At 38.5% G+C, this 72,089-nt stretch overlaps 2 protein-coding genes and 1 non-coding gene across 5 annotated transcripts; 1 reads left to right on the plus strand and 2 right to left on the minus strand.

Moving 5' to 3' along the window:
• The first annotated feature begins 7,657 nt into the window (after positions 1 to 7,657).
• Positions 7,658 to 25,724, plus strand: Rnf146 (ring finger protein 146). 2 transcript variants are annotated; one of them, XM_032894835.1, is made up of 4 exons: positions 7,679 to 7,748; positions 8,430 to 8,487; positions 17,439 to 17,548; positions 24,001 to 25,724. In XM_032894835.1, the coding sequence occupies exons 3-4, from the start codon at positions 17,541 to 17,543 to the stop codon at positions 25,058 to 25,060; spliced, it is 1,068 nt and encodes a 355-aa protein (XP_032750726.1). In that variant the 5' UTR covers positions 7,679 to 7,748; positions 8,430 to 8,487; positions 17,439 to 17,540; the 3' UTR covers positions 25,061 to 25,724. The 2 variants fall into 2 exon arrangements, with proteins under 2 accessions (XP_032750725.1, XP_032750726.1); XM_032894834.1 differs by lacking the exon at positions 8,430 to 8,487 and having other exon boundaries at positions 7,658 to 7,748.
• On the minus strand, positions 22,435 to 22,540 carry LOC116894865. The gene has a single exon (XR_004387078.1). It is a non-coding gene; the product is annotated as a U6 spliceosomal RNA (small nuclear RNA).
• A 451-nt stretch (positions 25,725 to 26,175) lies between the features above and the next one.
• Positions 26,176 to 58,765, minus strand: Echdc1 (ethylmalonyl-CoA decarboxylase 1). 2 transcript variants are annotated; one of them, XM_032894836.1, is made up of 6 exons: positions 58,636 to 58,765; positions 54,212 to 54,427; positions 42,806 to 42,948; positions 40,105 to 40,157; positions 37,693 to 37,773; positions 26,176 to 27,587 (listed from the first exon to the last, which is right to left on the minus strand). In XM_032894836.1, exons 2-6 carry the CDS (start codon positions 54,423 to 54,425, stop codon positions 27,179 to 27,181), a joined length of 900 nt encoding a protein of 299 aa, XP_032750727.1. In that variant the 5' UTR covers positions 54,426 to 54,427; positions 58,636 to 58,765; the 3' UTR covers positions 26,176 to 27,178. The 2 variants fall into 2 exon arrangements, with proteins under 2 accessions (XP_032750727.1, XP_032750728.1); XM_032894837.1 differs by lacking the exon at positions 58,636 to 58,765 and adding an exon at positions 58,201 to 58,372.
• Between the last annotated feature and the right edge of the window lie 13,324 nt (positions 58,766 to 72,089).

Genomic DNA, 72,089 nt, shown 5'->3' on the forward strand with positions numbered 1-72,089 from the left:
TCTTGTACATCAATCACTGAGTCGTGTGTCGATTGAAGCCAGTTCTGTGAGCACGCTAGTTTCTGCAGCTTGCTTCGGCGTAACTCCGTCTCTTTCTTCTGAGGCTGGACTCACAAGCAGGTAATCACCCACCTGGTATTTTAATGGGCTGGGTCCTCATTCTTGCACATATAATGGCAGTTCCTTCACCTGCACATACTTCGCACATAAACCTCCCCCAAACGATTCCCCTAGCAACGCTGGACCCCCCTTCGTGTCCTCACAGATTTCCCTGCCCAATCACATTAGACACTTTCTAGTCGTGTGTACTCTCTACATATCTTGTAGGAAGAATGGAATTGCGCATCTGGCTTGCATTAGCTTTTTGTTGTTGTTCCTTTGCAGCAAGGCAAAACTATGTCCTCAGAGGAACTTCTCAGGAGGATGCTCTGCTTCCATCTTACGTCTTTGCAAGTGAACATGCATACGATTAAAGTGAGGGATGAGACATCGGAAGCAAATAAAAAAGTACATGGTATCAGTCTATACATCGATACAGGGAACTACCAAATATGCCCCAAACAATGCAACCAAACTCTTCCTCCTGACCGCAATACAATGAACCCTGAACAATACCCAGGGGTCTTGTATACCTCCACTCACGTATCCTGCTGTCAGTCTTGATGGCATATTCCTCGCCAGTCAGAATTATAGCACAGTTCCAAATAAAGTTATCATGACGCATTTGCAAATCTGTGCCATCCCTTATTTCTAACTCTGCGGATAAGACGTGAAGGCCTTGCACACACACTCTAATCACACGTAAGCTGCTGAGCAGTCTCACCAGCCTGGAACTTTGTCTTAAAATCTAGGTGACAGTATCTGGGTTATCAATTCCACTCTGACTCCCATATTTCGTAGGGTTTTGTTCCTCTATTCTTTTTCTCCTTGTTTTTTTTCACATTCCTTATTTTTAGTAATAAATTACAACACTGTAACATCTTATTTGAGGTTAATTTTGCCCATACTTGAAAACTGCCGATGCCTTTGGTTGTTATTCTCGTTTTACTGTCATCCAAAATTAGGATCTTGATTTGACTGTTGGCTCAGAGTTTTACTTTAAACTTTGACATAATAAATCTTTTTCTAATTCAATTATTTTGTGATTACCAACTAGTTAAAATGCATTGTAGTCAAAATGTATTACCACACAAGCTTGATATGAAAAGTATCTTTGTACATAAATTCCCTCCCTCCCCATTTCTCTTCTTCCCGCTGCCCCTCCTCCCTGGATCACGTCTATTTCTGTCTGCTTGGGGTGACTATTTCATGAACAGCTAAATATAGATTGTTCTATTGTGAACAGAAATTGAGTCACAAGCCTGCAGATTTAATCCTAACTTGGGCAGTTTCTTCTTAATCTCTTTCTTTCCTAGTTTATCAAAGACAAAGAGATGTCTCGATTTCTTAGGCAGGTCCCTCCCTCCTTTAATTCACATTTCTAACATTTTAGTGGAACTGAGGACATAGGAGAGCCAGCAATGTGCTAGTTTGGAATAAGGGTTTGGGCTTGTTTGCAGCTGCGTACAGGAATTTTACAACATGCACCAGAATGTTCCTTGCAGCAAATTCTGCATAAGTGAGCCCAAAGTCATGTAAACAATGCCCGGGGTTGGATTAGCTGGCTTTCCACTAATTTAACGAACTCCTTACAAAGAAAAGTATATTTTAGTTCACGGCTTTGAAGGTTTTGGTCCATGACTCGTTTCATTCCTTGCCTTTGGGCCTGCAGCAACACTTTGTTCTAGAAGAGGATGCTCCTTGTGGGCAGGAATGAAAGAGAGAGAGAGCAGTGTCACTGTTCTTTGCAAAGAGGCCTCCAATGACCTAAATCCTGTCAGTAGCTTGCTCTTCTTAAAGATTTCTATAGCCTTCCGACCATACCAACCTAAGGCCTCAGCTTAAGCACATGCTATTTTCAGGAACATTCCAGATAGTTCCAGTGAACTATAGCAAAGATGGCATCGCCTCATGTAATGGAGATGCAGAAAACAAACAGCCTTTAGGCCACGTTCGTGAGGCCATCTTTTGCCAGTATGAGTTTCACCTTTCATCGGGATAGAAATATGAATGAGTCAGCTGCAGGTAGGACACTGATGCCAACAGAGAATGTGTCTCCTCCATTCTCAGTAAAGGTTCAACACTTTCAACGGCAGCCTTTCCTTTTTTCAAACGCCCATGTCTTTTCAGACATTAGCACACTTGTGTACAGTCACTGGCTTAATCCATTTTATATGCACCCCTTACAAAAACAGTGTTTCCTAGAATTTCTAAGATCATAACAGAAATAAGGGAACATGGAGGTGACAGGGTCCTCTGGAGAAAAGAACCAGAGGGATATCTATAGCTGCATAGAAAGAGATAGATTACTAAGCAATGGTTCATGTGTGTATGGAGGCTCTGGCATTCAACAATCTGCTATCTGCTAGCCATAAGCCCAGGAAGTTGACATGGTCTCAACCCAAGTGTCTGAGAACAGAGTCCATTGGCGGTGACAGTGCAATAATAGTTAAGATTGTCCACCTGGATAAGTATTTTGTCGAATTAACGAGTAGTGGTAATGCTTACCACTGGTTTATGGTTACATGCAGCAGAAATGGAGTTTGCATATCTTAGTTAAATGAATGAACTGCTGTGTTTGTTAATGACAGTCTGGTCCCAAGACTCTCCATGTTCTTACTCCCTTGTAGTTGACTCATTCCTCGAAGCCAGGCTCCCTGAGATACCCTGGATTCTTCACAAGCTCACATTCAAGCACTGGTTCCCATGCCAAATTTCAAATATACTTCACTGAAATTATTATCATAATAATTTCTGTGACTGATAAGGAAGAAAAGGCAGGAGACAACATTCATTATGTTAGGTAAAAGGAAAAGAAAAAATATCCCGGCTAAATATTACTGACAATGTACTTCTACTTAAAGAAGCAAGCGCTATTTCATGACAAGAGGCATCAAGCCATAGTGTGGGGACCATGCTATGCTTCAGTCTGAGAGTAATTCTTCAATTAAAATAGAAGAGTTGGCTTTCCAAACTTCCCCTTTGCTTTATCCCTTTTCATCTGCTAGCTTTAATGACTGATGCATTCCTGAGTCTGTTTTGTTCTCCTTCCAGACAAATGAGAAAGCCGTGTCCACAGCTATCAGAGGATTACTTTCATGTGGAAAGAAATCTAGCTCACAATTACCTCCAGATTAGCACTCTCTTAAATACTTAAAAATTGCACAAGACCCCAAAGAACTTTTATTTGTATATCGTTATTTACCAAATTAAAAAAAATCAAAACAAAGGATGGCTTAAAACTTACTAATTCACTCATAATCACATTGTTGCCATAAGTATATAAATATCATGTTGCGAAGTTTATTTCCAAAATAATGATAATTGAAGGAGAATGGCACTATTCTACATTTTCCAAATGTCTTTCATGCCTCACTTAATAGAAACAGTCAATTTCTCACATCTGCATCTATATTTACTATTTAGCTCCACCCTATATTTTGTAGATTCTGGGAAAAACTGGCTGTTTGACTGGACTTAACAAGGCTACTACAATCTCTGTATTATTAAGAAAAAAAAGCATTTCTTTGTAGAGCCTCTGCAAGTATCAGAAAAGGCCCCAGGGTTCACTAAAGCTTCTAAAACCATTGCTTTCCACTGCAACGCACATGATTTTATCTTGCTCATTTTATATGTCTTTCAGAAAATAAAATGTATTTTATTTTTCAGTTGAACAAGCAATGTAAGAAAATCTGACCCTTGGAGACTTAGAGGGTCAACCTGAAGATGACACAAGAATTACAACCTGAAGATGTTGGTATCCATCAAAGTCTTCTATAAACTGCTATGAAGAAGTAAATTCCCAATACAGGGACTTCTGAGAAGCAGGCTGCAACCCCTTTTAATTCAGTGACACAAAACAGAATGCCAATACAGGAACATTGTCATGAAAATATCTTCCATCTGTTAGGGTTTAATTTTATTCTTCAAGTAACTACTTTGAATGTTTCAGCCTTCAATCATGACTGGGAGGTAAGTACTTTAAAAACACTCCTGATAACGTTGGGAAAAAATGTCATCTTGTATTATGCAAAGACAGGTATTCATCTGAATGCCTGAAGTATCTTTCAGGAAGTGGGGGCTGGTGGTGGTAAATAGTGTTTTATAAACCCAGTGATTGTCTGCAGCTACGATTACTGATTAAGAATAAGTTCATCTTTTCCTTATATGTATTATTCAGCATGTCAAGGAGGGTATGCATACTTACATACATTTTCTCACGGTCATACTTGGTCATCCATTTGAAGCTTTTGTGGGGAACTCGTCTAAATGACAGCAGGCACTATTCCTGCAATTGGTATATACATTTGCTACTTCTCCTGTTGTTGTGATAAAATAACTGAATAAAAAGGACTTAATAAAAAGTTGGTGTTGGCTCACAGTTCTAGGGTATAGTCCAGCAAGCCCGGAAGTAACAGCAGGTGGAGCAGGTGACTGATCACGTTGTATCCTCAAGCAAGAAGCAGATACTGTGACTGCTGCTTGGATCTCTTTCTTTGTATTCAGACCAAGAGGACCCTTGCTCACGAAATGGTACCACCTACCTTTAGGACAGATCTTCCTACTTTAATTAACCCAGTTACATAATCCAAATAGGTATGCCCAGAGATTTGTTTCCATGGTGATTCAAAAATCCCAGGAAGTTGAAAAGATTAACCAACATTTCATACAAATTAGATCACAAAGTCTTGCCGTTTTGAGTTCTATGCTTTGGCCCAGAGAAGAATGCAATGAATTTGGGTGAGTTAAACATAATGTTCATTACACTGGATGTATGCATATTGCTGTACAGATGAGAAAAATATGGGAAGAAGAACAAGAAATCACAATGATGTGGCAGTTTGTATAGGATGTTGTGGGAGCAGGAAGTGGACTGAGAGGTCTGGGAGGTCACAAAGGAGGGTGGGCACACAAAAGGAGGACCTTTGATTTGTCTTTGTGTTGGGAAGACAAAGGGGGTTGTGCATGTGTATTCAGAAGTATGGTGTGACCTCCCTCACTTAGTTTTAATGGTATGTGTATTTGTAATGGTATGTATATGCAATGTATATGTATATGTATGGGTCTGGTTTAGAGATACTGTGATTAAAGTCAGTATAAAAGTAGTAAAATCCTGAGTGTATTTTGAAGATGGAAAGAGTCAAGAAATTATTTGCAAAACATATATATGAAAAAAAAGGGAAAGAAACTAAAAATGGGTTGGGACACAGATACACAGAGGCATGTATTGACATGACAAAGGCTGTGGGAAAGGGCTGAATCTCAGAGAGTATTTTGTTAGGTTTCTAATACTTTATTTCTGTCTCACGTTTTTCAGTAAACAGACAAAATAAGACCACGACCACTTATACAGTCCATGACTCTTATCACCCAGGGAGACTGAAAGGACAGCATAAAAAAAGCTTTTTCCTAATAGAGGTAGGGACCAGGCAACATATTTATGATCTGTCTGAGTTTTGCTCTCTCAAACAGGACTTCCTATGGAAGCCCCTTCCTAATCCAGAAATAAATTTGAGCATAAATCTTCATGGAGTCTCTACCTGAATTCAAACCCCAGTTGTGTGCCAATTCTGTAAATGGAAATAGCAAAAGATCACACCAGACTATTGTAGGGAGTAGAGGAGCCCACCCAGAATAAGGCCTGTATAAGAACCTCTATTGTTTCTTCAAGCTTGGATCTTGAAGAAAATGTCAAATTTTTGCTATTATTTTGCTACTATAATATACATGTATTGTATACCACTGGAATTAATCATAGGAAGATATGACAGGGAACTAAGCTTAAAGTTAGATGGCATGTGTCCCAATATCTGTATATTAATAATGTTATAAAAAAATAGTATTATGGGGGCTGGATAAATGGCTTAGCGGTCAAGAGTCCTGTCTACTCTTTGAAAGGTCCTGAGTTCAATTCCCAGCAACCACATGTGGCTCACAACCATCTACCCTATGCCCGCTTCTGGTGTGCCTGAAGATACCTGCAGCATACTCACACATAAAATAATTCAAAGAAAGAAAAAAACCACAAAAAATTAAAATAAAAATGATCGTACTTAAAAACACACGAAAATAGTATTACTTTAAAAAATTGGTTGAAATAGCTGACACTAAGAGACTTTTACACATTTTGTGTGTGTGTGTGTGTGTGTGTGTGTGTTGTATGTATGTATTGTGTGCGTGTTTCCCTAAAAAAGCCACCCTTGTGTGGAAGATCCTGTGAACTGAGTGGCCGACTAAACTTCCTAACAGTGTTTCAGGAGAATGCTGAAAACAAGAACAAATATTTGTGTTCATCCTCTCCCAAGTCGCCATAGTAACCATTTGCTACTAATTCCTGTATCCTATGACCTAATATCTTTGTGACTGGTATGAATTGTTGAAACCTAGCTAGCTAGTGGCTTCCAACAACATTCTGAATCCCTCCCCACAACCCCTTCCTTAGAATGTTACTAGGGATTGAACCCAGATCCTCATGCATGATAAATCAACCCCCTACCACTGGATCCCTTTGAAACTAAGAATATTCTAACATCTGAAGCCTATGAAATAGACCCACATGCTTGCTCACATCCACCCACCTAGTCAATGTTCTATTCCTATCATTGATATATAACCTTTTCTTTTGTGTCTATAAAAGTTCATATGATATTCCCTATAACAACTGGTTGAGTAACCCAAATCCATGCTCTGGATTTACAGCTTCTAATGTTGTTAACCAGATGAGCTCTTCCTTTGGATCAGAGGCTGTACTTTGTAGAGATCCTGTAAGTAAGTACCCGGAACAGTTTTCAGTGTTGAATTGAAACAGTTAATGAAACCTCAAAATGCAACATTGTTGCAAGCACAATGCAACGGTTACAGAATGCGGAAATACTTTCAAAGGTGAAAAGGTCCCTCTGGTGCACTTTGTCCAACTTCAAGTAGAGAAAACTCGGTTCTGAAACAGACCATGTGCTTGTTAAAATGAACAAAGACTAGATTTTGATGTTTAACACCATATGCTTGCCATAAAGCTAACCCATGAAATTTATTCTAGATTCGTAGGACGATTCATTTCTTCTTTTAGCTTCCTATGATGTTAGGGTTCAAAAGACTTGTTGAGACCCCAGCACGCCCCCCGCCCCCCATTACATATCTAGCCATGTGTGAGATGAATAGATTGGAGCATCCCGGAGACCATTCAGTCCACGCAGTGCCTTTTCGGGTGCCTTGTTTATGAGGAACAGGCGGTAGTCTCTCGCTAGGGGCCAAAGGAAACTCAGGACTTGGTCCAAGGCTGGGTTTTGGGATGGCTCTTCTTCCTGGTCCTGAAGGTCTAGCTTCCTCGCGCAAGTCCCCGACATGTACCTCCGCCGGTTCGTAACAGAAGGCCACAAGGTACGCCACGCAGAGAGTGAGAGAGGACCGGAACAGCGGTAGGGAACAGCCGGGTGCTAGCTGAACAGCCCGGTGCTAGCAAGTGGTAGAGAAGCTCAGCGTGCGGACTGCCGGCCCGGGACGCCGCTCACGGCAGGGGCGTGGCTTCCGCCGGCGCGGCCCCGCCCCTCGAGCGCCGGGCGGTCACGTGACGGCCGCGCGCGTTCCCGTCCGCTGCGGGCTCCGAAGCGGAGGAGAAAAGACTGCGAGGAGGCTGCGGCTGTGACCGAGAGGTGGGCGCCGGGCAGGACCTGTGAGGGTCGCGGGGGTTTATGGGCTGCGGGCCTCGGCGGGGGCGCTGCGGCTTCGTTGGCTGCGGGGCGGCGCTCGGAGTCCGCGGTGGGCGGCGGCGGGTCGGGGGCGGGTAGGACAGGGACGCCCTTGGCCAGCGCGGCCCGGACGGGCGCGCGGAGGGAGGCCGAGCTGGCGCAACCCGGACCGTGACGGGCGCGGCCCCGGCCATTACTGCGCAGGCAGGCCGGGCTGCGGGCAGCGTAAGCGGGCTCGACTGGGCCTCAGTCGATCACCGGCTGCATGCTGTCTTCCGCCTGGCCTGCTGCTGCCGCCGCCGCCGCTGCCGCCGCCGCCGCTGCTGCTGCGCCTCTGGGTTTTGCCCAGCGCCTGGAGTCGTCCCCTCCTCCTTGCGCTGGCGGAAGCCGCAGAGCGTTCTTGTTTTGATGGCTCCCCAAACCCGAAACCACCCTGAGGTGTCGGAATACGAGTTGGGCCTCCCAAGCCGGGTGCATCTTGAGAGCCCCGGCTGTCGCTTTGTTCTGGTTGCTGGATGTGGAGTTCTCTCCCTTACCCTCTACCCCATCTGAGAGTGCACGGGATCCCCATTGTTGTCGCTGTCTTATTTTCCTGGACTTTTCTTTTTTTCTTTCTGGGTTTTTTTTTTTTTTTTTTCCTTTAAGAGAAAGGGCTGTGTGACATGTTTTTGAGGATATGGAAATGGAACCGTCCTCTAATTAGGTAAGATGTTCCCCAGTGTAAGTTAGCACACCCAATCTGACAACTACATTTTGTCTTTTCTCTGGGTGCTCTTTAAGCTCTTCACAAGTTTTCAACATTTTGTTTTCTTTTTACAACATCGAAATACTAGAAAACTTAGGGAAGAAGAAAACAAAAAGGAACTAGAAAAGGCTTCGTCCTTTGATTGACATTTCAGGTGCCAGGGTGTGTTCCTCACCTCCCTCTCCTCTGTGTGTGTGTGTGTGTGTGTGTGTGTGTGTGTGTGTGTGTGTTGTTTTGCAAACTGGATGTGCACTCGGAGCTTGGGCATTGAAAGGCATTTATTGTCGAATGCGTAGAACATAACAGTAAATGATCTGTATTAGACTTACTAGACTTTTAAAGGGCGTGACTTATTAAAAACAAATGAAGAAAACGACTCACATAGACTAGTAGTTATAGCGTGTAAAGCGTCTGGGAGCTATGAAAATAGGTCAAACAAATCTCATTTTAGAGAAAACTCAAGAGTAACTGCTACACTAAAGATGGAGTTGCGGATGTGTTTGCTTGGATCTTGGATATCATAGAGTTAAACACTCGGGTTTATTTAAATGGGCCTGTGTAATGTGGGCAAAATGAAAACCTTAAAAACTTAAACATTTTATGCTGTTTAAGAACTGAGTAGAGTTGTAGTCATGGAGAAATGTCCCAAATAACTGATCATTAGATAAGAGGAATGAGAAAATAAATATTTTTTTTGTAGGAGACATGTCAGGTGGTAAAGTGCCACTTTTGAACTACTGTTGGGGGGGGGTTGTTTTTTTGGATCCAAGGTCTTGTCTTGTCTTGGAAGAAGGTAATAATGGGCAGAACCTTTTCATATCCATCTGTTGAAAACATATTTTCTGTTAACCATATATGAATTTGAAGGATTTATCCCATTTTCCTGTCAGTATTAGAGATGGAAGATACCTAGTCTTTTCTACCCACCTCCCACCCCCTTGCTTGGTTGCCTTCTCCATCACAGAGTGAATCTGGGTAAATCCTGGGTGGATTAGAAACAGTCTTTTTGAGCATAGACACTATGTTTACATTAGGCTATGGCTTCCTCAGCTTTTTTATACACTCTCATTTACCTTTCTAGTTACTTAATACAAAGCCTATTGTTGAAAGCCTGTTAATTAAAACGTTTAGAGTTGTTGATTAAAGAGAGGAGAGCGAAGTAATAAAAGCATTGGGATGAGTTGATGAAGGTCACACATCTAGTTAATACGAGGACTTTCTGATTTACAAAATGTTTACCGGCCTGAAACATCTGTTAGATAAGATTACATGTATTAAATGTAAACATAAGTTGACATTTCTACCTCATGAGTTAATAAATAAAGACAAAGCCCACTCTGGGAATTTAAAGGCTTACACTTAAATATGAGGCCTGAGACAGAAGTAAATTGAGTCATAGGATGATGCTTGTTTAAGGGCAAAAAGATCCCTCAAAAGTGTCGAACCTCATTTAACTCAAGTGAGTTTTGTCAGAACACTTGTTTCCGAGCTTTTAGACTTTTAAAGAAAGCTGATTTGATGATGAAGTACAAGAATTGATACATTGTAACAGTACATGCTTATAAATTTGAGAATCTTAAATTTTAAGATGTGTTTGTCTAATCCCACCTACACACACACACACACACACACACACACACACACACACACACTCACTCACACAGATATGAGGTTTGAAGTAGTTCCCCTATCATTGATCATTGATATGTTTTCTATACAATATATTCTGTTTTGAGTAACTCTTACTTCATTACCCCTTAACTTTAAATAGGAAAAGCAGAAAATAGTCAAGTGTATGTAATTTGACATTTATATTTTTATTTATATTGTGATATGTTCATCTTTTTCTTTGATTCATTTTTTTTAAGAGCCAATATTTTATTCAAGTTTATTATCTAGGGACAATGGAATTTTAAAAAGTTTGGCTATCTTAAAATTAATCCTAATTATTTACATTATTAATCCTAATATTAATCCTAAGTATTTACACTAGGTATTAACAGTGTAGTCAGATAATTATGATTTGAACTTCTTTAGTGGTTACAATTTTAAAGAAATAAAATATGACTATTTTTCAGTTTTTTAATTTAGCTGGATTAATGGATAAAAGACATAAATTAACTACTAATCTATAAACATTTATTATAAAATCAGTCTCACTTTTTCTTCCACAGTTGCTAAAGAACCTTGTTTCTTTTCTGTTTTCATATTGCTTTATTCATTTGTATTGAAGTTGCTATAATTTAAAAATCATCGTGGGAGGAATTATGTATATTTCAATTGTATATGTTTGCTAGATTATTTCTAGCCCTTAGTTTAGTACCCTCCCCTCCCCCCTGGCTTTAAAAATCCTCTTTTGAGTAAAATAAAAATACCTTTTTTGACTGGAAATACATCTTGTTTGAAATAATGTGAAAATTATTCGCCGGCATCTTCATCTGACCCTGAGTGTAACATGACGTTTGCCCTGGTTTTGCCTTTTGATATTATAGTCTGCAAGATTGTAGTTAATGCATCAGTTTGGCACCTAAAGCTATCACAACACAATGTATATAGGGGTTTTTTGTTTGTTTTGTTTCTCTGATTGTTTGATCTGTATTTAGCATGTTGTTCAGTTTTTCTGTTCAGCAAGTGACAGTTTGTCAGCTTCACGTTCTAAGGGAGGTGTTAATACACAAGACATTGTAGATCCACTCTAGTGGGCATGGTAGACTCCTGGAGCACTTAGTACTCATCAGGTGTGAGTTGTGCAGAATACAATGTATACATGAATTTCAGAGTATACACACACACAAATGTACCTATTAATGATTTTATATTGGATACATATTGAGGTGATAATACTGAAGAAACATTGAATTTTATAAAATACACCTTAAAATTAATATAACCTGTTTCTTTTTATTAGCCTTAATGTAACTAGTAAAAAATTTGAAATTAGATACTGGCTTATTATAAGATAATGTTAGTTTTTCCTGAGAAAAATGTTGTTTCTTTGTGGTGCTTTCTTTTTCTTTTTCTTTTTTCTTCTTTTTCTTCTTATGAGTGTGTGTGTGTGTGTGTGTGTGTGTGTGTGTGTGTGTTTTGAGATAAAGCCTTACAGTTTTGTTTTTCTTTTTGTTTGTTCATTTATTTATTTCTTCTTAAAGATGTATACTTGAATTTGAATCCCTTCTTAAAGTATCACTTGTTTCTAGACTTTCAGTTAGCCATATACCTTCTGAGCTTGGTGCGCCTTCTTTGTAAATTGTATAGTCCCAATCTTAAGGCTGTTTTGAGGATGCAATGGCCAAACTGATTACTGGTGCTTCCCCGACTTTAGTGGAGATTACACTCCAGTCTGGGTTTCAGATTGTCATTTCCAAGGAATGCCCTGGTGGTGCTGATGCTGGTCCTTGAGACCTAGACTTTTGTAAGCATTTTAGTTCATTTTCCTTCCCCCAAATTTTATAATCCATTTTGTCTAAATTTTGAAAATTCTATGAGATACAGAAATTGTAAAAGTTATGGTAGCCTGAAAGGTTTTAGAAAATATACGCTCTGTGCCCTCCAGAGGTGCTGCAGACGCCCTGTTTATATTTGTAAAGTTATCTTCATTTAGCTGGAGTCAGGTTTGTTGATAGAATACTTGACAGAGTTTGTCTATGAGAGCCAGAGACTTTGAAACAGTCGTAAGGATGCATTGAATAAATAGTGGTAGTATTTGAGTTTACCGTATTGTTAATGATCTTTGGAGGAAGTAATAAAATCAATAGCTTAAAAATTTGTGAAAAGAATTTCTAAAAGTTCTATCTTTTATATTTTAGGACAGAATAAATGTAGAGTATAAAAGATGTATCAGGCAAAGTAAATGTATTTTGACCATATTTTGAAAATATATCATTGTATAACTATATATTAACTAATATAAAAATGAGAACTCATGCGGGGATGTTCCTTGTCGTCCTTTAGGAATGCTTTTTTAAATTGTTAATCCTAAATACAGTAGATAGGTATGGTAAGGTGAGTGTTCTGTTAAGGACAGGATAACATTGGGGTGAGAAAATGGCCTTGTTCTAGTAGATTCTCACTGGTGTTTACTGAGTGGCGAGGCTAGTTCTGTAAAAGACTACAACCTACTTAGGTGTCCAAATGCAGGCAGTCTTAAAGATTTATATGGGTTTTTCCGAAACCTCTTTGCTTCTGTTTACTTTGTTTGTTTGTTTGTTTGTTTGTTTGTTTTTTAAGTAAAATCAGTTGTAGAGAGAAAATTTTTATGGACAAGATAGTTAAGTGGATAGGCAGGAACAGTTGGTATTTATTAAAAATAGAGAAACAATATGTAAGTAAATGCATAGAAGGAGAGAATTAAAAATGGGAACAAAATTGTTTTTCTCTGTATTTCAATGGGAGGAAAAAGGCACCTTTCCTACTTCTAAGCAATGATTTGCTAAAGTTTTTTATAAGAAATATGTGACCAAATTTTACAGGCAAGAATTTTACCATCTAGTTATCTATTCTTGGAATTTTATCTGCATTCTGGACACTCCTTAAGTAGTCATTAGCCAGGTGAATTTTGTGCTTGCTAAAAGATAGATGACAGATTCTATAACTGAGGCTGGAATGCTTAGCTATATCATAGGTTCTTTAAAGAATTCTCTAACTTTATGTATTTGGCAGTTTCCAGAAAAGTACCTTCTTCTTGAGGAAACTCAGGTATTTTATGTGACTTAAGTATTGTAGTATTTAAACAAATCAGTTGAAATCAACACAAATTAATTGGCAGTTTACTAACCATTTGAAGATATAACATCTGTCGTGTTCTCATGGTTCTGTGAAAAAAGTCAGGGCATAAATTAATAATGCTAATATTCATGTTAAGTTCTATAATAGAAAAATACATAAAATACAAGAGAGGGAAATAGTTTGGGTGACTGTTTCTGTGCAGTGCAGTAAACATCATCGGGCATTTTATAAGCTGTGAAAGAGGAAGACTTTTAAAGGTAGGAGGATACACAGACTTATCAGGAGCTCTTTGGAGCATTGAGTACTTTGATGTAACTTTGGTATTAATGTGGAAGGCTGGTTGCCAAGGATAAATAAGAGGGACTTCTTTATTTAGAGTTCAGAGACCTAAAGCCTTTGTTTTCCTAAGGAGTTTGCCTTTATTGAATAGACTGGAAAACTAAAATTTGGCTTCGAGTTTAGGAGGACCATGATCCATTTTTTTTCAGTGTATTTAAGGCTGGTTACATAATAGTACATAGGAAATTCCCAGACTGTTCAGTATACAAAATGACAGGATTTAGTGTGACAATATGGAGGGCTAGAGAAGGTAGTAATAGTATCTCTATGTCTCTGACCAGTAAGTGGCTAAGGCATGGAAACTGAAGTGGCACATTGCAAAATTCAGCAGAGGTAGGGGTTCATATAACCACAGAGATGAAAACAGGGGTTTTGTTAGGGAAGAACTTTCAGATGATTCTAGATTGGTCAGGAAAGGAAATGACATCAGGAACTGTATAAAGGAAAGAAGATGGGGAAGTGGCCAGAGGTCTCCATAACTAAAGAACAGGTGTGGGAATGTGAACTGATGAGAAGGGCCAGCGCTTGTGGTCTGAGAATGCGATTGTGACTTCTTTTAGATGACAGTGCCAAGTGGCACTTTATTGCTGAGAGGAAGTAAAGTGATTTGAATTTAGGAGTTCAGAAGTTGAAAATAAAGGGCAGTTTTATGTTTTTTAGACTCATTTCAGCCTAGAATCTGCAGTGGGAGGGCCCCAAAAGGCATACTTTTAAGAAGCTATGTACTTGTTTCTAATAAATGGATATTGGAGCATGATTTAAGGACATCTGAGAAGCTGGGCTGTTCGTTCTCAAGGACAGTTAAGTTGGTTTGTGGGGCTGTCAGCAGATAGCATGAAGAGGATGATATGTAGTGAAATGGTGAAGTTAAGCACAGCCAGTGGTAGAGTCTCAGAGAAAGCCAAATTGGTACGATAGAATGGCTCTCTCTGATCTGCAGATGGCATTGTGAGAAAATGAGCAGTGTCTGTTTTGAGTAGGCTGTGGGAGGGATGTGCATTGATATTCCTGTGTGGTATCACTAAACTCTTACACACCACAGAGGCAGAATGTAAACGCTGGTAGGAAGAATAGAATAGTGGCAGCCATGTTCTCTAAAGCCAGAGTAAACTGAAACACGTTTAGTAGAAATGCTGTTTAGCCAGTTACATAGAAAATTCTTTGGCCTTGAAACAGATTCATTGTTCTCTTACACATTGGTGGGGAAAGCAGGCTTCTATTCAGAGGTCATAAGTGCTACATTTACTTTTAACTATCAGAATCTTAGATTAGAAAGATAATTGCCAACCCTGAGAGACTTAAGGAACTGAATGAAATAGGATCCATGTCTCTCCTCTCTTAGATTTACTTACTATGTGGTTGGTCAATTCTTTAGTGATCATGTGCAGGGTGTTAAGCAGGTTCTACGTGGAGTGATGTGCCTCTTGAAGTAGGCAACCCACAGGAAGGAACACTATATGACAACAGCTAAAGAGCGGATGGTGTTTTTGATTTTCTGGACAGGAGGTAGCTTGAGAAAAAGTTGCCATAAAGGTAGTAAAATAAATAGCAGCACCCATGAGTTAATGTGCTAATGGCACCTGTGTAGGAAGGCAGTGATGCTGACTCAGTATTAAGAATGGGCTACTGACATTTTGTTGCTGCTTTGACTGGGTTCATACAGAACTTGATTATTTTACTCAAAACATGTTTTGTAGTAAAATTGTAAGAAACAAGAGATACTCTTTAATTATTTTTAAGTGTACACTCAGTAGAGCTAATTTTATTGACAATGTTGGAAGCCATCCTTACTATGCATTTCTGGAAATATTTCATATTCCAGACAGAAACTATGTACTTTTGAGGCAGGAGCTCCCTGTTTGCTCTTCATTTTGGTCTCTGATGACCCTTAAGTTGATCTCTGAAGTTCTCCATTCATTCAGGACTAAATACAGTATTTTTCCCTTTGTGTCTGGCTCATTTGACTTTAGCAACATGTTTCCGTGTTACATCTATAGTGGACAAACTTCATTCTTTTGTTCTGAATACTGCAATACTGTGTTTTCTTTATCCATTCATCTGCAAAGAGACATGCGTGTTCATCTTTTGACTGTAATTCTGTTATTGACTTTGGCGTATGAAAGTCTGAGTCCTAGTATTCTTTTGGTATGGATCTAGCAGTAGAATTGCTGGTGTGTATAGTAATTAACAAAGATCCACATGAGTGACATCATATTACACTTATACTAGCACTCACTAAACGTCTAACTTCACTGCATCCTTAGCCACATGTATTTTTACTTTGCTGTGGGTCTGAGTTACATTTTCCTAATGACTAAGACTGAATACCTTTTCATGTGATCATTGATCATTTTCTTATAAAGAATGAGTTATCAAGCCTGCTTCTTATTTATTTTTGTTTTTTCCATTGAGGTGTAGGAATTAAGTAGTCTGAAAATTAAGTCTTTATTTTCAAAAAATCTCCATTTCTATAAGTTGTCAATTTTTTCTTTACATTTTGATAAGGTCAAATTTGTATATTCCTTTGTTCTCTATACTATTGGTGTTACGTGTCCCAATGGTGTTACGTGTTCCAATGCTTAAAGAATTTGCGTTCTATTGGCTTCTAACATTTTAAGGATTGGATTATGATAATTGGGTCATTGATCTGCTTTGAGTTAATTTTTATATTGTGTGAAGTGTGGCTTGACTTGGTTGCATGTCTAAATCGGGTTGTCTCAATGTTGAGGAAATACTCTTTTTCTATTGAATGGGCTTGATACACTTTCCCAAAGATCATTTGGCTATGTAACATGTTTATTTATGCATTTATTGAAAAGATTTATTTACGTATTTTATGTGAATGTGCTTATATAAGTTTATGTGTATCACATACATATAACAGCCTATGGAGACCAAAAGAGGGCATTAGATTTCATATAACTGACAGTATAGGTTGATGTGAGCTGTTGTGTGGGTGCTGAGACCGCTCCCCGCCCCCAAACCAGGGACCGCTGCAAGAAACAGTAAGTGCTCTTAACTGCTGAGCCATCTGTTTTCATGATTCATAATTGTATTTTATTGATGTATTATCTTATAATTCCATACCACAGTATCTTAGTATTGGTCTGTAGTGTTGAGATGTGGCAATGTTGAACTTCGCTCTTATTTTTAAAGCTTCTTTGAGCTAATTTGATGTGAATTTAAGGACTAGCTTTTCTCTTTATGCAAAAAGGCTGGTAAGATTTTAGTAGGAATTTATTCAATCTGTAGACCACTCTGAGAAGTATTTGTCTTCTCATGGTCTGCAGGTTATGATCGATCATAACCTCTTTTTTTTTTTTTACTTACTAGCCCTATTTTATTTGTGTCATTAATATTTTATCATTTTTCAGACAAGCTTTGGTTAAGTCAGTCCAAAGCTAAATTATTACTTTCAATGTTTTTTTTTTCTTTAATTTCCATTTTGTTGACTGCTATTACATAGAAACACACTACTGTGTTCTGTTGTTGGTTGGTTGATTGAGGTGCATGGTGTGTGTGTGTGTGTGTGTGTGTGTGTGTCTGACTTACAATCTACAACTTTGCTGGACTTGGTTATTCAACTTCTTATAGAGAAAATGAGTTTTTTTCTATCAGCAAAAGTGAACAATGTATTTTAAGATCTTATTCTGTTACTTTTTCTGCTAGATCTTCCATTGTGTTGATAGCAGTGGTAAAAGGGAGCACCCTTGTTCCTTGTCTTCAATTTTATTTTAACTTTAAAATAAAAATTGTCAGTATATTTAGTTAAAGGATCATAGTTAACTAATTCTATTGATCTTAGTTTGTAGAGGGATTGATATTGATACTGTTTCTCTTTGCAGCACAGAGAATGAACCAGCCTTGCAGGAGAAAACACTACAAATTAGCTGACAGCTGGTAGAGAAGATGCTCTATTTCTGTGCTCAGTGCCTGTGGGATCTGTGATGGAAATGTGAGTACAGCCTCTAGAGCATCACAGCTTTGCCGAAGCTCCAATGGAGCAAGATGAATGCAGAGAAAAATGCTTGTGTTTAGTGTTAATTGTGCAAAATGAAATTTTATTGACTTACTAGTGCTTTATAGAGAAAGCAGTCCCATGCATACTAAATGAGTACAATCAAGACTTCTAAGTTCCCAAATAGGGATACTATGGCAAGTTAAGTCTAAAAAGCTGGAGGCCTAGGTTTTCCACCTTTGGTTTTCATAGTAATTTACTTAAATAACCAAGGTAAGAAATTTCAGTTTTTATTAAGATGAGAAAGATTTCTGGAGTTTGGAGCTAATTACTAAAAGTTTGATTCATGAATTTAAAGATTTTTCATATTTATTATACTTGTGTTTAGATTTAGAAATTAGTATATCATTTTTATTCATATTAATTGGTCTAATTTGTATTTTATTAGTTGTATTTTCCTGTCATTTAGGCTTGTGTAATATGCCTTCAGGGGTTTGACAACCTTGACCCTGATCATATTAAAGTTCATTATATTTTGATGAAATACTTCCTATAATCAACACTATAGTTCTAGATCATGGGAAAGGAAAGTATGTTGACTTTCAATTTGATTCCTGGACCCGAGGAACTTTTGCAGATACTATTTCACAGTCTCTAAGTTGGACACAGAAGCTAGTTTGTTACCCCCTTTTTCAGTATAATAATGCTGCCATTTACAGTATGACAGTATCATTCTTTGTCAGTGTAGAGAATTGGTTAAGAGAGAAATGGTACCATGTGATTTTCTTTTAAATTAGAACCAGTGAATCTTGTTTAGTGTGTACTCCTACTCCATAGCCAACACACAGACATAACTGGAGATCAAATTCAGGACCTTGGCCTTGTGCTTGCTAGGCAAACTCCCTATACCGGAGGCAGACACCTCCTTCCCACCCATGTGTGTATGGGTGGGATTAATCTTGTATGTCTGTAGATGTTGGTCACCAGAGAACTTACTGTAGCCTAGTAAATGAGACAAATATGTTACCAATTAAATGGTAGTGCAGGTGCCAATTTGAGATAAAAATAAGATGCTTTTGGAGCTGAGAAGAAGAAATTAGTATCATGTAAAGAACTGAGAGGCAGAGTACAAGAAAGGGGTACAGATGCCTGACATTCAGGTGCTGTAGACGATCAAGAACTGATAATATATAAAAGAAAAAGTAGAAGAAAGAGCATCAGAGTTAAAGGAGTGAACGTTTACTTAATCCTTTGTATATTACCAGGAGCCCAGTGTCTATTTTCCTTGGATTGCTAAATTTAATCATTAAATGTAAGAATAGTCTTATCTATGCTGAAGAAGCAGAATTAGAGAAATTAAATCATTTCCCTATGACAGTATTTACCAAATTTCTCTTAAGTATAATCCCTTGGGACATGTGTAGTTATATGTATAGTAAAGTCTTTATGTCTGGTTTTGAGTGGAATGTTTCAGCAAAGCCTTTGCTATGTTAGTGCTAATCAGTAGAGGCTGAGAAATTGTTTGAGACTGTTTGAACCTTGAAGAAATGTTGTCTCCCTGGAAAATCTGCAGTTGGTGTACGTGAGAGTTTGCAGCGGCACAGATCTTGGTCTGAAGACTCCTGCAAACCTTGGGTTCTTACTTGTGACTATGGCTGGCCATGGTCAGAGTCTGCGATTTGTGTGGGTTGTCTGCTGTTGTGAGGGGCAAGGGCAAGATAGCGTTGGTAGTTGGAACTCTTCCCCGCATTGATAAACCTTGTATGGGGTTTGAATAAAATGACTGGTGTGTGCTAGCTGTGGTCAGTCTTTTCTAAGAAGGATGATCCCCTCTCCTACTTTGGGAAATGAATTCTTAGCACCTCGGTGAGCTTCTCTTTCTACTGTAGCACCTATACCAACATCATTCAATAGACACTTACTAAAAACGACAGACTATTGAACCCAAATCCAGACCCCTAGGTTCAGAAAGAGCACACTAGTTAATTCCTTTTGTTAGGCAAATTTAGTAAGTGTTAACATAAAGAAAAATGGTATAGCTATGATTTTAACTGTTTCAATGTAGTTTTATGCTTGGGAACTTCCATTGCATTATGTATACAGGAGGACATTCTTAAAGGCTGAGAGATGTCTAATGAGCATGGCTGAGCAGAGGTGAAGCCAGAAAGAGAGAAGACTGCAGTCTATTGGAAGGTTTGTGTTTTGTGCAAGGGGTAGTTAGGGGTCCGGAATTAGGTTCACAGGTTTTGGGATGAAGAGGCACTCTTAAGTGAATTGCGGCTGGAGATTAGGTGAGCACTAAAAATGTTGATTTATCCAAAGTGGAGGAAAAAAAAAACAAACAATATACAGGATTTGGGGATCAGATAAGTTTGTTTTTTAGTCACATTAAATTTCAAGTGCCTAGAGAGTTTTGAGGTGCAATACCGAATAAGAAATACAGGTCTGAGGTGGACCATTTCCAGATGTGAGGTGTGAGAAATCACATAGTCCCTATACCCATGAGATACTCAGAATACTGACCAAGCATGTGATGTATACAACAGAGACTACTTGTAGAGTTTTGAAGGAGTACTGATATTGAAGGGGTACTAGAGAAAAGGGGGAAAGAAACTTAGATGAATTGAAAATGTGCTAAAATCCAAATGAAAAACATAAGGTTTTAGAAAAAGAATGGGTTTAAGTTATTAAGGTATAGGTCATTAATTTTGAGTTGCTAGTCAGAGTTCTAAAGGAGTTAGAGCGTGGTACTGATTACAAAAGCTAAGGGGTTAGTTTTGCAAATGGCTGGCAGAACCCCAGCCTGAACCAGGAGTAAATGACAGTAAGGCAGACTGCAAGCACAGTGTGTTTTGCCAGTGATTCTTTGGCTGTGTAACTGACAGGAGTCAGAGTGTCTCATAACTAAGAGGGGTGAGGAAATCTCATTGCTTCTTTGGGGCAACAGTTAATGAAGATGTCTTGACTAAGTTACTGGGAACAAATTCTCTGACTGCTAAAGCAGAATCAGTGAGTGGAGCTACACAGCGTAACTTAGGGGTTTTCTACTTTAACTTACTTTGGCTGACATCCCTCATGCCTTTGGGGGCGGGGGGATAGCTATTTCGTGTCTTCCTCTGGGCATTTTTTAATCTCTTACAAGCTGTTATGATTTGAAGTGTTGAATAACCCAAGGTTTTTGTACCTGTTTTTCCTGCTCATGCCTTGTTTTTAAGAACCATGTATGTGTTGCTGACTCATAACTGGATGGTTATATATGTGGACCAATTTTAACTTTTTAAATAAGATTCCATCGCATTCTTTATAAGATTGTGACCTAAAACCTGTTTAAGACCTATTAGCAGTGAGAAAAAGTGTCTTAACTAATTAAGGGCAGACACGTTTTTGCACACTTCCTACAAAATACATGTTATACATTTAATGTGTCCCCTCCCTACAGGTAACCATTTCCTTCTTTGTACTCCCTGGTGTTCTTGTGCTCAGCTCATAAAGAGTTTGCTGTACAAATGTAAGGATCATAGCTCAGATCCTTGGCACCCACAAAAATGCAGGGTGGGTAAGGTAGCTTGTAATTTCAGCACTTGGAAGGTAGAGACAACATCCCAAGAGCACTCTGGCTAGCCAGACTAGCCGTAATGGTGAGCTGTAGTTTTGTTCAGAGACACTGCCTCATGAAAAGGTGGAGAGCAATTGAGAAAGACTTATGAAGTCAACCTTGGGTCTCTATGTGCACAGACCACATACATGGGTTCACATGTGCACAGGCACACACATAGGAATAAAAGGAATTTCATTAGAATTAATTTGTCTGATTTAAATGTCAAGGAGTGACGTTCTCTGAAACCCTAACAAAAAGTATACATAGTTCATTTGAGTTAGCAAGGAGAGATATAGATGGTGTTGATCATTGAGGAGTTAACAAGCATATGCTTATACTTATAAAATCTTTTGTTTCAAATTAGATCTTTGAAAGCATGACAAAATAATTTGAAGCGCCTAGAGTGAGAAATACATTAAGTTCTATTTGCTTAATTAATTTTGAACAAGTTAGAAGTTACTTTCCTGATTTCTATAACCTAAAATTTCTGGAAAGGGGGTTTGGTAATGTCATTAAGTGTTGAAAAATAATATATACATTAAGCATTTTCATCATTACTTTCTGTAAGTACTGTGTATTTGCTTTCCTTTTGAGTTCAGTCTAATTTACAAGTTTGTATAATTTTGAACATGTATCTTGCAAAAACCAGTGTTATAGGAAAGGATTTAAGGGAAGGATAAAAGGAAAAGGGATGTGAGTGAAAGGCAAAGGGTATCCTTCCTCAGTTTTGAAAGTGTAAGAATTTATTGGCTATCCCTTTTATAAGCCCCTGGACCTAGCTTGGAGTGATCTAGGACTAAAGCAGAAGTCCTTACAATGGTGTAATTTGAAATGGTTTGTGTGTCATGTGGCAGAATGAAATGGTAAAGGTGTCACTCATTTAAATAGCAGTTTATTTCCTGATGTCTAATCTCTGGGATTGTCATCTCCATTCTTCAGTCTTTTTTTCCCGTCTCTAGTCAGCTGTTTTCTTCTTACCTGCGGTTTTCTATCTATGGAATAACAATCAAGTCATGTTTCTTTAGCCTAGTATAATAAGGCTTTTATGATTTGTTTCCAGACTGACTTCAGTCTCCTTGATGGTCTACTTGACTCAGGACTTTGTTTAGCTGAGATCTCCGCCATCCAGCCCCCCGACCTGCCCATCTCAAACTTCCTAACTTATGTCCATTCATCTCTGCTCACTGCTGTTACTGTCTTAACATTCTTTTCTTTTTCAGGAAAGTTCAGCTTTAATTAATTTCTTCAGCAGTTATGCACATTTGGAGCTTAATATTTTTCTTTTTAAAATATGGAACACTTCATGAAATTACATATCACCCTTGCACAGGGGCCATACCAATCTTCTCTGTGTCATTCCAACTTTAGCATATGTGCTGCTAAGCAAGCACTCTTAACACATTTTTCAATATATCATATTGGTGATTTTTCTACTTGCGCATATGTGTCCTGTTACTGGGCTGCAGTACTGGTAATGCACCTGTAGGTGTTAGTAAGTGCCTAAGGCAAAGGCTTTAAGTGTCCAGACTGGAGAGAGGGCACTTAAGTGTTTGCAATCCTTGTAGGGGCCAGAGTTCAGTTCCCTGCAGTCACTTCTAGCAGCTCACAACTACCTGAAACCCCAGGTCCAGGAGACCAGAGCCTTCCGCTCTCCTCTGTGCAGTGCCTCTGTGTGTACACATGCATCTACATAAACCAGTTCCAGAGTTTTTAATCAGTGTGAGGTTCACTACCTCCAACCTGGCAAATCTCTTCTTTTCCTCTCTTCACAGCCAATTTTATATTTTTCTTGCATGATTATGTGGAACTTTCATAGAACTTTAGAAACTAAATTTTGAATTTTCTTTTTAATCTGAACCATGTAGTTTTCAAGTAAGGAAGTTTATCTGAATGACTAAAAGCATGTAGTTAGTAAAGGACAGTGAGACTTGGGATTTTAATTTCTTGTTTAGCATTGGTTTCACTGACCAATGGCGGTATGCTTTCTCTGTGGGTGCTCGCAGCCATCCACTATTGGGCTCTTCAGTGTGCTTTCTCAGTACTGATAAGGACACTGACAGAGCCTTTTCATGCTGACAAGAGGAAATCTTGATAGATGAAGTGGCAGCCAGACCATTTAAGGATCCTAAGAGATTCTGGGTTATGCTGACATCAGCCTTTTGAGGAAGGAGTGTGGCTGAATTAAAAGGCATGCGTAGTGATTTAGTAATTGATGTGTGTGATTTGAGAAAGGTAGAATGGGTATCACACGGTTTGGGCAGATGGGGTGATATTACTGACGTACTGGTGTTTTCAATATATTGAGGTGTAAGTGCAGTTTAGGAGCTAAATTACTGGCTTGAAAAAAACATCTAGGAATGTCACCTGATTGTTAATTAAAACGGGGGCTGCAAATTGCTGTTGTCTGGAGTTATAATTTGAAGAACCTCACTGTTTTTCTACTCCTCTTCATACAGATTCTGAAGCCAACTTGGAGTAGATTTCATGTTTTTAAATGTTTGCTTTTAATTCTGTTTTAGTATTTAAGATATGCTATGTATGCTTTGGTTTATTTTTGCAGTTTTCCCTAATAACTATACTTTTCTTTGGTTCCTGTATCAGCATACATCTATAAATGAAAAAGATTTTTTTATATATATTGAGTTTTTCCTATTTTCTTTTACTTTCCTACCCATGTTTTTGCAGTAAGCGCACTATATAGCCCAGCCTGACTTTAAATTTCCTGGTCTATTCATTTTTCTATGTCTTGCATAGCATGTGGTTTACATGGAATGGGTTTGCTGGGTATTTTCTGAACTAGTATAAGAAAAGTTTACATCTGATTTCAACTTTTTTCTTCTCATTTCCATAGGATGGCCGGCTGTGGTGAAATTGATCACTCACTAAATATGCTTCCTACCAATAAGAAGGCGAGTGAGACCTGTTCTAACACTGCACCTTCTCTGACAGTTCCCGAGTGTGCCATTTGTCTGCAAACATGTGTTCATCCAGTCAGTCTGCCCTGTAAGCATGTTTTCTGTTATCTGTGTGTAAAGGGCGCTTCATGGCTTGGGAAGCGATGTGCTCTTTGTCGGCAAGAGATTCCTGAGGATTTTCTTGACAAGCCAACCTTGTTGTCACCGGAAGAACTTAAGGCTGCAAGCAGAGGGAATGGTGAGTACGTGTGGTATTATGAAGGAAGAAATGGATGGTGGCAGTATGATGAGCGCACTAGTCGGGAGCTAGAAGATGCTTTTTCCAAAGGTAAAAAGAACACGGAAATGTTAATTGCTGGATTTCTGTACGTTGCTGATCTTGAAAACATGGTTCAATATAGGAGAAATGAACATGGACGTCGCAGAAAGATTAAACGAGATATAATAGATATACCAAAGAAGGGAGTAGCTGGACTTAGGCTGGACTGTGACACCAATACTGTAAATCTAGCAAGAGAGAGTTCTGCCGATGGTGCGGACAGTGGATCAGCACAGACTGGAGCTTCTGTTCAGCTTCCAGTGCCATCTTCTGCAAGGCCTCTAACATCAGTCGATGGTCAGTTAACCAGCCCTGTAACACCGTCCCCTGATGCAGGCGCTTCTTTGGAAGACTCTTTTGCTCATTTACAACTCAGTGGAGACAGCATAGCTGAAAGGAGTCATAGAGGTGAAGGAGAAGAAGATCATGAATCACCATCTTCTGGTAGAGTACCAGATACGTCCACTGAAGAAACAGAGTCGGATGCCAGTAGTGATATTGAGGATGCCCCTGTGGTGGCTGCACAGCACTCCTTGACCCAACAGAGACTTTTGGTTTCAAGTGCAAATCAGACAGTAGCTGAACGGTCTGACCGACCAGTTGCAGGGGGTGGGACCATGAGTGTCAATGTCAGATCCAGAAGGCCTGACGGACAGTGCACAGTGACAGAGGTTTAAACAGATGTCTTCAGCACCACACTCAAGGGTAAAATGAATACCTGTAAATTTCTGCCCACATAACATTATACTCATCCTTAGTAGTACATTGTGGGAGTTGGGGTGGGAAGGGATATGGGAAGGACAGACCTGAAATTAAAATGTCTAACATGTCTCTGCTGAAATTTATTTAATGTGAGGAATTGGGGTGTTGATAGTTGAGAGCTGTTCAGTATAACACAGTTTTCTTGGCATCTGTTTACATTAGAGTGTTTGTTTTTTAAAGTCTTTAGTTCTTTTGGCTAGTGTGTCCCCGTGCATTAATGGCTCTCATCTGACTCTTGCACTACCTTATTTTTCTGCATGGATTGGTATAAAATCTTCACTAAAATTTGGCATCTGTGAGATACTTGGTATCATGAGCAGGAAGCTTAATGTGGAAAAGAGATGTGAATTTGGGAGTTAAAAATAGATGACTAACAACTACTTTACAGTTGGTCTCACTAAGATAGAAATGTCAAGCTGCAGCTATTAAGTTTCAGAATCTGTAACACACTTCATGGTGTTCCTTTCCATAAGGTTTACTGTCTTGTCCTTGTACTTGGAGGTTTCTCTTAGTCTGCATTTTTCTTTTTGATTAAAAAAACTTTATAATTTAATAAATACTAGAATTTATCAGAAATAATTTGTTTCTTGTTTGAGTCTGAAAAAGGGATGGGGGCACTGATATTTGTGACTAAAGAGCTTTTTAAAAGGTGAGGTTTGAATTGATTGTATTCTATTCAAACTTTCCCTTACTCAGAAGTCTGATTCTATCAGAAAAGAATATGGGAAAAGAAGCTATCAACAGGCACTGCGTTTGGAATAAACAGATGTGGAAATAGATCCAAAGGCCATGAGATTTAAATTTCTCAAGCAGCTAATACAATTAATTTACATTTGTCATTACCAGTCTCTTTCAGTGGTATTACTGTGTGGGCTACACAGAAACCTTACAAGCATAGTGGTATAGATCCAATAAGCCCGCTTTATGTGGCTTGGCAAGGTAGGAAATACTGGCAAACACGGCTGAGAGTTTGTCTTGGAGTAAACCTGTCTGGTGTGTTTCCTTTAAAAAGTGGGATCCTTTATTTACATACTTCTAAATTTCTTTTATTAGTATTATCAAGTTAACGAAGTGTTAAACAAAGAACAACAAAGTCATGACTTTTACCTCTTGTTGAAACTGGCTAGGAGAAGTTAATTCTTACACAGTTTTTAATAAGTGAATTCTGAAATGGACATAAAGTTTGGGTTATGTGTTTTTATTGAATTTAGTTATTAAAACATAGTCACACAAAAATTAAAGTTAGACATTCCTCAAAACTAAATATGGTAACAATGAAAAGGATGCTTCATGAATCTTTAATAGTTTAGATTTAAAAACCCTATCAACACTACTACTGTTTTACTGTTACCTTGAAAATTCCAACACAATGCTACTTTGTATAGCCAGTTGGTGCTCAGTAGAATGGCTTTCACTCTTTAGGTCTTTTAAATTAGAAGTCAGATGGTTGAAAAGACCAAAAAGAGCTCCAAAAACAGAGGCAAAGATGCACCTTATTTTTCTTTAAATGAAGAACCATTTCCCCTCAGTATCTAGAGCAGACAAAAAACCCTAATATTTCTTATATGCCTCTCTAATCTCTCCCTCCTTTTAACTTCATATGAAAGATTTACTAAGGTCTTTTAAATTTGTTTTTGACTTTGCTTTTGTAAATTACTTCAACTTAAGAAAGAACAAAACAGCCACAAACAGCAGTATTAATGAGCGTTTGGGAGGTGGTGGCAGGAGAGTCATGACTACCCTTGATACAACAGCAAGTTTAAGACCCTCTCTGAAAGTTAAATTGATAAGTATGTTATAAAACATAAGCTCAGGATAAGAATTACTACAGGAATGTAGAAGTTGGCAGAAGTGTTAAATGTTAAACAACACAGAAAAGAGCACTGAATCAAATACAGAGAACGCCACCCAAACCAAGTAAGCAGATTAGCAGTCCCCTTCGAATGACTTCCGCCCGCTCCTTTCTAATACCATCTCACCTCCACGCACGCTCTCCCTGCAGCTTCACTTGGAGTACACTCACATTTTAAACACTATTTAGTGTGTTTTCCTTTCTTAGCAATAGCCTCTAAATTTGCAGGTCCACCCCACAGTGTTTCTAAAACATCTCTTTCGTTCTGTAACGCCTCCTCTAGATACAGTTCCCGGCCAGAGCAGACAGATTTTTTCAAACCCCTTATGACTTGTGCAGGTCCACTGACAAACTGCTCCAGCCACTCTTGTGCCTGTTCCAGAGCCGTAGCTTCATCTGAGGGCTGCAAGACCTCATCAGCCAAACCTATTCTTAAAGCTTCCTTGGAATCCAGTTTGAATGTCCCACTTAACACTTTGAGAGCTTGTCTGCTGCCAATGATTTCAACCAGCCGGCTGGCACCACCCCAGCTTGGAACTATACCCATATCCTTGTGGACAAATCTGATCACACTTTCCTCAGTCATCAACCTGTAAAGACAAAAAGGGAAAACTGTAACTACACATACATAAGAGAACTAGATAGTCAGCACTCCCGGTCTGACAAGAAATCACTGATCTTTTTAGGCAGACATAAAAATGTTGAAAAATGTTCCCAGTTAGAATTTAGCTTACCCTGTACTATTCAACAAACTCGTGATTTAAAAAGTAACATTTTTATATCAGCTTTTCCAATCTTTGATAAGAACTCAGCCTCACATTTAAAGAACTTTATGTTAACAGATTCTCAAAGTTACTGTGACGGTCTCATTTTTATGTTTGAAAAAAATATGCAGTGGAAGCCGAATCGGTCATCTGAAGTCATGCCTTAGTAACACCAGGACTTGACCAGTGTCTGGATGCTTATTGCATGGCACAGATCAAAGCGAGACCAAAGCAGAAGCAGGGATAGCAGCAAGAAAGACGGTAGTAGCTTGGACTGGACTGACGGCACTAAGTTCCTGTCGGAGCTATACCCAACTAGTGTTTTTACGGATAAGAGTAATTAGTAGATGTAGAAAAAGCTTCACGTCCATACCTGTGCCATCGGGGTCCTGTAAAGTTCTAGTGTGGACAGTGTCTCGAGGAAGGGTTACCTGTGCAATGTTTTTGTATGCAACAATGGAAGGCTTTTTAAAATGTGAAAACCTAATTTGAACTAACTAAAAGTCAAACTGAAATTTTAATACTTTCCTAAGAATAGTCATTTTAAAAACTACTCAGTAAAAAAGAAGAGCTGAAGTGATTTGCCTTTCTAACACATTGTACATTCGACTCATAGTACCAAGTGTCTTCTACCGCAGCCTAACCTTGAATTGTGAAACACTACCATGGAGAATTCCTGCCAAAGCCTACTAACGCACTGGGAACTTTTGTCCTCAGAAGATGGATGTCCACCCAGAATGTGTCAATGATGAGCAATTGCTTCTACAGTTATAGAAATGACTTCAATAAATAGCATTTGGATGTGTATCAAGCAGAGCAAGCTTTACCAAAAGGACCTGAATCTAGTCCCATAATGGGAATCTGCCAAAAATTTGGAAAGGAATTAAATTTGCAAAATACCGTATCTAATAGTTATGGAAAAAAATATTTGTTACTCTTAAGTAGCATAATTACTTAAGTATGCCAGTTTTTAAACCAAATTTTGGAATTGACTTGTATTGGCTTAGCTATGACAGCTGAGAAAATGATGATATAAGGAATCAACTTATTTATTACTGAACATAAAAATTAGTTAAGACACTGAATGTTGATGCAGTATAGACAACACTGCATGAAATCCATTGCTTCTAAGAAACCTAGGCAACCATTTTATATATGTTTTGTTTTGTCTCTTCATTTTACAAGGTCACTTTTGTCAGTGTTTAAAGTTTTACCACATAATTTTTCATACATGTGTGGGAACACATGCCATGGCATATGTATGGAGGTCAGTTACTTCCCTTTTTCACCGTGTAAGGCTTGTGGATGGGACTTGATTGAGTTGTCAGGCTTGGTGGGAATCACCAAGCCAAACTCACTGCCCCAAGTTTGCCTTTTTTGAATCCTATTTTGCAACTAACAAAACCTCAAGAAATTCTTATAAAAGCATGCACAATAACCTGACATATGGTCTTTATAAATTCCATAGCTAGTATGCTTGTGTTGATGTACCTTTTAGTATGCATTAAACATAATTTTGAAAATCCACTGTCAATAACAAAAGTTGTCTCAACAGTGACAGATACATAGCACACAGCAGAAAACCTTTTACAAAATTCTTTATTAGCCTCACAAAGTTAAACTTTAAAATTTCAAATCTTGGAAAATATAATTCAAGAGGAAATCATTGAATCAGTAAGATATATCTCAAAATAGAAACTGCTGCATCATCTCCCAGGATTATGCAGTAATTCAAGAGTTCACATGTAGCTACCTCGTATTAACTGAAATGCTTACTTCTAGGGAGAGTCTATGTGCCCATAAAGAATTAGCCCTCATAATTATAAAGACATAATATTCCATTTGCAAAACCATTAAACTCCCTTAGACAGAAAAGTTCTATGTGCCACTGGCTAGCAAGGAAGAGGTGAAAGTCATCAGACGTTCCTTACGGCTATTTGGGTGGAGCAAGTACAGGAACAGTGCCCAGAGCGTGGACCCTTACTGTGTGTGTATAGGCACACACAGCACATCATGTGGGTCTTAAGACAACATGAGGGAAGTGGGTTTCCCCTTCTGCCATGTGGGACCCAGAGATTGAACCCAGGTACCTGCTGAGTCATCTCTGTAGCCTAGCTGGTACTTTAGACAGGGATGCAGATCAAATGCTGATCTCAGGAAAGGCTGCTCTGTGTGATGCTACTACTTTTTATGAGTTAACCCTAAGTTTCAGGGTCAGTACACATATCTTAGAACATTTTAGAACTACTCAACAGGACATGTTTTATAAAATGTATACAAGAAAACCAGTATTGAAAGTGTTCACTGGGGGTTGGTAAAGCGCTTGCCTAGGAAGCGCAAGGCCCTGGGTTCGGTCCCCAGCTCCGAAAAAAAGAACAAAAAAAAAAAAAAAAAGAAAGTGTTCACTGATGAAGAGAGGTATCGTGACCTGTGATGAGAGGTGGGATAGATACTGAACAAGAAGACTGCAGAATTTTCCTGTGCAGTGCATGGAGCCACAGGCAGACTCTGAAGCTGGACCTCCTAGTACAGACTCTGGCTGCACACTGCACCCCATAGAGTGCAGCCAGGGAACAGGACACATACACAGTGAAAGAGGAGTATCCTTCTTTAGACCCTAAGAAGTTACTTCCCTCTCTTGGCCTGAGTTTGCTTGTCTCTAAAGCATTACTCATGTCACGGGTCCATTAGTTATCAAATGTGTTCATATATAACAAATTCCTTTATAAATAATATCAGAAGAACTGTATGTTTTATTTTAAAAGTCTGTGATACTGTTATAATGTCCTTTTGCTTAGAAATATTAAAGTTGTATGTTTTGTAGCCTCATACATAATAAGCTTTGTGTGTTAGCTTTTGCTATAATTTAGTAGAACTGTTAAACAGATTAACACAAAACACTGTGTCTGTGGCAATTCTAAATTGTTTCCTTGTCTAGTGTTATATAATCTTTTAAGTCATTGAAAATTAGAACAACTATCTGTACACCGTGAATCCCAGTATGGTAGTGAGCAATCTTTCGTTGATGATTACATGACTGGAGACCATAAGACAGACATACGCTTTTGCCTTCCCAAATAATGAAAAATAATGTTTTGTTTATCTAGACATGGGGCTAAAGTAGAAGATTGAAACTGATTATGAAAGAAATAAAAAAAACCAGACATCTATGCCTTTCAGGTTTCTTAAGGGAAACTAGGAAATATAGGTAACAACATAAATATTAAAAAAAATATTATCATGTTGTTATTATGAAGGTTAAGTGAAACAGGGCAGACAACACACAACTATATACTTCCTTGAAGTAAGATTTGTTAAGAACTAGTATGACTTGCTAGTATTCATTTGTCTGGGTTATTTCCCTAGCCCTCACTTAGCCTTTTTGTTTTTTAAAAGGCCATAATCTCTTGTTTGATTCAGCAGACTGTTTCTGACAATTGCGTACATTAAATCTATTAGCAGCTGGTGACTGAGGGGTTGGGAAAGGGCTAAGTTATTTCCATCTGCCAAAGTAGTTTCTCCCTGGAAAGAGAAGAACTCTGGGATGAAAACATCAGCTACATGGATTCCAAACAATTATCAAGGCTGAGAAAGCTAAGTACATTAAAAGAGGCAAAATACATACTTTAAGTGGGAACTTGCCTTTGCAGTACAATGCTATGAAAGCTTTTGATGTTTGCAGATATTCATATAAATCGCTATCACAGAGATTAACTGGAAGGCACTGGGAAAAACATCAACTACTAGGACGTGTATTTTGGTAGCACTTCCTTGTGACTGGAGCTAGTAATAAAGCAGGCAGCCCTTTCTAGGACCTCTCACTTTTAATACTACAGCTGCTCTTGGGATGTGGATTTAAAAGGGTTCAGAAGTCCAGGATAGTGGTTTTCACACTTCTAGGGGAAGAATCATTTTTTTCTTCATTTAAACAAAAATTGTTTCTATTATCTCCCCTTTCTCTACAGAAGGTAAATCCTATATATAATTTCCCTAAACATACATACCAACAAGAAAGTTGATCTAATAAAATATCAATTTTAACTGTATACTGAAATAAGATTCCCAGTATCAGTATCTATAGCAATTATTAAGCAAAATAAAAATTGCATTGAGTATAAGCCCATGTGATAACTATGACAGGGGCTTTGATAACCTAGATAGCTACTAATGACAGGTGTCAGAACTGCACAGTTCAAAGAATAGTTCACCTCTAAACAGACAAAGTAGAATGGCATGAGATTTCACCAGGCCACTCAGAACAGCATGCAGTTTGAAACTGAGGAAGTACTGCCGTGCCTTTATATTTAATATTTTTAGATTGTAGTTTGACTACAGGTAATTTGTAACAAAAATGCAAAATTGTGATACGAGAGGAGGGATACTGTAATTAGCTGTGGGTAAATTCTTTAGCAAATAACAAATACATACTACTAGAAAAAAATTTTAGAAACCAAAAGGTATGTAGGTTTTGTAGATGGCTATACCTGGCTTATAGAGGTGCTGAAAAGATGTTGAACTAACTACTGCATCATTTTCATAAAAGCGACCATTCTTTCACTGGAAAGCTGTTTTAAAGCACATCAGGTATGTTACTGAATAGATGATAGTAGAGACATAATCATGTGTATCATGGCAAATATTCAGTAAGATACTAATATGCATAAAACTCTAGAATGACACAGTGTATCAATGATTAAGTAGTCTCTTTTTTCTTTCATCCTAAATCCTAAGTATTCCAAATTATGGAGAGGAAAATTAATATGAAAAATGATTCAAAGATCTAGTAAACACTCGAAGAAGAACACCAGATATAAAATCAAAGGATTTTTATGTTTATTAATGAGCATCTAAAAATTCTTATCGTGTGGTCCTGTGGAAGAACATTAAGTATATTAGTGCCTGTTTGCATATAGCTTAGAACTCTTTAAAGATGTTTTATGTTTATATAATTACATATTTGAATTATATATACTCTTGATGTACTTTTCTCTCTGGGTAAAATAAGGGAAGCATTTAATCAATTTATACATAAAGCATTTCCTATTTAGTCTCATATCACCCATAAAGCCATGTGACTGCTTCCTCAAAGAACAAATCAAGAGGTCCCTAATGCAGTCTGAAGTCAGGACAGCAGAGGGTGCTATAACATGAAATGACCTTTTCTCTTTTCCACTGCATCTATGAATCCATTCCCTTATACTGGTATTCAAAGAGGTTGAAATCTTGATAAACTGTCTCCTACATCAAAACAATTTTAAAGTTTCTGAGTTAAAAGTAACTGTTAACTGAAGCAAGTCCTTAATTATCAAAGGAAAAACAAACGTTTTCTTACTCATGAGTTTGCTTATGTCTGTTATCCTATGTGTTAAGAAGTTGAAATGGGAAAGCACATGTTAACGCTGTGTGGAAGTGACCAGGATGCTTAAGTGGGGGCTCCAGTGATGTTGCCAGGAGGCTACTGTTGACCGAGTCATGAGTTCCTAGGTTCTGATTTTTTAACAACAACTGAACTAAAACATTTGTGTTTGACATGCATGGATATACATACCAAGACGTTAGACTTATCACAACTTAGCTTCTAAACCAGTGAACAACATTCAACAAAATAAATAAATCTAATGCCAAAAGAACCCCTTGTTAGGGAAACTTTCATCTTCATTTATGACTTTAAAAAACTATGTGACAAAAATCTATAGAGTGACGATGTGGAACCTGTGATAGTTATTCTTCTTATTGAGATGTCAAAATGTCTAACAAGGAAGAAAGGGAGGACAGGAGGGAGGGAGGAGGGAGGGGAGGAGGAGGGACGGAGGGAGGGAGGGGTAGGGAGGGAGGGAGGAGGAGGGAGGAGGAGGAAGGTTTATTTCGGCTGTTTTGAGGGTGCACAAGGAAGGTCTACCATCAGGAATGAGAGGGCTGCTCTGCATACTGCAGAGACACTCAGGCAACAGAAAGCTCTAAGCCCTGGTGCTCTGCATGCATTCCCTTTGTTACACGGTCCAGGACCCCAGGCCATGAAACGGTACCATGAAAAGGTAAGGAAAAATCTTCCCATCACTGAACCCAACTTAGGTACTCCTCATGGATATGCGCAATGGTTTATCTCTGAAATACTCTAGATCCTGTCAGGTAGGCAATCAGTGTAAGCCAACATACTGAACCCAAATATTCATCTGATGAAAATATAAACAATTTGGCTTGCTAATTTACTTTTACTACGTATATTTATTTAAATGATGATTGACTAAAGCAAAAATATAGCAATTGTAGCATTACCATGCATAAAAGCAAAATAAAGTTAATACCCAAAGGGCAGGACACAAGAAACAAACGTATGGTGTGATAGCCCAATATCTTACTTCAATTCGTTTAGGATTTTGTGAGGTCTGTGGCCACTTTAAGATACATACTGTTAATTCAAACTAGAAGAGATCTCTCTCCCTCCTCCATCGCCCCCGTGTGTGTGCGCATGCGTGTCTGTGTGTGTATGTGTGTGTGTGTGTGTGTGTGTGTGTATGTGTGTGTGTGTGTAGTCAACAGAAGTAAATGGAACTATATAATCTATGAGGCAAGAAAAGAGTAAAAAGGAACAGACAGAATCCAGTCGTTAGAAAAACAATACTAAGATTGTAGATTGGCGGGGCTTAGTGATTAAGAGCAGTTTCTGCTTTTAGAGAAAACCCAGGCTCAGACCCCAGCATTGACTCACGGCGGCTCACAGTCCAGTAACTCCAGTGTCAGGGGATCTAACACCTTATTCTGCCCTCTTGAGAGCACTATGTGGTACACATATATACATATAGCCAAAACACTCACGTATATCTTTAAGATGGTAGATTAAAATAAAATCATATCAACAGCAACAGTGAATATAAAACAGTACATATCCACCAATCAAAAGTCAGAGGTTGCGATACTGAATAAAAAGATTACACCCTAGCCCGGCCTGGTATGCAGATCATTAATCCTACTTTCCTGAAACCTGGGGCAGAAGTAGGATCAACAACTTCTACAATGATTTGGTGAGAACCTCTCAAAATTAAAGTAACAAAATGTCAGGGGATTTAGCTTAATGGTAGGTGGACTGCTGACATATCCATGAATTCAGTACCCACCCAAAAAGGGAAAAACCATGATCCTAATTCATGTGATCTACTAGAATCTATGCTCAAGTTATATAGCACATATATATATATATATGGACAGAAGGGTCAACTACAAAAGTTTGAGGGATGGCTATATCTATATCAAGCAAAACAGATTCTTGATCAAAACCCATACCAGAGGAAAAAGATTAAAATGTTAAGAGAAAAAAACCAATGATATCTAAAGATTAGTTACAAGTATTACTTCTCTTTGACTTTCGTGATTTGTAATTGTACCCTGGCTCCTACCTAGCATTTGAGTACTCAGTCTTGAGTAAAGTTTTCAGACAATTGTAAATATTTTAAAATGAGAACCAAAACATACATTAAAAACTAAAAATTTCTGTTCTTTGACAAAGCAAGTATAGAAAGGTTAAAGCCTATAATCGAGTCATTTAGGAGGATGAGGTGGAAGGAATTCCAGATCAGATGTACTTGCCTGCACAGAAAGATCTACCATTCCATCCAGCTCTAAGTCCAGTGGATAGACCTTTTGAAATCAACATACAGTAGAGATACCTGCATACCATGTTTATTATAGCATTATTGACAAGCACATAAGGGAAATAAAAGTGTTCTATATCTTAACTGCAGTAGTTACATGGGTATATGCAGTCATCAAAATTCCTTTATATTGCACAAATAAAATTTAGACCTCAATGTAAGATTATTTAAAAAAATAAAAACCTTTGTAACTCTAATCAACGTAACCTACTGAAACATCCAGAATACCATTTACCAGAGCAGAATCGTCATGTCCTTAGCTTTAGAAACTGGGTCGAAAATTGACTGAAATCTCTCTTAGTGTATATGCCAACATTTTAAAACATACAGTCTACACAATGTGTAGACAAGGAATTAAACGCATTTAGACAAAGTGGTTTTAGGAGCTGGAGAGATGACTCAGCAGTTAAGAGCAATCATTCTTCTTGTCAGGAACCAGAGTTTGATTCCCAGCACCCACATCCCAGTTCAAAACCCTCTCAGCTCCAGTTCCAGGGGATCTGATGCCTTCTTCTGGCTTCTATGAGTACACATACAAACAAGAAAAATATTTTTATAAAAAAGATAAATAAATCCTTTTAAAAGGTGATTTTTAAAAATGTGTATTCTGTGGGGAGGATTTTAGAATCTGAAAATGTATTGTTTAAAGTTATATCAAATCATTATATAAGAGAAATATGTACGCATATTGCTATAAAGTATTTCTGAAAACATAAAATGAAGCCAGGATTGTGGGTGAAAGTAAGTCAAACGAAGAAAGCAGCCTCAAGCATGACTGATAATTATGTACTGATTTCTCTACTAAAAACTACAGTGGCAAACTTTAAGACCACTTTAATATTTTGTGTACATTAAGGGTAAGCATTATGTTGAAGAGATATTTTTGTACACTGTGTGAAGATGTGTCTGTTTCCTTACCTGCCTGGCTAAGGAATCTTCTGATTTGTTAAGATAAAAAGCCTAAGACTTATAGCAAAAGGCAGGATAGGAAGGTGGGACCTGCAGCAGAAAGGAACTCTGAGAAAGAGAAGAGCATGCGTGATCCCTGCCTAGATCAGAGAAAGTTGTAGAATAAACCTGAGCCAAGGTAACTAGCCATGCAGCAGACATAGAATAATGTAACTGAGTAAATGTATTATAAGCTTCTGAGAACAGGCATAGCCATGTCTTAGGCATGGAATTAATAAATAATAAGTCTCTGAGTTGTTATTCAGGAACTGGGGCACGGATGGAAAAGCCACTGATATAGCATTACGCTAAATATACATGAGTATATACATATATGCATACATATATTCATGACCTCATTAAATACATTTAAAGGAAACACAAGGAGTTAAAACAGTTGCTGCCTCCATAAGACAGGTAGAAGCAGCAGACAGAAAGACGGACAGTCTATCTGGTGCCAGGCTCAGGTTCCTTGCTGTCCTCTCATCTTTGCTCCTTATAATACACAAGTCATTTTTGAACAGGAAAAGTATCAAATGCATCTTTAAAAATAAAGCATCTAACTTTCTTACAGACACAACTCTTTGCTATGACTTCAAGCTCTGGGGACTTCACAAAGCTGTCCATGTGAAACAGATAGTTCAATGTGATACTACTGTCTCCTTCCATTTCTACGGATCTCAGGGCAAGCACATAAAAGAATACAGAGGTTTCCTCAGAATTGTTCCCACAGTCTTTGGGACAGCACTAAAAAGCCTGTGCAAACCATCAGCTTCTATGGCCTCTATGCCTACATCGCTACTGAAAGCTGAGAATCATCCAAGGAAGAGTTATCAGCTCCCAGAGTCCCCTGCAACTCTGTCCTCCATCTGTAAAATGGCTGTGAATCACAGAGAGTGAAAACATGGACCTCAGGAACCTCGCGATGAGAAAGAACTGTGGCACTGTTCGCTGTTGCGTCTCTTCTCCTCTGTGTCCTTCAGTTACCAACTCCTTCTGAATAATTCTCTTGGGTTTACAGTTTCATGTATTCCCTTCTTATGACTTCCATGACTTTCCTTCTGAGAATCTTTGCTAATATAGATTTAATTTATTAATAGTCACTCTGTTTTGTTGTTCTTTAAAAAAAAATTCATTGTACTAGCAATGAATTTAGGTTAGTACAGTATTAGCAGCTGTACTAACCTAAAACTGATCTACTTTAATGACTGGTACAAAGAAAACATTCATTAATTCACTTGTTTAAGAATTTATAAAAACTGAAATATGGTAAAACTAAATCCAAGCAGGTGCTAATTATGTTTATGCCTACAGCAATGTAACTTTTATCTTACCTGAAATCACATGCTGTAGTAAGTTCTGCTCCTCCACCCATTGCCCAGCCTTGAACCAGAGCAACGCTTATTAATGGTAGTCTGTATAGTGAAGGAAAAAGAGATGTGAAGAATTCTAACGTCAGTATACATTTACATACATCATCCTACAATCTTCAACATTCTGCAATGTTAACAACAGGAACCATCAAGGGCAGAACAACAGTGGTATGATGACAAAAGCTAGCTCATGCTAGGGCTACAGCAGGTCAGCAAAGTGCCTGCCAAGACCACTGCCTGGGTACAGCAAAGCAACTGGAACTGTCTTCGAAATAAGGAGCCTAGGAGACAGCCTTTACCTCAGCAGCTATCGGCACAGTCACTGTGAAACTGTTTGCTCCATTTTATGGCCCTATAGTAGGGTGATGTTATTATGGTCATATCTGATGGGATAAGCTGCTCTAAAACAGAGCTACAAAAACCAAGAATTTAAGATTTCCATGAAAAGACTCAATGACCATAGGCTGCTCCTATAATATTAGCATTACTTATTGTCTAAAATAAATGTTACTTTTTATTTTCATAAAGAACCATATAGAGAGATATATAGATATATAAATATCTTGCCTTAATTCCAGTTTGCTTCCACCACACTGGAATTTATGTTGTTTTTCCCCGCTAGGTTAAATTCCTTTTTAAAGATTATTTTATATGTATGAGTGTCTGGCCTGGGTGTCTCTATTATGTACTCTCTTTATATGTCTAGAGCCTTCGGAGACCAGAGGAAGACGTCAGAAAGGGGGCGGGGAGCGCATTGGTAAATGCTTTCAACCCCAGTACTTGAGAGGCAGAGACAAATGGATTTCTAAGGGCACAGGATCAGCCTGGTCTAGTGAGTTTCTGCATAATCAGGGCTATAGAGTTAACACCTTGTCTTAAAAAATAATAATGAAAAAAATTAAAAAATAATAATAATGAAATAAAAATAAATCATGTCACAACAGTATGAGAATACTATTGGGTAGATGGAAAGTGTTTTCAAAGTATGCACTTTTTATAGATTCTAACCAAAGTGGAAAGCTATTGGTCTAACCTGACTAAACATTTTCTTAATATGCCCTGCTCCCACATGGAAAAGATTCCTTAAGTAAGAATAACTTTTAGCTAGATGTGGTGTTGCCTGTAATCCAGGCACTTACAGATAAGAGCAAGGGAATCAGAAGTTGGAGGCCAGCCTCAACTTATACTAAATTTGTGATCAAACTGGGCTAAATAATACTCTGCTGATAGACAGACAGACAGACAGACATTAAAAGAATGAAAATAAGCCTATGTTGAAGAGAGGGTTGATGACTGTAAGCTTAGTGGCTTAGAGTGCTGTTTTCCTGCAGAGGACCCAGGTTCAATGTCCAGCACCCAACATGGCAGCCAATACTTATTCCTAACCCCTGGTCCAGTGGACCTGATGCCTTCCTCTGGTCTCTGAGGGTTCTAGACACCCAGGCAAAACACTATACATATAAAATAAGCTTTTAAAGAGAGTTTTAAACTAGAAAAAAAAGTAAATTCCAGTGTGGTGGGAGTAAATAGGAGTTGAGGCAATGATATTTAAAACAGTAATGTTATTATTCTATTTTTTTTCTTGACTCTCAAGTGAGTACTAAGAATATAGAAATGTTGAATTCTCAAGTATGAATTTTCTTATTTTCATAATCTATTGCTTATATTAAGAATAAAAATATCAGAAAGAGTGCTGGAGATAAGCAGCAGTTAAGACACTGGACTGGCTGTTCTTCCAGAGGTCCTGAGTTCAATTCCCAGCAACCACACGGTGGTTCACAACCATCTGTCACGGTATCTGATGCCCTCTTCTGGTGTCTGAAGACAGCGACAATGGACTTACATCCATAAAATAAATCTTAAAGACGAATCAGAAAGAGATTCAGAGCATACTGCATTTGTAACCTCAAATGCACATATTTTTTTTCTCCCTTGCCTTTATCTAGATGCAAAATAAACTCATTTTTAGAAAGCTTTCAAAGTGTTTGCCTATTCAGTGCTTCTGTCTGTGGATGCAGTCTGCTCCTCTCCACTGTCTCCATCCTTGGGGAGTCTGCATGTCACCTCCTGATCAGCACTCTGTCCCTCCCCTGGCATCAGAACTAGCCTTTCCCCAAAGCTGTTCCTGCTGGTAGCCAGTTATATGGGCACTCTTTCTCAGACTGTTTTCACCTTCGCCTTGTTATTTACAAAACCATTCACAGTTACTACCATTTCACTCTACCGACTGTTCTCTATGGCATAGCAATAGTCCATCATCACCACAGCCACAATATGAAGCTCAGCTAACTTTTTAAATGTCCAAACAATGCAATAATGAATTACAAATCCCAGCCTGTTAAAAATCCTATTTTTAAAAGAAAGATACATTACCTCATAAATCTTGTTAAGGTGTTTTGCATGAACATAGACAGGGCCACTCCATTCTTAAAATAAAAATAAACAAGAAATAAGATTACATTATGTAAAAGGTACTTTTAAAATTCAGATTTTTTAAAAAAGGAACGTGGCCAAACTTTTTGAAAATCAAAGTTTTCATTTCCAATCTCTGAGGCTGAAGTATTAATGGTGCTGTGAGTTTTCCCAGATTTTGAGAGAAGGATGGTGAATCAGACTGCAACCCGAATTATTCTTCTCGTTGATGTGGCAAGAGTTCTAAAGACAGAAGTTTGAGGAAGGGGATTTGGTGTAATAGTGTGAGGCAAACAGAAATAGAGGCAAGGAAGGTACGGCAGCAGGGAATATGGCATGAGTCAGGAGGCAGAGGTGAGCGGATAGTCTCAGCTTCCTTGCTCTTCACTCAGACCAGGACCCCAGCCTGTGCAAAGTGTCACCCACACTTATGGTGCTCTTCCTGTCTCAACTCAACTGACATAATTCCTCACAAGAATGTCCAAAGGTTTATTTCCAAGGTGACTCTAAACCCCATCAAGTTGACAACCAAGCATGACAATTACAGATCTCTAAAGAGATATCTCACGGTCTCTAGAGCATCGACAGCATAAAACCGATCTTACAAATGAATAAATGTACATCTTTTCCCCAAGGTTTGCCCTACTCCTTTCCAGAACTCTTCAAGGCTAACCCTCGTGTTGCCAGACTCCATATCCTGGCTTCCATTGCTTCGAATAAGGAACAACTGTGTAATAGGGGCAACTGCAGCTCTTTTCCTCATCATTACACAGAAGAGTCCAAATGAAACCAGATTAAGTGATCGGTGACAATACAAGGCAAGAGCCAAGGAAAGAGCATAGGGACAGAACATTACCAGTGATGGCAATCATGGGTATAGGAAGGGTTCACTGGATTTTCTGTTTCTGTGGGCATCTGGAAATTTTCTTCAAAAATTTTAGTTGAAAAATTGCAATGGCAAAATATCAACATAAAGATCTTTAAAAGGCAAGTAATTCATTTAATAATTTTTTAAACCATTTTATATTTAGAGGACAATGGTAATCCACTTACTAAATCATCATATATTTCAGCATTCCCAGAAATCATAGTCACCAAACATACAGACACCACGGATACATCTGTAACACAAGGTGTCAGTATGCAGGATATGGAAGAACATCACTGAGAGAAACCAATTACATTGTGAGATCACAGTAAGAGTCTCATGGGTCTCAGCTGCAAGTGTTAGATGATTTTGCTAACTGTGTGAGCTCCTCAACTCAAAGACTTTAAGCTTCATATTTACAAAAACTTATCGTTACTTCTCGAGTGCAAAAGAATACAGTCAATCTGAAAAAAAGTTTCAGAAATTTGATATATACCATTTCTACTTGACAATTTTAAAATTATGTGACAAAAATATTCTATACTCTACAAATATTATTTTAACTCTGAATATTACCTAAAAAAGAGTTGGATGTAATGGCTCATGTCTATAATCCCAGCTCCCAGAAGACTGAGACAGGAGGATTTCAGAGACTTTGAATCCAGTCAAAGATACATAAGCTACATCAAGAGTTCCAGGATAGTCTGAGCTACAGAATAAGATTGTACACATATGCATGCTCATGCACACATGCATACACACAGAGTTTGAGGAACTTTCACAGATGAGAGACCTAAGGAATCACGATGACCTGAATCAGATTCCAAAGGAGAGATGAACACAACAGAATGAGCCATACCAATAATTTACAGAATTTCTTTTCTCTCTTCTCTTTTATACCACTCGGACATGTAAATAAAAAAATAGATATCTGATGTGCACCACTTAGTTAGTAGATATCACCAATTCAACTTTCAACACCCATTTGGGCTGTAGGTATACCCACCAATTCAAGTACTTTCTCCCCTCCATTTTACTATCAGTGTAGGGTGTGTCTGTAAGAACATCGATGGATGTACTCGTTATAGACACTATGCTACAGCACTAATTTGCCATATGCAATGGAAACTAAATATCTCATATCTACCCTTAGTACCTGGCGACACCACCATTCTACTCTGTGCTTCAATGCGGCTCACCAATTCAGCGTCTACAGACTGGATCATAGAGCTGATTTTCATTAACAGTAAAATACCAATGTTGGTACATAAGTTGTTGACGATTCTTTACAATGAAGTAATGCGCTAAAACTAATGGCAGAGGGTACAGTATTGGAGACTCAGTACTATTCTTGCACCTTTTTCACAATCCCAAAATTTCTAAAATTTAAATTTTTCTTTAAAAATATTCAATCAAATTACAAAAGAAGAGGAGCAGGAGGCACTGCTGGAGAGAAAGAGCAATACTGAAAGCAAGAGACACTCATTCTCCAAACAAAACACAGGCACATCCAACAGTACTCCACTTGGACCGCAGAGATGAGTCATCTCAGCGTGCCAACCTGAATGTCTTTTATAGATACCCAGTAGGGAAGACCCTATCATTTCCTAGTTTTCTTTACAAATTCCCCTTATTATTCCCCTTATAAATCTTTATACTTTCTCAGAAGACAAAATAACCCAAATCAAACGAATCTAATGTTTGAAGCGTTATAACAATAACCACATAGGTAAACCATGACGTTCTCAACTATGTGTGATGAGAGCAGCCGTGGAACACAGCTCACACTCTTACCTCTGGAGTGGAGAGTGCCTTCACCGCATTCAGATCAGATCCTGAGCAAAAAGTATTTTTCGCCCCATGGACAATGAGGCCTTTTCCTTCTGTCCAATTTTCTAATTCAATTACCCTTTCCAAAAGTTGTAGCATCATGGCACCTATCAGATGAGAGAGGAAACACACAAGCCCGTCTGAGAGATGATAAAACAGATGCAGTGAAGTGCTAAGCAGGACTGCTAGGACAGACACTTTATATTTACTGTACATTCACCAAATGCTTACTGTTTTCATACAGTGGAATTTACAAACTAGGTACATAAAAAGCCCCTGCCTTAACATTTTAAATTCATTACTCCATGTATCTTAAGCAATCAGACAAATGTATTAGATAGAACTGTAATTAGATAGAACGTGTCAGACATGTCCTAGAGGTAGACAAATTGGAATACATTGTATTAGATACAGTGATAAGGCAACACTTGTGGTCCCAGTGAAGAAGCTCAATGAGCTTCATGAGCACACTATGACTGTGAGCTTTTATGATACACAGATATAAAAAGTCTACGACAAAACTCTGCGTGTTCCCTTGGGTCTGGAAACAGCTAATAATCACATAATCAATTAAGGCCAGGACTGAAAAACTGACATACCTGAGGCACAGTATATAATTTCTTTACAAGTCTGCCTGCCAGCAGAGAAGTCAATGGATTAAGCATTAGATCATTTCACATGGAAACAGCAGAAAGTGTCATTTTAAGTTCTAATAAATTACATGCACCTATGTACATCTTGGGTAATAATGTCTGCAACATGATCAATGGGATTTTAAAATACTTTTCACGGGATTTGATTTTGGAAAAAATATCACACAAGGTCAATAATCACTATTCTGCCATGACCAATAGTGACAGGGGCTATAGTAAATGTTAGATCAATGTTATGAATTCATAAATAACTAACAAAATCATCATTTCTAAGTACTACCTACTTAAAATGGAAACTGGTCAAGAATGACCTTCGTGCTCGAAAAATATTCTTGCATGCAAATTATTTACAGTTTGGGAGTCAACAACAATACATACATTTACAGTAAGAATAAATCTATCTAGACAAATCTGTATCTTTGATCACAAATGATATTTAAGTGCCTAAATAATATCGGTGGCCCTGTATATAAAAACTACATCACTAGTTCATTTTAAACTCACTCTTTTGACTTTGTAGAGCAAATTGTAAGAGTTGGAGGAGATCTTATATACTCAGGGCCTTAGAGTATCTGCTTTGATGATATCTAAGCGAGGCACTGGGTGTTCATCTCCCCACACATGTTAACAACAAAACATCACTACTTAAAAGCATCTCTACTTTTACGTGTTTTGTCCATTATGCATCAAATTAATATTCCCCATATATTACTGAATATATGGACTGACTACAATTAATTACATGCAAATTTTGAAGATTTGAAATGTCCGTGGTCACCAGATATATGTTCTAAATGTAATAACAGAGTTCAAAGACATACTATGAAAAGAAAAAGGAAAGTATCTCACATGAAATTTCTTATATTCATTACTTCAGTGAAAATACTTTAAATTAAAAAGTTAAATGGATTATATTATTATTAATTTTACCTATTTGGTTCTGCTATCTAAATGATGGCTTTTTTTTTCTGTATTCACTTCTCTCTTGAAGGGCATCTGGGTTTTTTCCAGCTTCTGGCTATTATTTATAAGTAAGGCTGCTATGAACATAGTGGAACAAGTGTCTTTGTTGTATGTTGGAGCATCTTTTGGGTATATGCCCAAGAGAGGTATAGCTAGGTCAACAGGTAGTGCAAATGGTAGTACAATTTCCAATTTTTCGATGAACCTCAAAATTGATTTACAGAGCGGTTGTAACGGTTTGCAATCCCACCAACAATGGAAGAATATTCCTCTTTCTCCACATCCTTGCCAGCATCTGTTGTCACCTGAAATTTTGATCTTAGCCCTTCTGACTGGTATGAGGTATCAGGGTTGTTTCGATTTGCACTTCCCTCAAGACTAAGGATGTTGAACATTTCTTTAGGTACTTCTCAGTATGATTCTGTCGCAGACCACCCAGGGGAGTGTGTCAGCAGAGGGACCAAGGCTTGGATTTCAGGTAGAGAACAGATTTGGCGCGACGGACAGACACAAACTCGAGGTGTGTGCTGTTGCAAAAAACTTTACTTTTTGGCACATATTTAAGCAGTTAAAACAGGTACATCATAATTGGCAGTCATCCAGCTTTTATTCATCACCCCACCAATGTCCCTAGCAAAGAGGAAAGCCAAACATACAGTCTAGGAAACAGTTCTCAACTGCAAACAATAGTTTAAAAAACTGCAGTTATACTGCCAGATTTGTGGGCACCAGGTATGTATTCATCATTTATGTTTGTCATAATAAAATTTAAACTCTATATTTATGGCCCCTCAGATTAGTAAGAAAACTTTTGTAACCATAGTTAACTCTTGATGAGTTTGTTCAACTTGTTGGAACTTGTCTATGATCTTTCTAAAAGAAACATTACTGTTTTGATTCATGCTAAACAAAACTTATCCAAAAGGGGGAAGGCTTTTCTGGAACAGTCATGTTGTTAGTAACTGCAATTAATTTCTCTCCTATTTACTGGGAGCTAATGGGTACAGCAGTTGAATTCATCACAGCCGTTGAGTTTATCAGGATCATGGTGCTGTGAGACGTTTCCGTCTCTGAATTTTCAGTTTTTGAGACATCTAAAGGTACATGACCATCTTCCCACACTGCTTTATTTTTAAAATCAGATATTGTTGACAGGCTTAAAATTGCTAAGATCACCAAGGCTAAAACACAGAAGGTACCTAAACCACAAGCATAGACCCTAGTCATCATGTATTTGTAGGGAGACTGCCAGGACCTCTGGGAGGCCAAGCCAATCTAGGCACATGCCTCTGTTCTGGATAGAAACGAAGCACAAGAACTTTATGTCACACGGACTCTACTGGAGTGGGTGTGGCATGATTCGACTTTCCTCAGCTGAGAATTCTTTGTTTAGCTCTGTACCCCATTTTTAATAAGGTTAGTTGGCTCTCTGCAGTCTAACTTCTTGAGTTCTTTGGATATTTTGGATGTTAGCCCTCTATCAGATGTAGGATTGGTAAAGATCTTTTCCCAATCTGTTGGTTGCTGTTTTGTCCTAACAACAGTGTCCTTTGCCTTATAGAAGCTTTGCAGTTTTATGAGGTCCCATTTGTCAATTCGTGATCTTAGAGCATAAACCATTGGTGTTTTGTTCAGGAAATTTTCTCCAGGGCCCATGTGTTTGAGACTCTTCCCCACTTTTTCTTCTATTAGTTTGAGTTTATCAGGTTTGATGTGGAGGCCTTTGATCCACTTGGACTTAAGCTTTGTATAGGGAGATAAGAATGTGTCCATTTGCATTCTTCTACATGCTGACCTCCAGTTGAACCAGTACCATTTATTGAAAATGCTATCTTCTTTTCCATTGGATGGTTTTAGCTCCTTTATCAAAGATCAAGTGACCATAGGTATGTGGGTTCATTTCTGGGTCTTCAATTCTATTCCACTGATATATCTGCCTGTCTCTGTACCAATACCATACAGTTTTTATCACTATTGCTCTGTAATACTGCTTGAGTTCAGGGATGGTGATGCCCCGAGAAGTTCTTTTATTGTTGAGGATAGTTTTTGCTATCCTGGGTTTTTTGTTATTCCAAGTGACTTTGCAAATTAGTCTATGAAGAACTGAGCTAGGATTTTGATGTGGATTGCATTAATCTGTAGATTGCTTTTGGCAAAATGGCCATTTTTACCATACTAATCCTGTCAATCCATGAGCATGGGAGGTCTTTCCATCTTCTGAGATCTTCTTTAATTTCTTTCTTCAGAGACTTGAAGTTCTTGTCATATAGATCTTTCACTTGCTTGGTTAAAGTCATATCAAGATATTTTATATTATTTGGAACTATTGTGAAGGGTGTCGTTTCCCTAATTTCTTTCTCAGCCTGTTTATCCTTTGAGTAGAGGAAAGCTACTGATTTGTTTGAGTTAATTTTATACCCAACCACTTTGCTGAAGTTGTTTATCAGGTTTAGTACTTCTCTGGTAGAACTTTTGGGGTCAAAGAACTATACTATCATATCATCTGCAAATAGTGATATTTTGACTTCTTCCCTTCCCATTTGTATCTCCTGGACCTCCTTTCATCTGACTGCTCTGGCTAGGACTTCAAGTACTATATTGTGTAAGTAGGGAGAGAGTGGGCAGCCATGCCTAGTCCCTGATTTTAGTGGGATTGCTTTAAGTTTCTCTCCATTTAATTTGATGTTAGCTACTGATTTGCTGTATATTGCTTTTACTATGTTTAGGTATGGGCCTTGAATTCCTGATCTTTCCAGGACTTTTATCATGAAGGGGTGTTGAATTTTGTCAAATGCTTTCTCAGCATCTAATGAAATGATCATGTGGTTTTTATCTTTGAGTTTGTTCATATAGTGGATTATGTTGATGGATTTCCATATATTGAACCATCCCTGCATCCCTGGGATGAAGCCTACTTGATCATGATGGATGATCATTTTTGATGTATTCTTAGATTTGGTTTGCAAGAATTTTATTGAGTATTTTGGTGTCAATAGTCATAAGGGAAATTGGTCTGAAGTTCTTTTTCTTTGTTGTGTCTTTGTGTGGTTCAGGTATAAGCATAATTGTGGATTCATAGAAGAAATTGGGTAGTGCTCCACCTGTTTGTATTTTGTGGAATGGTATGGACAATATTGGTATGAGGGCTTCTATGAAGTTCTGATAGAATTCTGCACTAAACCCACTAGTCCTGGGCTCTTTTTGGTTGGGACACTTTTAATAACTACTTCTATTTCTTTAGGAGTTTTGGGATTGTTTAGATGGTTCGTCTGATCCTGATTTAACTTTGGTGCCTGGTATTTGTCTAGAAGACTGTCCATTTCCTACAGATTTTTCCATTTTTGTTAAGTATAGGTTTTGTAGTAGGATCTGATGATTTTTTTAATTTCTTCAGATTCTGTTGTTATGTCTCCCTTTTTATTTCTGATTTTGTTAATTTGTATACATTCTCTGTGCCCTTTGGTAGCATGGCTAAGGGTTTATCTATCTTGTTGATTTTCTCAAAAACCAGCTCCTGGTTTTGTGGATTCTTTGTAAAGTCTTTTTTGTTTCTACTTGGTTGATTTCAGGCCAGAGTTTGAATATTTCCTGTCTTCTACTCCTCCTGAGTATCTTTGCATCTTTTTGTTCTAGAGCTTTTAGGTGTGCTGTTAGTGTATGATCTCTCTAGTTTCTTCTTGGAGGCACTCAGAGCTATGAGCTTTCCTCTTAGCGGTACTTTCACTGTGTCCCATAAGTTTGGGTATGTTGTGCTTTCTTTTTCATTAAATTCTAAAAAGCCTTAATTTCTTTATTTCTTCCTTCACCAAGTTATCACTGAGTAGAGTGTTGTTCAGCTTCCATTTGTATGTGGGCTTTCTGTGGTTTTTGGTATTATTGAAGACCGTCCTTACTCTGTGGTGATCTGATAGGACACATGGGATTATTTCAATCATCTTGTATCTATTGAGGCCTGTTTTGTGACTGATTATATGGTCAATATTGAAGAAGGTACCATGAGGTGTTGAGAAGAAAGTATATTCTTTTGTTTTAGGATGAAATGTTCTATAAATATCTGTTAAATCCATTTCGTTCATAACTTGTTAATTTCTCTGTCTCTGTTTAATTTCTGTTTCTATGATCTGTCCATTGATGAGAATGGGGTGTTGAAATCTCCTACTATTATTGTGTGAAGTGCAATGTGTGATTTGAGCTTTAGTAAGGTTTCTTTTATGAATGTAGGTGCCCTTGCATTTGGAGTATAGATATTCAGGATTGAGAGTTCATCTTGGTGGAATTTTCCTTTGATGAATATGAAGTGTCCTTCCTTAACTTTTTTGATAACTTGCTTGAAAGTAGATTTTATTCGATATTAGAATGGCTACTCCAGCTGTTTTCTTCGAACCATTTGCTTGCAATGTTATTTTCCAGCCTTTTACTCTAAGGTAGTGTCTGTCTTTGTCTCTGAGGGGTGTTTCCTGTATGCAGCAAAATGCTGGGTCCTCTCTACATATCCAGTCTGTTGGTCTATGTCATTTTCTTGGGGAACTGAGTACATTGGTGTTGAGAGATATTAAGAAACAGTGATTGTTGCTTCCTGTTATTTTCATATTTAGATGTGGAATTATGTTTGTTTCTCTCTTCTATTGGTTTCGTTGCAAGATTACTTTCTTGCTTTTTCTAGGGTGTAATTTCCCTCTAGGGTGTTAGAGTTTTCCATTTATCATTCTTTGTAGGGCTGGATTTGTAGAAAGATATTGTGTAAATTTGGTTTTATCAAGGAATATTTTGGTTTCTCCATCTATGGTTTTGCTGGATATAGTAGCTTGGGCTGGCATTTGTGTTCTCTTAGGGTCTGTATGACATCTGCCCAGGATCTTCTGCCTTTCAGTCTCGAGTGAGAAATCTGGTGTAATTTTGATAGGTCTGCCTTATATGTTACTTAACCTTTTTCCCTTACTGCATTTAAAATTCTTTGTGTGTGTGTGTGTGTGTGTGTGTGTGTGTGTGTGTGTGTGTGTGTGCGCGCGCGCGCGCGCATTTGGTGTTTTAACTATTATGTGACAGAAACAATTTCTTTTCTGGTTCAATCTATTTGGAGATCTGTAGGCTTCTTGTATGTTTATGGGCATCTCTTTCTTTAGGTTAGGGAATTTTTCTTCTAAAATTTTATTAAAGATATTTATTGGCCCTTTAAGTTGGGAGTCCTCACTCTCTTCTATACCAATTATTCTTAGGTTTGATCTTCTCATTGTGTCCTAGATTTCCTGGATATTTTGGGCTAGGAGGTTTTTGCATTTTTCATTATCTTTGACTGTTGTGTCAATGTTTTTTTATGGTATCTTCTGCCCCTGAGATTCTCTCTCTTATCTCTTATATTCTGTTGGTGATGCTTACATCTACAACTCCTAATCTCTTCCCTAGGTTTTCTATTTCCAGAGTTGTCTCCCTTTGTGCTTTCTTTATTGTTTCTATTTCCATTTTTTAAATCCTGGATGGTTTTATTCAATTCCTTCACCTGTTTGGTTGTGTTTTTCTGAAATTCTTTAAGGGATTTTTATGTTTCCTCCTTAAGGACTTCTACTTGTTTACTTGTGTTTTCCTGTATTTCTCTAATAGAGTATGTATGTCCTTCTTAAAGTTCTCTATCATCATCATAAGATGTGATTTTTAAAAACAAATCTTGCTTTTCTGGTGTGTTTGGATACCCATTATTTGCTTTGGTGGGAGAACTGGGCTCTGATGATGCCAAGTAGTCTTGGTTTCTGTTGCTTAGGTTCCTGTGCTTGCTTCTGGCCATCAGGTTGTCTCTAGTGTTAGCTTGTCTTGCTGTCTCTGACAGTAGCTTTAGCATCCTGTAAGCTTGAATGTCAGCACTCCTGTAGACCTGTTTTCTTTCAGCTGGATCTGGGAACAGAGAGCTGCTCCTCGGTTTGTGTGTCCTGCAGCCTCCAGGTGGGTTGCTTAGCGCAGAAGAGTTGGTCTTACCTCTGCTCTCAGGTGTGCAGGCAGAAACCCGAAGGGTCCTGCCCGAGTGTTCCTAGGTCCCTATTCCCAGTGGGCACAGATGAAAGTAGGCAGTTTCCTCTTGGGTCAGGAATGTGGGCAGAAAGTAGTTGTCTCCTCAGGATTGTCTGCACTTCTGAGGGTCCAGCTTTTTCCCCTATAGGATTTGGGTGCAGGGAGCTCCATACATGTATCTCATTGTGTCTGGCTTTCTATTTGTGCTGGCCAGCATTGCCATAAACAAAGAAGTCTGAATTCCCTAAACAGAATGAAAGTGGCCTTTCCATAAAGGCCCAGGGCTAGAAACTCATAGTCTATAATTGATTGAATTATGTATAAATCCATAAAATGTCTTAAAATACTCCCGAGCCTAACAATTCAAAGGCTAAAAGTAAAAAGGCAAACTGTTGTAACCACTCAGGAAATCAGTATGGACAATACTCAAAAACTAAAAATGAATCTACTGTGACTCAGCTATAGCACTTCTCGGCATATGCCCAAAGAACTCTACATTCTAATCCAGATATGTGCTCAGCCATGTACACTGCTATTGCGTGTAATATTAAAAAAACAACCCATGCTTGCCATGCTATCACTGGCTGGTGGTCTCCCCGCCCCCACGGTCCCCATGCAGTGTCCGCTCAAACATGATTCGCTTGTCAAAATCTGCTCATATTCCTAGTTATCTGCCCCCTGTGGCTAGCTGTCACACGTCCCGTAATCCAGTAAATCAAAACTCTAGAGGCTTGTAATGTATCAGTCAGATTTATATCAGTAAATTCTCAACCCACAAAATGCCCACACAAGGAACTCAGAGCCAACTGATATTGATATAACTGCCCAGCTAGATTGGACAAACTTTCCTGTACTATTCCATCCCTTCTATAATATTCATAGCTACCTGTGGCTATTAAAAGCCATATGGATTGGATTCGTCCTTTTCTTCCTCCATCTTCTCTCTTTCTGTCCTGTCTGTCCTATCCCTAAAACTCCCAACCTGCTTCCTTTATTCACTGCCCAATCAGACTCCAGTCTTATATTACACCTGCCCTCACCTGAATATTGACAGCAATCTACACACTGCCACCCAGTTCACAATGGATAGGAAATAAGAAAAGCAAAACAAAAACAAACAAGCAAGCTAAATGTCCTTCAACAGATGAATGAAAATGTGATATATATACACAATACAATACTATTCAGTTATAAATATAAATAAAATCATGAAATATGCAAGTAACTGGGTAGACTTAGAAATGATTATATTAAGTCTTCCCAGACTGAGAAAGACAAATGTCACATGTCATTTCTCATTTGCAGTTTCTATCTTCAAATGAGAGTATACAACATGAAGAAACCACAGAAATCAGAAAGTATAAAAGGATGGGGAGGCGTGGAGGCCTTGAGAGAACAATAAGATATAGATGATACAGAGTGGAAAACAGAAGACGGAACTAGGGAGGGTGGAGGGAGGTCACTACCAAAGGAAGGAAGGAGGAGGGACAAATAATACCAAGCTTTGATAAAACCCCAAGGTTCTTATTTTTTTACTTATCTGAAAATATACACAATACATATAAGTGTATGCACACATATTCACACACACACACACACACACACACACACACATATGTACAAACACACACACAAAAAGTAAACAATGCCTCTTGGGCTGATAATGCTTCCTATAAGAATCAGAGACTAACAAAATGCCCACCACCAGTCTTGAGAAATCTTTAAATGGCGAGGCAATGTCATCCAAGTGACTCCCCAAACAACACAGACTATTGGTGCTGCTCTTCCTCGTCTTTCAAAGGTTGAATGTAAATCCCTAATGCTAAAAACACTGAACACAGGACTTGGAGTATTTGAGCTGGGTCTAATATGAAAGCTTCCTTCCTGTGGCCTACCATCCATGGTGCCAGAAAACACTATGAAAGTTGCTAAGGGAAGAAAGCAGTCAATAGTTCTACTCAAAGGTGACATCTGTGAACCAAATGACAGACATGGCAAGGAAATCTTAAGAGTACAGTAGTACTCACATACTGGCATTTGTCAGAAACTATCTACTTGAACTGGAGGTCCACTCAACACGGGAAACCATGCCTAGTACTAGACACTTAGCCATCTTCCTGGTGGTAGTGAACTAAGTCCTGCACCCTAGAAGAAAAATCTACTATCACTACTTTGCTAGAGCAGAATAACTCCTCACTACATTCTAAAGCTTATCCTTATTCCTACAGACAAATGTGACTACTATCTCTCATAAAACAAAACAAAACCAAAGAAAAGTCTCTTTGCAGCCAATGGAGGCCACTACAGAAAACCACAAGTGAACAAATTCAGTGCAGAGATCAATGGATTGTAGTGAGCTTAGTCACAGTGGATACATCTACAACAGAGCTCCTGAACATCCTGCTCAAAGGACACAAAGTAAGGGGGTGGAAAGGATGGCTGCTGTGATATACTGTTTCCTAGAAATGGTTGTATAAAAAAGACCTGAAAAATGGCAGTATCAACAGACATGTAAACTCCTACATATAGTCAACTAATCACTGCTGAGAGGGAATTAGCTTCTGGGGTGAGCCCAATATAAAGTGTTTAGTGCTGAAACCATATAAATGCAAACAACAAAAACACACTCAGCAATTTGTACTTCTCTCTCTCTCTCTCTCTCTCTCTCTCTCTCTCTCTCTCTGTCTCTCTCTGTCTCTGTCTCTGTCTCTGTCTCTCTCTCTCTCTCTCTCTCTCTCTCTCTCTGTGTGTGTGTGTGTGTAAAACAATAATAATCAAAGAAAAGAATTCTATCAATTTGAGAGAGAGGGGTTGCTGAAAACTACAACCAATCAAAATGCAGAGTTGTTTAGCCCACTTCCAACTGAAATACCTACAACACCAACTCCTGCACCTAAAGTTTAGGGAACACTGTAGAAGAGGGGAGGGGGAGAATCTAAAAGCCAGAGGAAGGGGACGTTTGCTTTATGGTTATGTCTTCTAGAAATATCAGAAGCTACTTCCATGAGGTCTCACCAACATGGCTGCATAAATTTGTCTTGAAGAAGGATAACACCACAGACATGACCATGTGGACAAGTTCATGAGGACTCAACCCTATACAAAGAGCTACAGGTAATTAAGAAATGTTGTAAATGGGAGAAAAACCTTCCTCAGGGGAGAAAGAGTGCTCAGTTATCCAAACCCAAGTGGTCAGTTCTGAAAACATATACAGACAAGTAACATTATACAGGCTGAGCAGAGAAAAGGAGGTGGGGGGGAGACAGAGGCAGAGAGACAAACAATGAAAAAGAGTTCATGAACTTGAAAGAGAACAAGGCAGGCTATATAGGGGGGAACAAGTAAAAAACTTAGAAATTAAAAACTATTAGTAGACAAGGGTAAAAACTAACAATGCTTTATAACAGCATACAGAATATCTTTGAAACGTCTTCCTCCTTGCTTCTTAGTAGTATTAGTTAACAATAAACATATCAAAGTTTAATATAGTTAACACAATCCAATGGAAAAACACATTGAGTTAACAGTGTCCATTTTTATCAGGATTTGTACTCATGACTTAAATAAATTAACATATGCATAATTACGAAAATATTTCTGGTTCACATTATAGAAAATGATATCTGTGTGCATATATTCTACAAAGAATGCCAAGACTTTCATTTTTTTTCTACCAGGGCAAAATCAGAAAAATCATGATAGCAGGCTATGACTTAGTATCATTCTCTGTCTGGAGAAGGCAGAACTCTCATACCTGAGAAAGCATTCATTTTATTTGAGTTGTTAAGCGTCAGAATGCCAATGCCATTCTGCTTCTTCTGTAGGTCAATGGATCCACCAGGAAACTGCTCGAGTATCTTCTTCACTTCTTCCTCATGGAAGCCATGAGTCGTATTATAAAGTGACACTCCTGTTTGTAAGATTTTTGTTCTTACAGACAGAGATGAAGCCAAGAGACTTTTTGCCATTTCTGGAAAACAAAAAAAGTATACAGTTGTCCCAATAAAAAGAGGCCCATTCTTATTTTTATACTGTTGTATTGGATATAATAATAAGCCTTTCAATTAACTGTGAAAACATTGTCAATGAAGGTAAGCTCCAGTTAAAAAAAAACAAACAAAAATATCAAAAAGAAAACAAAACAAACAAACAAAAAAAAAACCAAGGACTGGTTAAGTAGACTAAGTTAGTTTACTACTCAACTTTTCTTCAATGTTCTAGCTTTCAAGTGGTTACTCATGCTGAGTTGGGCTCGCAGTGACACAACTAGCTTTGAGTCATCATTGCCCAGGTATGGAGCCCAATCAGTGCACTAGTTCATCAAGCTGGCCTTCAGTGGAGTGATGCTTTGGTCTTGTATTGGTTCTTTGGACTAAGCTCACATTTTTGTTATTGTATCTCCCTGAGGAACAGTGTCTCATAACACTGTGTGTATGTTTGCATTTATTTATTATTTGCATTTTTTAATTGACTGCTATGGATCCTTCATTCTGTTGCCCACAGTTTTCTTAAAAGTCTGTGAGAAACAAATCTCATATTCCTGGCTCTGATTAAGGCCTTATTGATACCTGGATACCTATAATACAATTGGGATATTATGAAATTGACATTATTTTTAATGCATCTCTACTAACAAAAGAATCATGTCCAAAACTCTCCTCGATTTGGCCTTTACTTAAAATTTGCATTTCTTCTCTCACGATTCACCCTACATACACATACCCACACACATACACACAAATAATATGGACCCAAATAATAAGAGTCTAACAAATATAACATGCTGCATTACTTCTCCCTTAAAATATTTTTCCTCCTTTTCCTGATCTGGTACATCAAAAACAGAATTTCTAAGTTTCCACCCTGAATTAATTATTAATATTATCCAATGTTACTGTGTTACACATATCAATAACTTTCTTTTCTTCTCACAAGGCTAATGGATATTTTGGGTTAGGACTAATATATTCTTTCAGATTCAGAAGTAATTTATCAGTAAATATCCAAAAATTATTAGCAAATATAACTGAGAAAACTCTGTTTGACCAGTGTCGTCTTATGCATTTCCAGAGAAAGACTGAATTGTGAACTCTCTATAGGAGGCAACAAAGTGTATCTGCTTCTACTGGTGCCGATATTCTGAGTTACTCGAGTCTACTCTCCTTCGTTTCCTCTCTACTGGCCAGTCTTAATCCCCCCACAACAACCTTCATGCTCTGGGAAAATCCATTTGGAGCTACTTTTACCCTCTCACCATACGAAAGGCACACAGACTAGGTGTCACGGTTCTGATGGTTCTGCTTCTGGTCTAGAAAAATATAAGTTCTTAAGATCAGGAATGAAAAGTTGAGTCGCCTACATTTACAGAAGTAAGCCTAATGAGTTTATTGCACTTACCCTGTGTGTGTGTGTGTGCATATGCACATAAATTGGTTTGCTCATGAGTATGTTTCAATATAGAGAAAAATAGGAAGTGAATTTGAAGCAAAAGTCCTGATCTTCCTCACTGATTATAACGTCAAACGAAAATCCTAGGAAAACTTATTTAGATGGCTTAGAATTCATTGCCATTTTAATTGTTATTACAGGTTAGTAGAATATATATATATATATATATGTATATATATATATATGAGTGTGTATGTGTGTGTGTGTACATGTGTGTACATATACATACATAAACACACACACGTCTAAGGGGTCTGCCTACTTTACCTAGACATATTGTCTAGCCCTCCAACACCTAGCAACTCTAGCATGATTAGTATAAATGGTATTGGATCATACCTGTTCATCCTCAAACTACTGAACACTTAGATATTTATGGAATACATTACTTTGCCTCATTAGAAAAAGACACTTTGCCAAGAAAGCCTTCTATTGTGAGCATGTGCCCATTCTTCTATTAATTCCCTATTTTTCTCTTCTTCTTTTGTTCAGTCTCTCTCTCTCTCAACACTGAGACTTCTTTTCTGTATTTCTTTCAGATTCCTTGTCTGTACCAGTGTAATTCAAAGAACAGCTCAAGCCTGCTAGACTCACTGACTCAAACGTTGGAAATCCAATTGTAACGATGTGCTAATAGCTTGTTGTGCATACTTTCATCCAAATTCTAAGTACACAAAGTAAAATACACAATGGTCCAGGCTAGAGAGCTGGCTCAATGGTAAAATGTATCACTGAGTTTGGTTTCCAGCTGAGAACTCTAGCTCCAGGAGACCCAGGCCTCTTCTGACCTCCCATTCTTGTGTATATAACCTGCCCACCACACCCCCATATGCATAATTAAAATAACTTTTTTTAAAGATACATGATGGCTAAGGTGCTAAGATAATAAGATGTTACACATTGGTGAATTCATGTATTTGAAAATATAAGTATAGTTTAAGATTATGGTGCTATCTTAGAGTAGACACACATAAACAGCTTATATTTGCTTTATTCCTGGGAACACAAGGCAACAAAAATGTCTGACTTACAATGTTATAAAACTTTCTTGGATTGGGAGGCGGTAGGGGAAACACTAAATTGTGTCATGTGGTAGGAAATAGATCATTTCAAGTGAACATGCTCACTGCCAGGCCACTGAAAAGCACCTCTGGCCATATGGGACCAAAGGTTTCCCTCTCCAATTCTTACATGCGAGTTCTTTCACTAAAACTCCTTACTTAAATTGTATTAGAAAACTAACGTAATTCCATATGTAAAGCAATTAGTATAAGGAAATAAACAAAGAAAAATCAGAAGGTACTTTAGAATGAAATATATAACCTGTTTCTCAAGTTTTCAGTTTTATACCCCTTAACTTTACCTTTTCCAGTTCCACCACCCACACCTCTCCCCACATACACCTAAGAAAACAACTTTCATTTCCTCAAATCTTGATTTTTGTCATCCCAAATTTCAGCACATATGTTGTTACAGGTTTTCCTTTTTCAGACAGTAATTTCAAGTCATCTTCTCGAAGTTCCTAGACTACATAAAATCCACATTCACAACCAATAGTTGTGGTCATATCAAACACTACCGTAACTTCCCCTTTTGACAAGTCGTCCTACTACATTTAGTTGCGTGGAAGGCATCCGAAGTGCTGAGAATAGTGCCTGACAAATAGAAATTTCCAAAAATTTTCTTACAACAATTTGGTAGGATTAAGGCCCTGACTTACCACAAGGTCAACTCACCATCTATCGGGTTCATTTTTCTAATTCACCTTGTTGCAAAACAGCTGACTGATAATCATCCTCTGCGCACCTCAGCTAGCTGTTAACTAATTGGTTTTCAAGTCCTAGTCCAATAAGGTGCCCAAAAAACAAAAGCAACCTGTTTTGCTGCCGTGCTCTGGCTTCCCTTCGCCAAGATTTCACAATTCTACCTGTCAGGCCTCTGGGAGGGTGCTATTCCTTCAAACTAAGTCTTTGATCGGTTTTGATCAAATCTCTAAACGTGTAGCACAGAGAACAAAAAACAATAACGCGTTAGACCAGGTGCAAGCTAGGAAATTAAGAAGTGCTAAACTCTGATGTTTTTAGTTAGAGAAGCCTTTCCAGTTCGTAACTCCTTGGGATTTGATAAAAATGGGGACAGGGTAGGATACCTTTAGAAAATCCCATCAGAGTTAGGTTGCTCCTCTTTTGTTGTTGAAAAGTTGGCTTTCACGAAACAAAGATGTAGGAAATGGTTGAAATAAGCAAGATCATGTCGCTCACAAGTAGATATTCTAGAGATCCCAAGGAACATTACCTCAATTCTCACAACGGACTCCAAAGTATTCAGAAATCAGCTTAGAGTTGACCCCAAACCTCCTCATCCTTTGAAATGGCCAACGCAGCTATTTTCCCACCCTCTCTGTAACGCCTCAGGGCTCCTCCAGAGACCTCCAGAATCTCACGAGCCCACCTGCTCCGCGGCGCCTGCACTGCGGTCCACAGCCGGCAGAGGGCAGTGCGCCCGAGCGGTGAACCGGTGCGCAGCCGCGCGCCCCCACTGCTCGGGATTCGCCCGGAAAGGCGCTCCTCCCCAATCACGCCACATGGCTGGGGTGCGGGGGCGGGGGGGCATCTCTGCGGCCTTCCACTCGGGCGCAGCCTTACCGCCGCCCTATATGCACACACCGGCCTGCAGCCCCTGCCTCTGATGTCTTTTTCCGTGTTCTGAGCCCTTCTTTCCGCACCCCACCTTCCGCTGCGCGCGACCCTCTTCCGGCCTCCACTCGGCTCCCGGGCCTGTTTCCCCTGCTGCGGGCCTGTTTCCGCTCCTGGTATGCTCCCTGTCTTCACCCAACCCCCCTGAGTTATCCGAAGGAGCTCCCGCGGTCCGGAAGTCCCGCCCCTTCCCTTCATTTCTGGAACTTTCTCCCCAAATGTTGCAAGTTAGAGGAGTTCAGGTTTCAGACAAGGAAAGGAGGTCTCTCAGATCCTTCCTACCCCGTTTGGCTGCAAACAAAAGAAGGGGAAAATAAGAGAAGGGGAGAGAAAGGTAAAAGAACGACGAGTCTTCTTAGGTTTAAGAGTTGCTGTAGGCAATATGTTGTGGTCTATCAAAAACTATTAAGATGTTCGTGACATAATAGAGATATGAAGCTAAAATAGAATCCTCCATTGGAATCATTTTATCACAGAGAAAAGCCTCAGACTAAGTCTTAGGTAGCAGATAACAACATTTTAATCAGTAACTTCAAACAATAGCAAGTGGGAGGTATCTGTCCCTAGTTGGGCAGACATAATTTGAGTGTTTTAAAAGGGACTTCAGAGTTCAATAAGCAGAGAGCTGTAAAGTACAGCCTGTTCATCAGTGGAGAGGCAGTTAGCCCAGCCAAACTTGTCAGTTTGTTTACCACAGGAACTGGAGGGTAAAAGGCTTTGCCCTTCTTGGGTGCTTCTTGTGTCCTTGGAAATGTCCAGAAATCTGTGTGAGAGAGAGATTTATACTCGAAAAGTTTGTTTTCTGGTAACTCTTAAGAAAGGAAACTCTATGCTTGATGATGTATACTTGTTACACCAGCACTTTCAAGGATACCTTCAGCTCTGTAGAGTTGAGGGCCAGCCTGGGCTATTTGAAATTACGATTTTGTTTTTGTTTTTAAAAAAGAAAGAAAAGGGGAGGAAAGAAAGATGGGTGTCCAGAGATCATCTCTTGAAGGTCAGTTTTGTTAGCTCTGTGCTTTGATTTGGGTGGCACTCTGGTGTTCGTAGATTTCTGTAGTTATCATAGGTAATAATCAAAGAAATAAAAACATCTTTCTGGTAGGATGAATATAATGTAGAAAAGCAGTGGAGCAGAAATGATGACCAGTTTAAATACAAAGATGTGTGTTATAAGGAAGAATCAGAAATCTAGGTTAGCAGAGCTGGTAGGAAAAAGTCATTACTAGAAGTGTTTAATTCCAGTACTTTTTCAAAAGGCAGAGAGTTTATTCTAAAGGGAGGTTTGTGTTACCTCCAGTTCTTTTCCAATATGGTAGCAGTTTTATGAAGGTGTTATAGTAACAGACCAAACAAAGTTATTTTCCAAATACTTTGATGGGAATGTGAGATCATCCGGGTGAAAGGAGCAGGGAAGTCTCAGATCTTAGGTCTCAGAATTTGTAGGTCTCAGATGATAGCTGACAACATCTTAACAGTTCTACAGGTGGAAGCGATAAATTTGTCTATTCCGAAAGATTACCCAATGACCGTTGAATTGTTAGGTCACATAGAGAGGTGATTGCTAATGATTATTATGCTAATGATAGCCCAAAATAAATTGTCATTTGACCCTGAACCTGTAACATTCCAGCCTATCCACAAACATTGAAGGCTTTAATCAGGCAATTGGCCTTGCAGAAGAGTCAGCGTCCCCTGTTCTTTCTAGATACTTTTGTCATAGTTCCCTACAGTTGCTAGGAAGGCTCATTTCTAGAATCCGATGTAAATGGATTGAGTAGTAACCAGGAAATCAGTCTTTTGGAGAAAGGGGTATCTAGTAAAGCCCTAAGGCAAAACTCCAGAATCATATTGTCAGAATTTACTGGACATTATGATTTAAATCTGGCTTATCCTTTTCTCTATATTTGTATAATGTGACATAATAAGAGTATCACCTAAAATTAATCAAAATTTTAGCCTAGCAAGATGAAGACAGTAGAAGAGGGTAACAGAAAATGTAACCTATCAAAATTGTTTTTTAAACTAGATTGTTTTTCCAGAGTGGGTGGTTATTTATATTTAGAATATTTAAAATAACTTACTGTCTTTTAGTTTCAGTTTTTCTTTTGCCTGATATTATTTCTTACATTATAAGCAGTATATACTGTTGAACAGAAAAACCTCTTGACAATAGTAACTTGACAGAACTCATTTATCACTTTTTCCCGTGTCTGGATGTGTATATTGTGTTGCAGGCAGCTGTTCAAGATTGAAAGCCCTTGTTCCTCTTGTGTAACTCTCCGATACTATCTTTACTGAGTAGACTCCGATTAGATATTATACTACCCCGTCCTTTGTCAGTTTTCCAAGTAGTTCATGAGTTGTCATTTCTCAAAGAATTTACCAGCATGTTGAAATGGAATGGATAAAAGGAAGGAAAAAAAAGTTAAAAAGAATTTAAAAGCATCTTAGGAGTTTGGGGTAAAGAAAAAACTGAACACTTGGTGAACTGAAGTAACCAAATCATTGTTTCTATTTCATATACAGTCCCCTCTATATGCATATGTATGATTTAATCATTATAATAATCAGGAGTCGCAGAACTTAGGGAATGTATAGACACATATATGTATAAATATGTAACACATATATGGAACACACACATATCAAACAAACATGTATATACTTGGAAAATATATATATAAAGGGAATTTATTGGAATGACTTACAGGCTTCAGTCCAAGTAACCCAACAATGGCCAGGTGTGAATAGAAAGTCAAGAATACTAGTCGTGCAGTCCCACGAGGCTGTGCGTCTCAGCTGGTCTTTTGTATGTTAGAATCTCAAAGAAGAAAGCTTCAGTGCCACCGAAGAAATAGATGTGCTAGCAAGGTGAGGGCAAGCAGGCAAAGACTAAAACTTTCCTTCTTCTGTGTCCTTATATCCGCTTCCAGCAGAAGGTGTGACCCAGATTAAAGATATGTTGTCCTGCCTCAAGATCTGGATCAAAATGTTGTGCTGTTCACCTCAAAGCACTGACCCATTTCAAACCCTGCAGACTATTCCTACTTTTCTGGATCAAAGTTTATTCTAGATTTAGTCAAGCTGACAACCAAGAATAACTATCACAATCATTATCTTGAATAAATTGAAATAAACTTTTAAACTAAACTACATAAAATGAATTTTTAACTGCTTTGAGAAAACAGGAAGGTGACAGATAAGTGGATTGACTCCAGATACTTAGTTTGCACTCCCTGCAACCTTGTAGAAAGCCAGAAAGCTTGTTACTAATACTCCTAAACCACCTAGTTTTCCTTCCTTCCTTCTTTCTTCTTTCTTCTTCTTACGACTTTTTTATCTCTATGCACAGCATGTCATTGTAGGTGTCATCTTAGGGTGAAGACAGCTTCTATTGTAGTAGCTTTTGTGCTAAATAAGCAAATACCAGGGAGGACCTGGGTAAAACTTCAGTCAGTCAAAGTGCTTACCTCACAAGCATGACAACCTAAATTTGATCCCCAGAAATCACAAAAAATACTGAGCATGGTGCTGGCCAGCCAGTCTATCTTAATGAGACACCTTGTTTGGGGGGGGAGGGTGCAGCCTTCCTGAGCATGACACTTGAGGGTTTTTTTCTGGCCTCCATGTGCCTATATACCTGCACACTTGAACACGTATACACACATGCATAAAAATAACTTTCAGTGTTAATGAGCTATTCATTATCAAGTCAACAGTTGTCCACATATTAACACGACTCAATTGGCAAATAAGTTGTTTTAGTTTTCATAAACACAGACCCCATTACAACTGATGTCCTCATCTCTTGACACAGTGTTAAACTTGTTTTCTCCCCGTCTTACCATCATATATTTTTGTAGTCAGAATTTTATTTTTTTTCCAGAACTGAAAGTTCATGACAGGGATTCACATATGATCAGCAAAGATTGTACCACTAAGCTACATTCCTAATCGTATACACAGAGTTTTTCAATATCTACTTTTCTTAAGAAACTGATGCAAGCAGTATTGAATTACATGGCTCGAAATTTATTACAATGTCCTTATTTACTTCCTTGTGTTTTTCCTTAACTTATCTTCCATTTGACATCTCTTCCTTTCTGTAGTAATAAAAGGTCCTTGCGAGTTTCTTGAACTAAAAGAAGCATATGATTCTCTGCTGCTTTACTTTTTATATTTAAAATATAGTATGGTACTAGTCATAATAGGTAAAATATAGAATTAGTCAAGATGTTTGTCAGCAGATGACTAAAACATGTAGATACACAATGAAGTCTTATTCACCTGGAATGAAGATGAAATTGTGGTATTTGGAAAAAAAAACTAGAGATCATACTATATAAAATAATTCACACACACACATACACACACACACACACACACACACACACACACACACACACACACACACACCCCACAGAGGAATGTTTTCTTTCTTTATTCAATAGGGGAGAGAAAGACATGAAACTGGAAGAGGAAAATTTCGAGGTTCGAAGGAGAGTTAAGAATAAGTGATAGGCGAATGTAATGAAAGATGCTGTCTGTACATATGAGTCATCAAGAAAATCTCTTCCTGTGTATAGTTAATATATGCAAAGAAAAATAATGTTTAAAAACAATAAAATGCATAATGCATCAGTAGCCACTGGTGCTTGTGTGTTTTAATGTAGATCAAAGTATTCTCTCCATAGCAATCTAAACACCTGTATAAAAATCGTTGTCTCTTTGCCACCTGTCTGCCATTGCATGATCAACTCTGCCTTACCATGTTCTTCTACCAAGATGTGTTGCCTCACTATAGGCCCAGAAACATGGGCCAAGCAACGTGCACTGAAACATCAGAGCTGCTGTAAGAACAATCATGCCTTTGCTTTACTCTGTGTCAGTTGGAAGGCTGAGAACAGAAACTGAAATTATACTCTCTTGTGCCTGTTGTTGCGACAGTCACATAGCTGGGGCCGGAGGAAGTGGGTTTTCAGGTGTTTTTTACATCGTTATGTGGACTTGGGAATCCACTTTGGTACAGTGGCTCCTAGAGACACAATTAAGACTTTATTTTAAAATGTTATGTGAAATGGCCAGGGTTAGAAGGATCCAAAAAGCTCTACTACTGTTGAGACTAAATTGGCCAGGTTGCTTGGCCCAGCCATGTGGCAAAACCAGACAAATGCTAAATTTCAATTCCCTTGTAGGGAGTTTAACCATCTTGTGGAAATGGAAGTTCAGCAAAATATTGTTCATGAAAATGTTCACTACTTGGTTAATTTTACCATCATTTGTTAGAGTTTGGGTGTTTATTTTGTGTTTTTTTTTTTAGTCTTCTGAAACAGTGTGTCATGTAGCACAGGCTATCAAGAATCTACTCTGAAGCTAAGGCTGGCTCTAAATTTCTGATACTACTACTACTTAACTTCTGGAATCACAGACAAACATATAGGTTTTTCAGGGTTTTTGAAAGATTTTTTTTTTTTGTTTTTGGGTTTTTGTTTGTTTCTTTGTTTTTCTTCCTTTTTTTTTTTCAGGCTACCTTGGAGTAATTTCAGAAGAGTTCAGCAAACCAACAGATGTATTGCAAACACTTAACCCAGCCTTTTACCTGAGAGTCTTTCAGATGACCTAAAAATAAAGTCAGAAGACTTAGATTATTCTCATTAGGTACATTAATAAATGTCAGTAAAGCATCTGACTCAAGACTCTCAACTCTTGCACCAATTCCAGCAAAAGAATCTTGGGAAACCAGAGATAGCAGCCCTTAGAGGAGAGGAGGAGTCTGGGTATTGTTGATTGTGTAGAAAGAACAGGTGGCAAACTGAAGATAGTGCCTAAGCAGCATATTTTCCCCACCTGAAAAAGAAAAGAAATTAGAATCTTCTCACATCTGATGTGCAAATTAATTCATATGGGTAAAAAAAAATAGGGTATATAATCATAAAGCTACTCGAAAACAAGTATGCACACGGGTTCTTCACATTGATCTGATAATTTTAAATATGGTCCCCAAAACATAGGCCACTCAAGAAGAAAAGTAAATAGGATTCCATCAAACCAAAAAAATCTCTTTACCACAAGAATTAAAAGATTTGCAAATGAGAGATTTTTATGAACAATACTAAGACAATCAAAGTCTAGGTACTACTCAGCTTAATAGAACTTCCTTACATTTTAAGATAAAGATGGATTCTATTCTTGAATACACACTTTCCAAAAGAATGTATACAGTTGGGCATGGTCATGAATGCCTATAGCCCTAGTACTCAGATGTGAAGGCAGAAGGATCACGCATCAGGTTTGAGTTTGAGGCCGGTATGTACTGCATAGAGACTGTACCACCAAAGAACAGGAACAAAATAAAACCCATAAGCAAAATGAACACACAAACACACAAAACGAATCCACAAAAATATATAAAAATTGTTCAGCTCCACTAATTTCCAAAAGGCTAATTAAAACCCAACTAAGCTACCACATCATACTTCTTGGGACAGAGCAACAGGTATTGATAGGATATGAAAGTTGAGAGAAGCCCTGAACTATGTTTGTAGAAACTGAAGTCATATGACTATTTGGAAAATAGCATAAGAAGTACCTTACATCTTGTAAGTCTGGGTTTTTTAACAAAAATCTCTTGTAGATACAGAAGAAAATGAAATCTGTACATTGAATCATGCTTCTATTTCATTGAGGCACTATTGGTAGCAGCCAAGATACAGAATTAATCTGAATGTCCAAGGCAGGACCAATACCTAAAGAAAAGTTATGAAAATTTTAATGTCTGACTTTAATACTGGGACTTGTTTTGTATTCAGAGTGACATGAAATAATCCTGCCTCTGATTCTTGGTGCTTGCTTGTTTGGTTGGTCACTAAAGATTTAGTGCAGAGCTCCTGTTATTGCTCTTCAGAGTAGCTAACTTGTATCCATCAGATCTCTATATCATTCCCTAAACTCCTGGGTAAAAAGAGGAAAGGGGGGTTGGGGATTTGGCTCAGCGGTAGAGCGCTTGCCCTAGCAAACCGCAAGGCCCTGGGTTGGTCCCCAGCTCCGGAAAAAAAAAAAAAAAAAAAAAAAAGAGGAAAGGGTTTATTATTTTATCTAGTGCTGTGAGGGGTTTTAGTCCATTGTCACTTGAGGTCATTTCTGAACTCGTAGTGAAGCAGAACTCCATGTAGCATTCAGAGAGTATGTTGCAAGAATCTACTTTCTGCAGGACAGCAAAGGAGGAAGAGAGGAATGGTGACTGGGGATGAAAAGGGGAAGGGAGAGGAAAAGAGAGAAACCTGTTTAATAATCTCAGTGATAGTAATATGATACTTCGTAGCTTTTTATACAACTACTGTATAAAATACTGTACAAAGTCCAGTTTTTCCAATCTCTCTGCGTTGCTTTTTACTCATGCTCCCCCTGTAAATATGACTGAAGTGATAAAAACCAATGTCACAGCCTGTATCGTGGGATCCCTTGAAATTTTCTTTACTGGGTAGATGGGTTTAGTACCTTTAATTTTCTCACAGTTCTTATGGCCTGAAGGAAATGCAAACAATTCTTTGCTAAAATTTATCATGTATGCTTTCATCATCTAATGAAATGGGATGTGTCAGAATACCCACGATAGATAGAGTACTTAGAGAAGCATATGCTCCGGGTATTGTTGCACACTCCCTTAATCTGGTCTACATAATGACTTCCAGGATAGCCAGGGCTATGTACAGAGATCCTGTCTCAACAAAAGACGGAGAAGAAAGAGGAGAAGAAGGTAGAAGTGGTTGTTACTTTCAGAGGTCTCTGTTAGAATATGCGGTGCAGTCCTAGACAGAGTACACCAGTCACAGGTTTCATGTGGGCGGTTTTATTGGCAGAGGACAATAAGGGGGTACGAGAGGGAAGATGAAAGAGGAGGAGGAAGAGGACAGGGTGGGTGTGGCTGTGGGCCAGGAAATGGGTCCTGGTCACAGAGGGGACTAGCCAGAGGGGACTAGCCAGTCAGTTAAACTCATGTTAGAGGCAGAAGAACAACATGCTAGTGGGAGCAAGTGACTAAGAAGAGCTGTTTATTTCATGACCAACCAGAACCAGGAATGTCAGCATCTGCCTCGTGTTCTCTTTTTCTATGTTGCATCTTGAGTTTCCAACCTACACTATTAATACCACCCACATCCTGTAGGAGTCTTAGCTCCTCTGTGAATCCTTTCTGAAAACATCCTCAGAGACATGAAGACATCCAGATGAAAGCCTCAATCTCATAGGTGATTCTGCGTACAGAGAAAATGACAATGAAATTTAAATGTCACGAAAAATCCATCTCAAATTTCTGGTAAATTCCAATAGTCCATTAAAATATAAATACAATCACCAGTTCAATTACTGATGAGGCAAATTGTCAAAATTTAGTCATTTACCCAAAGTGCTTCCTTTAAACACTGTGTGCTGGGAGTAAAGCTTCAACATGAGCTTTGGAAACTCATTTTGGATATAAACTAATGCTGTTGATAAAGAACTATTCACCTAGGATGAGAGAGGGCTCAGCAGGGTTCCTTTAGACACTTACTTCTCTGACCTCACCTATACTTTAACCTTTGTCACTGTATGCTGACTGCTTTGTGATTTTTACTGAATTGTCCTACCTTTAATGCAATTAAATTTGAACTTTGTTTTAGAAATAGTTGGAAGATTGCCCTGATCCAGACGTACTTCTCTGATATCTATCTTGTCTTCTTTGGCCAAATTGCTATAAGCAGTAACTTGAGGTCTTTCACTGCCTACAAACACCTACACTGTTTTAACACCAACCTCGGATTAAATTCTCCCACACTCCATTTCAAATAGTTAATACTTTGGTAGAGAACTTCAGCCATCTCTGTTCTAAAGTTATCACTATTCTAAGGAAAAGGAATGGGAGTTTTCCCGTGGGTTTTATATCTCTTTCCTTTACATTGAGTATTGGAAGGAGATAGTAGCCTACAGCAGTTCTGACTTGCTCTTCAGAGTGGAAATCGTATCCCATGAAAATAACCTAGTCCAAGAGTAACCTAGGCATCAGAATTAACCAGTTACATATGTCCATTATACCTCTGCACTAAGTAGATAGATGGAAGGAAGAATGAATAGGAGTAGACCTGCTAATTTGGCAGCTGGAATTTGTCCTTTATAAGAACCTAGCCAGAGTGTCTGATAGATGGCCACATCTGGCACCTCACCTGGCAACTGCAGGGAGTGGAATGGTGACATGGGAGCCATGTACTTGGCTGTCCTTGTTTAGAATGAAATCGCCCCTGGGCTGAGCTAGCAGAAAGCAGCTGAGGAAATTGAGATTCAAATGTCCCCTAATCCTAATTGTTCTTACTGAGTTATAGTAGATTTTTCCTCTAAGAATGTTAAAAAACAAGAATATTGTCTGCTCTTATGTGAATTTCCATACACACTTGTTGGTTATGTTTTTTATGGATAATTTTTCCCAAGTATGCGTTGTTTACCAATTATGGGGTAGGCCTATTGCTTTTACTTCAGGATCAAACTCTTAAATATGTTACTATAAAGGATGTAGCTTCAATCAAATTGAAAAGAGTACAGATGATTAATACTAAAAAGGGGGCTAGAAAGGTGGCTTAGTGGTTAAGAGCACTTGCTACTCTTCCAGAGGACCTGCATTCCCTTCCCAGCACGCATGCCTTTTAGCATACAACTGCCTAGAACTACAGCTCCTGGGAAGCCAGTGCCTTCTGGCCTTCCAGCAAAACTGTGCAAATACAGTGCACGTAAGTTTACCCAAGCACACACAGGTATACATAAATAAATAACAAATGCACACCTAGAAAATGAAACCAGATTCTTGTGATACACAAAATAAGCAAATTCAATACTTTAACTTAAGGATAGTAATATTTAATTATAACTCCAAATTAGCTGATATTATTGATTAAATACTTGAGAAAATATTGAGAAACACTGAGAAAGAAGAGTAAAGTAGTATTTTTGGCTTATATTTGTTTATTGGCCTTCCATTAATCTGTGGTGAAAATATATTAATGAGGTTAGAGTAATACTATAAATTATTTTAGATATTATTATACATACTAAAAGAAAAGAAAAACACTTTTAAGGAGAAAACGTGCCCCTTGAAGTTTGGAAGAGCGAGAAAGTTAAAAGAATTTACCGTGAATTTTGTTTTTGAGACAGTTCCTCAATCTGGTCTTGAACTTGGTTGTTGCAGAGACTAAGAATAGTGTCAAGGGTAGTTGTGTCCCACAAGATTGGCCAAAGTGCAGTTTCTGGTTATGAAAAAGTTAGGACAATATTTACTGGCAGAGGAGCAATAGAAGGTAAGGGTCAATTCAAGCTGGATTTGCTGTCTTGCTGAACTATTGATCCCCAGCAGTATGTCTGAGGAAATTATATATTCGAATGCTCTGGTTTGTCTTCTCCCTAGCTCCAGTAACTGACCCAGTATCTCTAGATACATAATGTTGCTGGAATTTCCAACCCCAATAATCCCATATTTAAAAAAAAACCCAAATTCATTAAACCCTAGATATATGCCTAGATTGGGCAGACACTACACTAACTTATTCCCCAGCTCTGAGACCCCGTGCAGTTTCTCCTGGCCATGTGACTCACATCCATCACTGCTTCCTCATCCTCTTCCATCCTCTCTCCTTCTCTCTCATCCCCTTCTTCCATCCACCTGACCCCACTCTCAGACCTCCAGTCCCACCTTTCCCCTCCACTCTGCAATCACAGGCTCTAGCCTTTATTGACCAGTTAAATAGAAGGTTCACATGAGATCACCTGAGTGTATGATGGACTGCTCGTCAGGGGCAACCTCTCCTGACGAAGCAGAAGTGACATCAGAATATAAACATCATCAAGACAGCCCACAACAACATGATATAGGCAAACGGAGTCTGACACCACTAGCAAGTCTAGGAAGTCATGTATAGCGTGCAAAGCATCGTATCAAGGCAGTAATTAAAGTCACTTACACTTAAGTCTCCACAGCAAGGCATTATGTAAGGTGTTGTGAGTAGGGGCTGTCAACATGCAGGCACATCTGGCCTGTTGTGCCCAGAGATAAATCCCAAGAGTGACTCAGTGACAAAGATGTAGTGACTAGCGATCAGAAATCATGCTGCCATGTGCAGACATTATGGCTCTGAGGAGTACATTGCCAGTGCCTGCTTCCTGACAGAGGTGTATCAACAAAGAAACCAGCTTGAATCCTGCTTTCCTCCCCAACATCTTAAGCTACGGCTATCTTTGCTTATTGAACTATAAAAAAAAGGGACTGATCCACAAGCTTCAGGAAGTGCTTTGATGGTAAACAATTTTTTTTTTTTGGTTAGGGACTGTGGAAGTTAGATGAAGAACCTAAAACAGGTTACCATGGAACTAGGAATCAGAAGAGGAGGAAAAGGTAAACTTCAAGGTATCTTTGGGACAAAAAAACCAAAATGTTGAAGGAAAACTTTACAAGAGCCTTACAAGTTCCAGTCAGGACCATCGTGGTCCATACAGTAAATACGGGGCATTCTGAGGAAAAGCAAAGACTGAGCTGGCACTTACTAGTCTTCATGGGGTGATTTTGGCAGTGTTGGAAATAAAGAATAATATTCCAAAGGCTGTAGAAAGGAAAAGCACGGGAATAGGCACAATGAGGGGTTTTCTGAATATATAAACTGAAGAGCTAATGTGCTACAGGGAAACATGCAGATTAAAGAAGCCCGAAGGACTGGGGTTGGGGATTTAGCTCAGTGGTAGAGCACTTGCCTAGCAAGCGCAAGGCCCTGGGTTCGGTCCCCAGCTCCGGGGAAAAAAAAAAAAAAGAAGCCCGAAGGACGAGGCCAGTGAACTATAACGGGAAAAAATCAGCAGGAAAGAAGGTTAGGTGGGGAAGGAAGGAAACTTGGAAGTCATTCTTGAAACTGATTGGTACAGGGCTGTCAGGTTGAGATGAAATGGAAACCAGAGGTCTTAAAGATAATTGAGCTTAAATAATGCTGATGAGACTCATAACAGCTATTAACAAGATGGAAAGAAATGTCTGGCATTAACAAGGAAGACAGAAATGGCATGTTGGTCTATATACAATGATATTGTCTCTTTGTGATCCTGGCATGTAGAAAACCTCTGAGTCTGCCTACACTTACAACTTCCAGCTTGTTTATGACTTTCAGACTGTTATGGGTCTGAAGTAGTTCAGAGATTTACCAGTCTGACTATGAAGAAAGTTTAATAACAGGCTTATTAAAACTGGCCAGAACAATGGATACTGGTTAGCTCCATAGCTGACACACATAGCTCACAGAGTATGACCTGGAATTACATTAATGAGGGACTTATCCAGTCAAAACTCAGGGTTATAGCCTTTCTGCCTTTCTGTAATCTGTTCAATTTCAACATTTTCATTTGTTTCTTGTTTCTTCCAGAGAGACCTTAAAGTTTAATTTTCTCTCATCTTTTGTTTCTCAGTTCCGCAGAGAGACATAAAGGTAAAACACACAAGGATATGGACTTCCTGCCTGCTTGTAATCACACACGTATTCTGTGTACTCGGGGCAAGCAAGCTTTTTTACAGAAGCAAAATCAGACATCTTTGGTATCTTAAATGACCAAAGCCCCAAGCATTCCAGGAAGTTATCTGTGGTTGGGCAAATGGGGTTTACAGATTAGAGGCTTTTTTAAAATATAGATTTTATAAGCACAGTAATTTAAACTGAAATCATGTTAACCATCACATAGACAAGGAACTAAATGACAAAAAAACAAAACAAAACAAACAAACAAAAAAAAAAAACAACTGTGGTTAGACACCAACTTACAACAAAATAACATATTTACACACCGAAAACTTTACATCTGAGCTGTGATTTCTTTATAAAGAAAAAAGACTTAAGTCCTAAGACTTAAATATAGTGCATTTATTCCATGGTGGTGGTGGTAGTGATGGTGTGTGTGTGCACACATGTGCATTTGCATGTGTGGGTGTGAGTGCATGTGCATGTGCATGTATGTGATATCCAATGGAGCTACTTTTACTTTTACATTTGCAGAGACCCCTATATGAAGATCCAAAGTATAAAGAAGAAAAAGGAAGGGCAATACTGTTCTTCCCTCAGCAGCGATGATCTTTTCTTCTTTTAAGGATGCTCTCCCTCTGCTTTTCCATATTTAGTAACACCAAGGAATCATAGTGAGATGCATTAATAACACTGGCAGGTTTATATAGTCATCTCTGAAGGCAAAACGTAAAAGAGATATAGCAAGCATTTTAAGTGAGGCCAGAGGAACCTTTTCAAATTTATCTGAAATATTTGGACAGTGCTTTCTAATGTACTCCTGACCTTAGCGAGTGTTATTCTCCTTTCTATGAAACCCATGACATGTGTTCCTGAGGAGGTGGCAGGCTCTGCTCGGGTTTACTTTGGCTCTTGGCTTACCAGCAAATTGGGAGGCAAGGAGCTGGGTCTCATTTTAATGCTGTGCAAGCCT

This window comes from Rattus rattus, chromosome 2, assembly GCF_011064425.1.
Source record: "Rattus rattus isolate New Zealand chromosome 2, Rrattus_CSIRO_v1, whole genome shotgun sequence".
NCBI classification, from domain to species: domain Eukaryota; kingdom Metazoa; phylum Chordata; class Mammalia; order Rodentia; family Muridae; genus Rattus; species Rattus rattus.

Excerpts from the sequence above, each read along its gene's own strand:
- Echdc1 (XM_032894836.1), bottom strand. The coding sequence starts at position 54,425 with ATGGCAAAAAGTCTCTTGGCTTCATCTCTGTCTGTAAGAACAAAAATC. Across the intron at positions 40,158-42,805 it reads AGGCACTCTCCACTCCAGAG|AATGGAGTGGCCCTGTCTAT; the intron begins GTAAGAGTGTGA and ends TTTTATTTTAAG. Across the intron at positions 27,588-37,692 it reads ACTACAGCATGTGATTTCAG|GTTGATGACTGAGGAAAGTG; the intron begins GTAAGATAAAAG and ends TTGTCTTTACAG.